The sequence below is a fragment of the Cottoperca gobio genome, chromosome 22 (assembly GCF_900634415.1).
Source record: "Cottoperca gobio chromosome 22, fCotGob3.1, whole genome shotgun sequence".
NCBI lineage: Eukaryota > Metazoa > Chordata > Actinopteri > Perciformes > Bovichtidae > Cottoperca > Cottoperca gobio.
In genome coordinates, this window is record NC_041376.1 from 12023157 (window position 1) to 12095245 (window position 72089).

Consider the following 72089-nt stretch of genomic DNA (forward strand, 5'->3'; position numbering starts at 1 on the left):
CCTTTCAAAGCCAAAACAAAGTCTGTGATAGATACCTTTTGGAATAACAGTGTATACTCTATTCAGTAGCAGAAGATGTGACCCTCACAGGACCAGACACTGCATTTTGATATTAATCATAGACTTCGAATTCGCCTACTTAAATAGGTTTTCCAGATTGTTAAAAAGCTGAAAAAGTCTTAGCAATAACTTGTATTCTACGAAAAACTAATGACATTCCCATCAGCTGTTGTTGTTTAGCGCTAATTAAGCTTAAGTTGGAATGTGAACACAATCCAAAAGGTGTGTAAATGTCTCCACTATATGTTGAAAAAAAGTTCATGGCATGGGCACTACTTCTTCCCACAACGCTGCATTTTATTGATGCCAAAATTATAGTGGTGCGACTTTACAGCAGCTTTACAGCTGTCAGTGAAGACGCAAAATGATGATGATAAATCTTCATTTACTGCTCAATATAAAGTAAACTATCAAGTGTCCATTGATTAGGGAGTAGTGAATGAGTGAACAAGGGAGTGATTTTGGGCTCAATTTAAATGATTACTCAATCAGTACTTCAGCTCCCTCACTTTTTCATTTTAAATTTAGAAAGGAATGTTTTGATATGTATAAATTGTGTCAAATAATTTGGAAATTAGTTTAATTTGTCCACAAATAGCATTTTGGCTCTCAGATAGCATATCCTCATGGACATTTATTAGCGAGCCACACACCAGGAATTAAAAAACGCACCAACTTTAAAGTCAATGCGTATCAAACCACCAAGATTTATTCTCCCCCAAATGCTCCTTTTATAGAGCTACGAATAATCATACAATTCTCATTTCCATGAATCCAACGTAAAAAAGAAGAAGCTCAATGTCCCTCACTGTGATGAATCAGTGCTGGAGTTATTACTAATAGTTAATCAGCTTCAGCGTTATTCATTGGGATGAAATATTGGACTTTCCTTTACTCAAATATAAGCAGTTTTCAACTTTGCAGCGTTTTTTGGGTGGTTGAATGGTATAGTCATCTAGACAAATGGAATAATTATTTGGGTGTCTGTCTGCTCCTGCGGTTTGTGCATAGAAGCAGGTATGACTACAATGTTATCTGTGGCAGGAATGCTGTGGCTAACCACAGCTATGAATGGAGAGAAGCTTCACATAAACACAGTTGCCTTGTTTTGATCCAGCTTAATATAATTTAAACAAGACAGCTGTAACATTGTATGTACCGTCATATGTCAGGTTTCTTACTCGGCTTCGAGACAACTGTCTGACTTTCCAAAGTTTACCGGCAGACCCTCAAATGATTCATAAACAGAAACCTCCGAGGGTTTTTTTCAGCCAGAAAAATAGATCACTGACGTTTCATTTCTTTGGATTTAATTTTCTAAAGGATTTTTCTACTCAATCATCCTTAGCTGAGCTGTGTGTAAGTACAGTCTGTGATACCATGCACATTGACTGAATGAAAATACTACCACCAGTATTTTAGGGCCCACCAGAGAGTAACAGTGAATTACAGTACTTCTTGCTAATTTATCACGGCCCGCCAGGGTTCAAACTTCAACTGGAGAGACTGTTCAGATCGCGGCCAGGATTCTTCTCAAGAAGCAACGCGCTGCCAGCAAGGACGGCCACAGCTGGAGAGGAAAATAAAGCCTCTTTCTTCAACATGAAATTTGCTGCCTTGACTTGGTGTAACATTTTGCTGTATTTATTTCTAAAAAACCTATTTCAGCAGTTCCCTCTTCATACTTAATGCATAATATCACTTCCCACACTGAAAGCATTACTTCAACAGTTTACACAAAATGTTATTCCAGTGTAAAACCCTGTATAATAAACTGTTTGTCAAATCAAAAAGTTAAAACATATATTTATAACAAGTGGATGTTACTTCTCTTCTAAGCAATAGAATAACAATAGAATATGTTATTATATAGCATATTCTATTAGCATCTATAGGACTTGTGTTTCCGGCCACCTTGCAAATATAAGTCCAATATTCACTCTGTTTTAGCTCCGTTTTTCAGCTCCACCAACTACTCTGATGAGAGCTGAGAGAGTCAACCAAAACAGTAAAGTTGCGTGTCATAAAACCAAAGCAATAAGCTAAAAGACACTAAAATCCTCCGTAGAACTGAGGGGAACTGCAAAGTCCTAATTCCCAGTTGATTCATCACTAAAAGCGACCCCTTTGACAAACAAGCAGTCATGTCATTTTTACATTTTGCGATATAAAAATATTGATAATAGCCTTTTTAAACGGAAAATCTGAGAAATTCTTTATTTCTCGCTAGCGTTTTGACTAGATAGTGGTTTACAATGAATAGTGTGAAATATAAATTGATGGAGGATCTTCTGTTGTACATTTTCCAAATCAAGCATGCAAATCCAATTTCTTCAAGCTTTTTTCACATCTCAATTCTTATTGTTACTTTTAATCTGAACAACCATGCAACGATAACAATCGTAACGCTCCTGCAGAGAAATACTGAACTTTCGATGAGCCCTTACGGGACAGAAGTGACTGGACTTGAAGAAAAGCACTTCCAGTAATCAATAAAAAAATTGATAACAGACCGCTCTCTGCCTTTCATCAATCATTGGCACTTCCTACATTTTGCAAATTCCAAAATAGTGACTTGTCCAATAAAAAGATTAAGCATGTTTTTACTGAAACACGCATCCTGAGTTTACTTTCCATATCTTCTTGGACCACTGGCTACATTGAATGCATTTCATATCGCATGCGCAGTCAGAGTTTAAAGTCCCCCAGACATATACATAATACAATACAAAATGATTGGATCACTAAAGGGTGTCTGATAACTGACTGTAGTGTTTTTTGTCATATACTGTCTTTACCTGATGTGGCCTTTATAAAACTGTGTTTCCTTTTATTTGTGTCACAAGAGACATGCACATTTCACTTTTAGTTGGTATTCAGATTCAGTGCAGTTCAGTGTTTGATGTAAACCCGCTGAATCTGATCTCTATAATTACAATTTACATACAGTATATTCTTCAATAGCTGAAACAGCTGCTGCCAATTTCTTCAGGGGTTTCTTCCGTTTCTCTCGCTGCATAGCAACCGTGTTTACTCATGCCTATCAACACAGATTCCCAAAGGCCACTCAGCGCTGCTACAAGGAATCTGTATTACTCTTTTTGGCTGTGTACTTATTTGGCTAACTTATTGCAGATGTGTGATAAGAAATTTAATTGTGTAGAGAAAATAATCAGATTCTTCTCTCGGGTATACCGAACAATAAAACCTGCAATAAACTACGGCGACACGTCTCTTTTGAATCACGTCAGTGTTGCTTTAGCGTCATTTATCATACATTTTTAAATCACACTATCACTCCGAACATGTTGTTCCAAAATGGTGTGTATCAATCAGGTGCAAAACACTGACGAGCACACAGAATAAAACACATAAACAAAACCGGCTGTTCATTTATGAAAAGCTCTGACTCATGGCGATTTCGGTAAACGCACCATCAGATAATCGAGATCCAAACGCTCCTCAGACGTTACAGGCAGAGTGGAAAAGCTTGTTTATTGAGGAGAATCCACTGATTGGGAGTGCAGACATCACGTCATCACTGAATGATTATTGGTGTCAGTGTCAGAACACAATCTAGCATGTTCATTTTGTCTTTTTTTGTTTGATTTGGTTAAACCATTATAACTCACTACGGACAACAATGAAAGCTTGTTTGTTCTTCTGCTGGATTAACAAACAGCAGATTGTTTTGTTTTGTATGCTGGTGGTACCACCAGCCATAACACACATTCCAGCCACCTCCAGTGACAAATCCTGCCTGGCTCAAAGTGTAAGCCTTTAGCATACACTCTTAGTCACTGCCAAGTCTGTTATGTAATTGAAGTCTGCTGTTTCTGAGACTTTTTCAGTGACTGTCCCTCTCACCAGGGACACAGTACGAGGACAACGGCTGCCATATAAGGCGAAGGCTACTGTGTCATCTATAAAAACATTCCCAGACAGAAATGGTATGTGCATTCTCCTACTTTTCAGCTGTCTTTTATCTGTGCTGGTATGTGTATGTGTTGGTTGTTTGTCTATTTTGCATTTGTTTCTGTATATGTGTGTTCAGTGGTTTTTGTCTGAGACTGTGGGAGCCTGCAATTTGTTTATCTTCAGAGGTTCTTTCCAATGCAGTCACGGCTGATGTCATGAGATTTTTGCTCACTGAATGCATTGATTGATTGTTGCTCAAGAAGAGTCATATTTACCGTGGAAGCCGAAGGTTTGCTACTGAGCCGCAGTGACATTTCAGCGTCTTGTCTAATGATGATTAAGGCAGTGTTTCAGAATGATCGCCGCGTAGTAGCGGGAAGAGTTCAATCAAAAACGGGCATGTCTGTAATCACAGCCTCATTGTTTATGAGGCAGCAAACAGTGCGGAGGGGCCATGAAGTCAAGACTGTTATCATTTGGATTCATCTTCAAAGACACACACACGCACACACGCATACACACGCACACGCACACGCACACGCACACGCACACACACACACTTTAGAGCAGTGAAATAAAACATCTGCGACAAACAGCATCAGAGTGGCGCGCACAATCACATCTTAAAGCTGCATGATACTTAATTATGTGAAACTTTACAGGAAAAGATGCTCTCTTTCCCGGATTTATAAGGGGGAGAGATCTGTGTCAAATTTGTGTTGTCAAACAGTGTGCGTGTGTGTCTGAGGTTTGCCAGAGTTCATCTATTAAATTGGGTTCAGCTGCTGTCAAAAATGTGGCCGTATCAGTGGAAGTCATTCAAATCTTAAAGGAATACTTCACCCACAAAATGATCATTTGTATATCAATTACTCCCCCCATGAAAACTAATTCTTTCTCGCATGCCTCGACAGAACGAAGAATCCAAAAACGTAGAAAATTCTTAAAGAATGGTAAATGGGGTTCACGTTTAACAACAGCAAAACTGTATCGAAACATCTGTTTATAAACTCTCACACAACTCGTGCATTATAATCTCATTAACGAGTCGTATGCTCACTAATTCCTAAACACATGCACTTTCGCTTAAACCTTTTAGCTACTATTTAATCTTTAATACACTTCAGGAAATAGTTTGCTGTTGTTAAACACGGCCCTCCATTTACTTCACTTCACCAAGACTTTTCTTCCTTCACCATGGAGGCATGCGAGAAAAACAAAGCTTTCTTCAAGAATTCAAGGTAACAGGGTGAATAATTTATATATAAATGGTCATTTTGGGGGTGAAGTATTTATTTAACTGGGAGCTAATAACCTCTTAGATGGGTACAATACCAGTTAATTAAACATACTTGTGTTGCTGTAATAGAGTAGCCTTTTAAGTACATGTAGTACTTGTGTAACTTAGCCTAGCCAGTATGTAACTTATGTTGTTATGGGTTATGCTGTTGTCACCCTGTCAGGATGATAGAGACCTTTGACATATTAAAGAAGGAACATGTAATAACTAATGTTATTAGCTACATCTGTGCTAGCCTATGACAAGTCATACTATCTGTCCTGTCTTTAAACAGTTTTCCTGCTTAAGAGATTCTGTAAGAAAACGTTTTTACACAGAATATATAACATTTAACATTTTCACTGAATCAAGTTTGTCAAACTTGCATTCATTTATATTTGGCCACTTGGGGGCAGCACAACAAGCTGTACACACAACTATTCTATCGCCTTATAAAGTTGATATAGCTACCCTGTTAGGAAAAAATAATATTGACACATTACGCAGACAGAGAGCAACATTAGCATTCATTCGGAGTCATGTTTCAGCCAACATGATTCAAATAAAATCAAAACTCCTGAAAATAAATATCTGGCTTTTTATCTGCAAAATGCTCCGCTGTGTTCACAAGCTAGTCGCAGGTACAGAAGCATACAGTGGGTTTAACGGGGTTTTTACTTAAACAGCTGCATCTAGAAACGAAGATGATGTGAGCCATGAGAGTGAACCAAAACAAAGTTGCAGGCCAGAAAATCATAATAATGATAATTATCTGTTTGATTTGATTTGTTAATACAAAAAATATTGATTAGCGCAGCTTTATGGCAATGTATTGTTGGACCAGTTATTACGCATCAGCTACAAGTAAACTTTTTTACTTATGCAGTTGTTTACATAATAATAGCTACTATGAACTTTGGTTTGGCTAATATTTTAATATATTTTGTTAATCCAAGTAATTTCACGTCTGCCTGAATATTCTGTATCACCTCTCTTTCCACACAGGAATATAAAGCCTGACTGAGAACCACTGATCCTTTTTTTTGCTAATGCAACGCAGGCTTGCACAGATCATTTGTAGAGCGAAACAGGGACAGAGAGGCAGCAAAGAGAAAAAAGATACTTGAGTCATTTAGTCATCAAGATAAAGGCTACACGCGAAACCCTTCCTTCCAACTTTTAGCGTCCAGTTTCCCACAGTCATTTCTGAGATAACCAATAGATGAATACTTCTACGATGACTTTTTCCATCATATCTTGTTCATAAACCAACTGTTTGCATTGCAACATGATCCGAGCACGGTGCAAAAGGAAAAGGACAGTACAAACTTTTTTAGCAGACTTTAAAATTGTTTAGTGAAGTGTTGCGTTGGCCACTGCTGGAGCTGCCTGTGTCTGTTCTTTGTCTGGGCGAGAGCTGCCGCTCTCCCATTTCCTTCTCTCCTTCTCCCTACTGAGGTAAAAATGAGTCACTGAGTCAGCAGCTGGTCTCCGTCATCCCCAATATCGCCCAGGATTCCACAGGAGACCAGCTGCCGAATCACTGCACTCTGACAACATCACTTCCCCTTTGCCCTTCTATGGACATGTTCACTGCGGACAAAAAGGCCTGCAATGATAAGATCTATGATGATTAGACAGATGATGATGTCCATCTGTGATTTACGTGTTTAGTTTTTTGGCTTTTTGTTCAAACAAATCCTGTGTGTTCGGACTCTAAAATTACAATGCTGCAAATTCATTTTACTACCACCTTTCAAGAGTTTGTTTTCCCTATAGAAGCCATTGAAGGTACATCATTGAGATCAGTGCTATTTTTCTGTCAGAGGCCACCTACATCAGCAGGAAACAGCCCTCAACAACAAGGCAGGGGTTTAAAATAAAACAAGCAAAAGCCTCAATGACCCTTTTAGGACCTCCATGCATTAAGGCATCTTTACAGTGACTTTAATTCTCAACAGCTCAACAGCTTACTACAACAGTGTTATAGTAAGCATCCCACTCATATTCCATAAATGATGTGTAAAGGCCAAACACATGGAAGCTTATGAAATAAGCACGACTTTCACCTGAGATTTTGGTTGTTTCAATCATGTAGATTGGGACAATTGGCAAATTGAAAAGAGTCGATAGCCATGCATGCTAGCTGAGGCTGTACTAAAGCACAGTGGGGCTTTGAGCTAAATGCTAATGCTAGCATGAAAATGTGGTCACATTGACAAAGATCGGTCAGCAGGAATAGTGTTTACTATGTTCACTTCCTTAGGTGTGAGTGTTAACAAGATTAATATTGGGCAGATCAGTGCTAGAGAAAAAAGGAAGGGATGATCAAAGTCACAATTCTTCCTGAGGGGAACATCCAAACTATCGAACAGTTGTCGAGACTAAAAATCAAAAAGGTCAAGCTGTTGGTGGTGCTGGATGAAAGTCAGGGGATGCCTAAAGTCAGTAGGATTCATCCTCTGGTTAGCATGAATGTCTGTAAAGAATGTCACGGCAATCTTACCAACAGTGGCTGAGATATTTCAGTGGTGGGCCGACATTGCCACCGCTAGAGCCTCACATTCACAATGCAGCTGTACTACGTCTTGGACTGGAGAATGTGGCCAGCCTGCGATCGGTCAAAAATAGTTTGCCGTTTTATCCTCAGAGTTTGAACTCAGAGTAAAACTTTTTTTAATTTTACTGCCTAGTGAATCATAAAAACAAAGGGGAGGTTTCCATTTTTGTCCAGGCTGTTGATTACGGATGAGTGGATTCCATTATTCAATGTTTAAACTCAAGTGTTTAGTTTTCCCATTCCGCTGGCTGAGAGGACAGGCAGGTCTCTGTCTGGCGCCATCTCATCTTCTTTCCTGTTTTCCTGTGAAGGGAGGTGTCGTGCCGTGTGCTGCTTATTTGAGAAGTCACTTTGGATGCATGGTGCTGGAGATGAGCGCTGGATCTGTCACTGCCTACTGACTCACTCACTCTCAGACAGCCCATTCTGCTTGATGTTTATCCACTAAGCTTTGTGGAAAATACCGCCTAGATTCTTGGAGACAGGCGGGTCTCTCTCCATCCTTTCACCTGTTTTGTTTTCCAGGTGGAGTACTGTTGGACCTACCCAAGGGCCTTTCTCCACTTATTCTTGGGCAGTTTATCGCTCCGCCTCATCTGTCCTCAAGTTTTTGAAGAACAAGCAAAAGCCAGTGGAAAGAACCACATGTTTTTTGCCTTCTCGAGAGAGGGAGATAACATCTCTACATTGCACATTAATTGTAGCTCGGAGCCTCTTTTCTAGCTTTAAAAAAAAAATCTAGCTTTGTTGACTTTGGCAAGCTGAAGATGTTTTAGCATCAGAGCACAGGGCACCATTGTTTTTCAACTCAATAGTGGGCCATGTTGCCTGAAGCAAAGACACTCATTGATCCAAAGCATTAACTTTGAGGATGACTGGGCACAGTTTACTTCAACAGATCGTTCCTTCTCATTGGAGGTAGTCTCTAATGACCGAAAGCTTTGCAGAATTAAAATAGCAAGTAAACATAGCCAGTAATTCAAGTGGAAGCAATTATCCTCCAAAGAGGTAGCATTGTTCTTCACAATGCAAATTAATGTGTGAATGTGTACGCCAGGGACTCTAAATCAAGTTAGAATTCTTCACTTTCATGAAATCACACCCGTGTTTTTATCAACTTGATGAACATTTTTTCAGAAAAAGCCATTGAATGTATTTCATTAACTCTCTATAAAGTAGTTAGTCATTATTAGTGGTGCAGTCCACCATCCCCACCCTGGATTCGTGCACAAATGATCCAGCCGTCCGTCCAATTTGCGCGACTTACGTAAGGGCGGAGATTGACTTTGCTCACCGTCTGAGCACACCGTTAGATACCAAATCTGTGTACTGCACCAGCCTTTGTGTGGACAACAGCAGCGTAAAGTCAGATTTCATGTTGCAATTATTTTTGGCGTTTTATTAAACCAAAATGAGTTTGTTTGGTTTCACTATAAACACATACACCAGTTGCTCTTCTGTTGTATTAAAAAACAAAGTAGCTGCGCAACAAATGTGCTGAAGTATTTTATCACACAAAAATGATTGGGGAATTGAATTCTATAAAACAGCTAGATCCTCCTCAGTGTTAGTTAACAAGCATTTGTCCCAAACTATTAATTTAATCAAATGCAGAAAGTGATGTTGATTAGTTCAGTATTCAGCCATCTTTCCTCGATTATAAAGTTTACATACTCGTGCCAGAAACTCTTTCATTTCTATACATTTTTATTTTTTTTGTCTTAGATCAGATACCAACCAAGCCCAGGAAGATCTGCGCTGGGAGTTCTTTATACATTACTTAATAAAACAGATGCTAAACAACTATTTGACTTCAGCATGTGTATAATAATGATGTCCGAGTCCTGCCATGCTCTGAGTGAACGCTGATTGTTCTCAAATGTAATTACTGATTCTTTAACACACTTAAGTGTAATTTTTTGACTCCGGATGGTTGATTGTGTTGAGCTCTCCATTAAGAACAGTTACTGATAATCAAGATATTATTGTTGGAAGTAGACTAGCGCTACACATTATATCCTGATGTGGGCTATTATAAATGTTTAAAAGGAACTTTTCTGGTTCTCGGGAGATATATACACAGACTGGGCGACCCCTCCCTGTGTGAGCTGTGGTGTTTGGCTTCCAGGCTACATGACACCATGCCTCTGCAACTGGCCAGACTCATTTTCCCTCTCATTTGACTTCAGTGACTGCTTTTATTATAGTCTTACATTCAATTTTGCACAGCTCTGGTAAGAAATGAACAGCTCACGAGGAGAGGAACAGGAAAACTTTTTTACAACGTCCTCAAGAAAGTGAGAAAAAGAGAAAGTGTCTCATTGGAAAGTCTCTTTCGTTTCGACCTCGTCTCACCCATGGGTCTGTTCTGACCAGGGGATCACTTCACACCCCATTTTAAATATACTGCAGTGGCAAGTCCACTGAGATCAGTAATGAAAGGAGTCGACAAACGCAGAGCTTTGGAGCCAACCTGGCATAATCACCTTCAGTTAGTGCTCAATCTGAATTGAGACGAATGCAAATAAGACCTCAGGGCAGCAGAACAAGCCTCAACGTCTGCAGCTCTGCTCCTTTCTTCCTATCTTCTCAGAAAATATCGGATACCCCATTACTGAAAACACCTTCGCCCAATCATCTGTTCCTCCTTAACACCTTGCAGTAGATCCGCTCGCTTGGGCTCAGTCTTCGTATGATACTTCAGCTGGATCTGACAACTTTTTTTCATTGTTGGACCAATCTGAAGGAATATTCTCGACTGCCACCTTATGAAAGAGTCAATTCTTCACTTTCCAAAAGCAACAACTTGCACGTGTTGATTCTCTAGAGCTGAGAGTGTTGTGCCTGTGTCAGACAGACTTCCTTCTTTCAATGTATTAATAATATGGAATCAATATTTAGAAAAGGACAACTGATCATTTTATTTGGAAAAATGTAAATCACTCCAGTTCCACTGACATCTGTTCGTAATCTTTGCATGTGTGTGCCTCAGAGTGTATGTACACAAGCTGTTGCTATGTAGAAATTATGTATACGAGCCCATAGCTGACCATTGGGGGGGTGGGGGGGGAGCATGTCCAAGTTGGCAGCAGTTCAAATGGCAAGCCTAAGTCCACGGAGGAATGAATGAGGAATGAGTGAAAGGAGGATGTGAGGAGGCAGGGAAGAAGACTTTGAGTCTCACAACATAAAGGAGTGAATCACGCCTCTCTGCAGGGCTGGAGGACTGACTGACTGACTGCTGTTTGGATCCCTCACAGCCGTGAAAATGGCTGGAATCTAAGCCTCTAATCTAAGACTGGAAAGACACTCCACATGTGTATACTTGAGAGTAGTGTGTGCTGATGAGCCCACACACCAGTGAAGTCAAAAGTCACATATGCACATGCAAATATGCAAGACACACGCACATCAAAAAGGTATTTTTTTATGTATTCTGCTCTATGAAAATGAAAGCTTTCCGATGCAGAAAATAATTATAGCATTTATTCTAAGTCAAAATAGATAATGTAAAAATGTGTGGCTACTTATATAATTTCATAGATTTTTGCGATCCACGTTTGGATCTAGAAAGCATATTTGTAGAAGGGAAAAGAGCAAGAACTGGCTCGGTCTATGATAGTTTACATACCACAGAGAAGACAAATTATATGGACACACAGAGCAAAGACAGGAAGTACTAAACCAAACACAAGAAGAATATATCACCTTAATGTTAACCCATAGCTGACCCTGTGCCAGTTTCAGGTTGGGACAGACAAAGCTAAAATTAGAAACTGAGGAGATGTGAGACGACTGTGTTAGATGAAAAAGATGAGCTGCAATGTCACTTCCTGTAGTCTGGGGAAAGTAAGCTCTTTCAGATATACTGTGGGTTTCAGGCTATCTGTATAATGCAGTCTAAAGCAGTTGCCTTCTGCTTACTGCTCTTCCTTATGTCTCATCCATCATGTGCATCCCACATGATATACTGTATTCTTGTTGCTTAAAGGCAGCAGAAGGATCAACTGTTTTTTTCTTTCCGCATCAAGCAGATGCCTAGAAGTGAAGATAGACATCATATTATTAAACTTTTCATATGAAGGCATTTTTACCAAAGCGGGGGTCGTACTGTTGCAGACTGCTGAGTCTGGGACAAAAGCTTGTTGACCTTTGAGATAAAACGCAACAGATTTCTACGAGCAAAGGGAACCAGTTTGATAACAATAACCTTTGTGACTTTCTTTTGAAGGTGATTGCACTAACCCAAGCAGGAAGGACAGCCAGCGTTCTTGTCCAAAAGTATTTAATCTTGTCCTCTGAAACGGTGGAATGTGGAGGATAGCCACGATTATGCAGACTGGGAAGTCTTAAATCACCAACAATAGCTAGCTTCTATTATGCAGACTCATGCTTTCTCCTCTGTCTCTCGTTTGTTTTAACACCTTTTCCCATCATGCCTTGGCCTTATATGCTTCTGTTATGCAGAAAGCAGCCAGGATTTCACGAGCCTTGAAGCTGCTCTAATGAATATTTTTATAATAACAATGGATCAAATTGCTATGTGTAATGTAAAAGGTGTTGCTTGTAATGATGATCCCACAGATAATTATCACCCTAATTAGAGGATACCTTCAGCTTTATGGAGCATTGTAGCGTCTTTCAGCTCAATGTTTTGATTTTACATGTCCGGTTACTCTTGCCATTTCTATCAGTGTTGTTTCCGAACACATCAGACAGCTGTTTATGGTGAAAAGCTCTGATGACCCAATGAACCTCCCTAACACAAAAATCAACTTAAAATGTATAAATATGTCACTGTGGAGTTTACGGCTTGTTGTGCTGCCCATAAGTGGCCAAATTTAAAAAAAATGTCCACAACCACATTTTATGATTTTGCACCACTTATTGTTTTCACAAATGTTATGAAACATCTTCATCTTGATTTTTATAATATTGGCACAAAGCATTTTTTCATTTATTTTGTTCATTTATCCGTGAAGTCTACTGGAATAAGTAAGTGTAATGTTACTTTAATACTGTTCAGAAAGAAGAAAACATCTTCAATAATGAAAGCCTTAGGTTTTGTTATACAGTGAGACTGTATATACAGAGTACAGAGTTCAGACGATGAGGATCTTCAGAGATTTTGATATCTGGATCCTCTTCTTTGCTTTGGCATGGTCCAAGCTAGAGGGATCAAAACGTAGAAGCAGACCAAGTCTTTATCAGATAACGAGGTATTAAGACCTAGGGACGTTTTATGCACATGTGGTCTAAAGCCTGGGGAATGGTGGGAGTTAAGATAACATCCGGAGGATCTTGGAGCAAAGCCTATGAAGAATTGTTTCTGAGATCATTAAGCTACTTAAAGATTTGTTGAGGGGAAATCAAGTTAAAATATCAACTCTTGATTGTAACAGTGTCATCTTTTAGTTTTACAAAATGGACAGCTCTTTTTAAGGCCCTGTCACACATATCCGTATGGCAGAAATGTATGCTGGCGTATATGAAAATTTGTCAGAGTCCAAATACGTCCAACTTTTCATTCTTGCCGTTCTCCAGCATCAGCATGACGTGAACAAAATGACACTTTTCTAGCTCCATTGGTCAGACACTCTGATACGTTTTGTATAATTAAGTGATACGCTATCAATGTTTGACATATGTGTAATAATTTGTTATGTATTCGTTATGTATACGTCAGCTACAACACCGCTGAGGAAAAGTTGGACGTATTTGGACTCTGACACATTTTTAGTTACTTTTCATATACGCCGGCATGTTTCTGTCATACGGAACTGTGTGACAGGGCCGTATGTCTGGCGTGTTCGGTGTATCTGCGTCCTTCAAACGATCACAACTTACCCTTAATTTATATCAACGTATTGCCGATATTACGTATACGCCACCATACGTTTCTGTCATACGGATATGTGTGACAGGGCCTTTAGTTCTTGAGATTACTTGAACAAATTGCCCAGAAGTTCTTCTTTGTAACTTTGTAACTGCACCACCTTTCCAGCTACTGTCTACATATGCACATCCACTGCTGGTCAACACGTATTAAGCATGTGTAAATAGCTCATGGGTTTTTGGGTCAATCAAACAATCAAATCAGCAAAAGTTACTCCAAAATATATGTGCAATTATATTTAGGATGCAATCCAACATCACCACTACCTTCCAAAAACACAAACCTACTTTTAATTCTGAGCTGTTCTCTGTCCACATGCCGATGTTTAATTGAGATGACATTGGAGCAAATGGCAGAGCACGTTTGAGGTGGCAGGAAAAACACAGCAGGCTGCCATGGGACTGTATATCGTATATTATGTTGGTTAAGGTTTGGGGGGGAGAACAAATATTGAAGTCAGATTTAAAAATGAATCTCGTGTGCCTCTTTTCTCTGGAGCTTACATAAAGAGACGGCGACCACAACATCCCTCCCTTTCTCTCTGCAGCTGTAGGACTCTCTCCCTCTCAGCCACAGCGCTCCAGCCTCACTAGACATCTCGAATGACTGCTGTCAGCATGGTCATTAAGTCTTTCAGTCTGGGTCTGTTTAAACAAGCTCCTCCGGCGGCCAGTGGCCACACAAAACCAATTCCCAGCCACGGGATGAATTGCTTCTCTCTGCCCAAATTCATGCCATGGTCCATTTAATGGGTGGTCAAACATACTTATTGTTAGGTAGAACAAACACACCAAGACATGTTTTTGTTAGCTTCCTTTGCCGCTTGTGATGAAAAAGGTACAAAACTGAAACCACCAGTTACTGTTATCACCTAAGGAGAATGTAATATGCTATCAATATGTGGCTTACATTAGTTTTGTGGATTCACTCAGAAATCTTAATCCTTATGTCATTTAAATCTGACATCAGATTCGAATCTGAGAGTCTTCAGCCTTGCTAGCAACTCTGTAGCTGTACTTAGGCATAGCAGTGCTTTGAGCAAAATGCATGCGTCATCATGCTGACAATGCTTACAGGTAGCAGGTCAAATGTTTGCCATGTTCAACATCTCAGTAGAGCATGTTAACATGCCAACATTTGCTAATTAGCACAAAACTAATTACAGCTGAGACTGATGGGAATATTAGTTTAGCAGGTTTTTGGTCATAAACCAAAGTAGTGGACAAATAGTCAAGTCAAGGGATCAACAAAGTCAGAAACCAAAGTGGTGGACTGACTGACATTGCCATCCCTAGTGTCATGCTGCTACCATGGTTAAAAACAGTTTTACAAATGATTGTATACTAGTGCAGTGCCCGGTCGGAATTGGCCGATTGCTTGTCATCAGGTATTGGTGCTTGCAACATTCTCAAAAACTGCTTATCAATGCTCAATGACTGCAAAAAAAAAGGCCCACAGCGAACAAAATGCTCGACTCACTCCGCAGAGCCCCGAAGCACCACTGCTGCTACTATTATTCAAAGTTTGTTAATGCTGAATGGCGTGTCCAAATTGCACCAAATCCAACACTGCTTGTCCTTAAGTCCCAAGCAATACAACCGCCAAGTGTGAAGTAGATCGAAAGAACGGTTCTTGAAATATGCCAAGGACACACAGATTCCTTGCTCTATTGTTAGATTTCTAAAATGAAAATGGAGGAGGCTATTTTTGCACTAAATAAAAATTGCAATGTCTTGTTCTTTAATTACATTATAACTCATCCATGTCGCCAAGTCTAGTCCCTGAATCCAAGCCAGATTAATCAAGATGATCTAGGTATAGAGTTGTGAGGTATCCTCACGGGTCTAGACAGGAGTACATACCTGTCTGTCTCAAACGTAGCCGGTCATTAGGCCAAGGACATCAATGTGCTCTAATGACAAAACCGGCTGCTATTACTGGACAGATTCTCTGAATACTTTCTATTCTGTGATTTGAGACATCTGTGTTTTTGTAGAGAGCCATCCACTCAGTTCCCAACCAACAGGCTGGTTAAGAGAGGAGGGTTTTTTTTTCAAGGTACACTGGAGATCTACATTGCCCATTCATTTCACTCTCCATAAACATTGAAAACCGCTTTACCATCAGTAAGACAGTCTAGTATGACTACATTCTTTCAAAAACAACACTGGATATCGTCTCCCCGGGATGATTACCTTTACAGCCTGAAATGTGGCTTTGAGGACAGAGACATCTTTCAATGCTGCCTGTCATCTCTTTCTATTTTATCCCATGCTCAGTTACAAGCCCCCCTCTTCCCAAACACACTTATGTTCTTGACCCCTTTTTTAGCTAATGTGACAGCCAAATCATGGGCCGCATAGTGCACCCCTGAATGTTTTTGTGTTCACTGTCGCCCTCCAAACCCACATGAACTTGAGGTAAAGGAGACCGTCTTCAATGCCAGACTTACCTCAGGTGGATAAGAAAAAAAGTAGCTTTGACATTGTGTAGTTTTGCTGAGTGCTGAAAGATCCATCAGCGCTCACCACCGCGCAAGTCACACTGTGGAAACCACTAGAGTTCCTAAAGTAAGATCCTGCATCAACTCCCCATGGGAAATAAGGTGTTGAAATATCGTCTTATGTGTATAGACAGGTTATGCTCTTGTCATAACACTCTTACAGAGCTAAACGATTTCCTTTGGGCAGTGCTGGGAATGCTACTGGGTGATTGTTGTGTCAAAACGTAGAAGCAGGCATGTGTTTAAAATGTTCTAAAGGGCTTGTGGTTTCCACCCCCCTATTTGTTTCCAAATGTGAGCAGTGTGAAGTATGGCCTCTACACGTGCCTGGAAGGTTGAGAACACTCAAAGAGTCCTCAGGCTGTCTTTGAGACATTTCTAGGGGGTAAGAGTTGAGAGTTTTGAGTGCAAAATCCAATATGACCGTTAATCACCTCATTCCTATCTAAATGGTTTTAAAACCAGAGCTTTAAAGGACTTCTTGTGTTACCATTCCTGTAAAACAATGGACATGTAAACCACCCGCTGACCTTTCCTTTGCTAGAGCTCAGATCTCAAGTGCTGACAGAGCGATGGCTTTATACTCGATATGACAAAGGTGGGATATTCACCTCTACACAGCCTACACAGGTCTGCAGTGATGCAGATTTTCCAGTGGACAAGGATCAGCAAGTACATTACATTGTGAACAAAAGTTCCAACAATGACAGGCCTCACTGATATTTGGAGCCAAGTGTGAGAACATGACAGTAACCAAAGTTAAAGCAGACAGACTGCCTGGCATGCGCAACATTGAGGACACAGGATATGCATAATGAGCCTGGCATTGTTCTCAACAGCATACTGTATTCTGGGAGAGCATTTGCTGAGCAGTGCCAGTCTGTGAGAGAAGACAACTCCGCTGTGCAATTTGTCTTAAACAACCAGGCGTGACGGCGCGCTTGAGAGCATGTGCAGTAGTTAAATGAGTCTGATCCTTGTGGCATAACCAAGAGGACAGGGGTGAATGTCTTTAGCTTCCACAATAGGCTAGGTGTGAGCACTGAACAGGTTGATGTTGTGACAGCTAGGTGCCCACAACAAGACATACTTTCCACAAGTCATAATCTTGCTCATTTCCGCATAGCCAGGCTTTCTTCACAGTCAGTCACTGGCAACAAGTCCCACGTCATCTTGTCGACAGATCAGGTTTAGCACATTTAGCCTCCCCACACTAAGCAGGCTGCTGAATGAGAATTGTTTTTGGACCAAACAAACCCAAAAAGGGACTTCTTGAACCGAGTGACATGACCCAGCTCTGCCTGCCAACAGCAGCCAATGTGGTAGCATACCCCTGTTGTCGCTCGGCTCTCAAGGCCCCTTAAGTGTTGAGGCTCAAAGTTAATGAGTTGAATCTCTGCCCCCTGGCACAAAGCTAGCACTTCCTGCAGACTGAGAGGAGTCTCAGATTGGCTTGCCATAGGTTTCAAGAACAACATTGTCTGTTAGCAGAACAACGCGACCTGTGTATCCTGACGTTTTTTCAGCTTTTTTGGGACGATTGATGACTTGAAAATGAGAAGATAGAAAGAAGGACACGAAAAAATTAGGGGCCAAACCCTTTCACTGTAAATTGCAGGATGATGCTATGCTGATGGTCATATGCTGAGTTCTTCTTGCTTGACTAAACAAGAGTAGTTAACATAATGTCTTCCTGATAAATTACAGCATTACTAATCAGGATGGATGTCTGCAGAAGCACTGCAACTGATGCTTGGAAGCTCCATTTTTGAGTTGCCTGTTTATGAAGAACTGCATGGAAACTTCTCCATCTGTATATAATCATACACTGTGCATTACAGTACATGTGTTGGGTGAAGGTTGAATCATACCACAACACAGACCTCTTTGTCTGATGTACAGCCCTGTCAAATGAGCTCAGGTAACCCTTCCTCCATATTTCCTGTTATGTCCCAAATGTGTTCTGTGGAATTGATTTTAAACTGGATGTTATTTAATTATTGATTAAATAATAATGGGTATTGTTTATCATTTTTTTTCATAGAATTAAACAGTCAATGTTTTGGTTGTTTTGGTCAAGTTTGCAATCTAGTGAGAATATTTCAACCTTTATTCATTAATTTTAGCGATCATATATTTTAGGCATTTATTCATCACGTTCACTATTTCAACCATTTTTACATTAATTTGAGCTGTTTTTAACCATTTATTCATTACTTTAGCTAACTTTCTTTACCATTCATCCACTTATTTTAGCCTTCTCCATTCCTCCACTTACATTAATTTGAGCTATTTCGACCATTTATCCATTACTTATAGCTAACTACTTCAACCATTTAGCCAATACTTTAAGCGGACTATTTTAACCATTATACAGTTCATCTATGCCTTAAAGCCATTTACACATAACTAAATTATTTTAACTGTTTATTCATGATTTCTCCATTTCCAACCATTGTTTAACACTTTCAGCTAACTTAGACATCTCACTTGTTGCTAACCATCTTTCCCGCACTCTCAGTCACAACATGGTGTTACAGCTTAATGAAATCAAAAGGATGCTGAAAAACTAATCCATGCTTTTATCTCAAGCCGACTCGATTACTGTAATGCACTCTTTACCGGCCTCCCAAAAAAAACAACGGAGAGACTTCAGCTCATCCAAAACACTGCAGCGAGGCTACTGACTAGAACCAAGAGGAGAGACCACATCAGTCCAGTGTTTAATACCTCTTAAGAGGCGGGCGAATTTACCCGAAAATACCTATAAACGACAAAGTAAATTGAAAGCTGCTCTTCAACCATTGTCAATAATTTTGGTCTCATTCAAAAGATAACTCTCTTATTGTTCTTGCAAAACAGTGAAGAATCACTCCAAGTGCTTCTGCCACTGAGTAATAGTGGTCTGAATATACTGAAGAAAATACACTCCACCAGAATTTCTTTGTTGAAAAAATGCCTGAAGATGGGTATAGCTGGTAGTCCCGAGCTGAAATACACAATAGAAACATAGAACCAAGTGTTATCAAGTTCACCACCAAATGTCAGATAAAAGGGATAAAAACTTAATTTATTAGACAGGTTTTTCTAAGAGTAACACCAGGCGTACACCAACTGTGCAATTTGTACATATTATAATATTTATTAATACATATTATTTTTATTTATTTATAAATAACTATTATATACCCATATTATATATTATATATTATAGTAAGTGAACAATACATTTTATTTAGTAAAAACAAACCATGGGAAGTGACGCATGTAACGAACGAGGCGTTCGTTGTCTATACGATTCGCGCGCCACCGGGAGTCTGAGCTGATCCTGGGTCAGTCTGTCAATGAAAGAAGAGGGCGGGCACTTCCTGATCAAGTTGACACTCATTGGCGCATGAAGTTTGTAGATAAGCCAAAGAAGCTCCGATTGGCTCAAATGAAGTGTCAATCTAACGCTAAGCTTCCACATAACATTCAGGAAGTAACTGGACAGCGCTGAAAGCACGAGCTATTACGTTATGACAGAATGACAAAATGTAAAAATCGATCAGCTGATTTCACAGATTGTTCATGGCTTTTATCGATGTGACGATGTTCACGTGTGGACATCTGGCAATGCCTTAGGAGCGTCTTTTTCAAAATATTGCTGAAAAGAGGATATTTATGAGGCCCAAAGTTATGATTTTGATTTTGAGTGTGCTTGCTAGTTTGAGGAGCTGATTGTACCGCTGTTGTGATTTTCATCTCAATATCTAAATAGACGAGATTCTAAGCTTTCCAAAAATATTTTTAAAAAGACATTTGAATTATGAAATGTACTTGTACATGGCGCAATAAAACACCTGCTGGGCCCGCCGGTGCTGCACGCTAAGGTCCTTCTTGTATACAAAGCCCTAAACGGAACCAGACCAAGTTACACTGCCAACTCTCTAGTCAACTATGTGCCCCCAAGAACATTACGATCATCCACTACTGGTTTATTAAATGTTCCTAGAAACATCCAAAAGAAAATTGGGATGCAGCCTTTTGCAATTATGCACCAAAGCTATGGAACACTATACCTGCAGACATTAGGGAGGCAAGCTCGCTCAATATCTTCAAAAGTAAGCTAAAAACATATCTCTTCACTTTAGCCTTTTAATGGTGATATTTTATACAATCTTTAATGCTTTATACCACTTTAAACTCATTTAAATGCTTTTATTAAAGCTGTTATCTTTTTACTATTAGCCTTTTAATATATATTAGACTAAATGCTTGTATTCTGTAAAGACTATTTTAATTCTAACCTCTTTACTTTAGCCTTTTAATGGTGATATTTTATTAAAACAAATAATGCTGCTACTCTATGCCACTTTAAACTAATTTAAATGATTTCATTCTGTACTGTTTGTTATTGCTATAACTGGTTTAACATTGAATGTGTAAAGGTAACGTCGATACATTTCAGAGTGTGTATTCTTGAAAAGCCTGAGATCAAATAGACCGTTACCACGGGAAAAAGTGGAAGTTTCTCTGATAAATGTGTAAGATTATTGGAGAAAAACTGGCTTTAACTGATAGATTGGGGTTGGTTTATGAAACGGGAAGACTTCCAAGAATGTGTAGCAAAGGGAGTAAACCAGTTGAAACAGGGGCCCATTGTTAATCTCCTACTTTCAAAATATGGCTCTGATAGTGTAAAACATTTTTTATACTATTTTTATACTATTTATAATGGTACTTCACACTCATTTACATCACGACTGTGATTATTGTACTGTAAATGCTCTTATTCTGTCCTTGTACTAATTGTTATGTTTTTGCTGTGAAGCACTTTGGGCTGCAATTCTTGTATGAAAGGTGCTATACAAATAAAACTTATTGTTGTTATTATTATTAATAATGAACGTGTCTAAATCTTTTTGAATCAAAACGAATCTCCAAGTTTTTCAAATCAGTTAAGCTACTCTATAAACTAATCTCAAACTATTTTCCAAATATAGTACACCCTTGGCTACTAGCTTTAATTATTTAAATCAAATCAAAACTGTGCACATTTTGTGAACATGCGTCTCCTCATTCTGTGTGGGGACAGGACACTTTGTTTTAGACCCAAGATGGCGATTTATCAGTGAAGATTCTCAGGCTTCACTTTCAATGTTATTTCGACCAACATGGCCTGCTTCACATATCCCCAGAAATTGCTTTCATCAAATGCCAAGTCTTATCTATTTTGTTTTTCTAATGGAGAAAAAGGGTTAAGTATAAAAACAAAACCCTGTTTCATTGTGGGCACTACCATGTTTACCCCAGATTTAGTGTGTTCACAGCGCACATGCTGAGCTCCTATTGATGCCATATTCTGAAGCCCTGTAAGTCATTGTGGTGTTGATGTTGAGTGGAATTATGGCACCAATGTGCAGAGATGTGCCTGAGCAGAGTGTACTTGGCCGTTTGTCTTGGTGGTGGTCTGAGGCTGCGTAATAGTGGCGCTTTGGTTCTGGAAGAACACTGAGCTCCTGGATTGATGACATATCCCCGAGATCAAGCATCTGGGGGCCTTGACTTCATTACACATGTCCCCAGTCTCCACAGTTTAACCCTGTGATCAAGTGCTGCCCCTTGATCACTCCTGGAGAGAAATACCACACAGAAGCCGTCTCCAGAGAGAGTTTGTTGTTGAGTATTTGAGCGACTAGAGCAGGGGTGGGCAATTCATTTTTACAAGGGGCCACATGAGAAACCCGAGCTGTGTTGGAGGGCCGAATCAACAATAAATTTAACTTAATTCTGCTCAATATTAATTTTCTCCCATTGTAAAAAGCAGTACATTATATATGTTGATTAGCTGCTACTGGTAATCAAAAGAATAAGATATTCTCTTCCAATAAATATATGAAATTGTGGAGTGGGTCAAATAGGAAAATACTCCTAGAGAAGTAATAAACAGTAAAAACAATCATTACATCAGTATTCTTCACAAACCAATACTGAAAAGGTGTTTTACATTATGTAAAGATAAGCAAGTAATCAACTTTATACAAAAAGCAATAAGTGCTTTTCATGTTTTTCAGTTCACTTCACTTGTTCAGTGAGAAACATCCAGTCCGTCTTGGGCTTGAACAAGTGCACTGACATCTGGTTGAATGTCTGAGGTGGATATGTGCAGGACAGGTGATCATCAGTGATGGAGGATCTGTATCTGGATTTGTTGAACTTCATCACTGAGAATGTCTGTTCACATATGTAGGTCGATCCAAAGAGGACCAGAATCTTCTGAGCATGTCTCCTCATGTGTGGAAAGTTCTCCTCTTTCAGGGAAGAGTAAAACTCAGGCAGTGAGACTGACCTAAAGTGCTCTGACAGAAGTGTGTCAGACTGCAGGTCAATGAGTTCAAGCTGAACATCACTGGGTGCATCATCCACATTGCATGTAAATGAACCATGTGCATTTCATTCTCAACTGTTTTAAAGTCTTGAAATCGCCTCCAACACTCACCATGCAGTGCTTCTAACATGGATGAGTACCTGTGGAGGTGATCAGCTGATGGTGTGGCTTCCTTCAGTGTTGCAAAGTGGGTGAGAATGTTGTCTAGAGACTCTTGAAAACAGATAAATAATGTTGGTAAACCACAGAGATTATCTGAAGTGAATCCGGAGAGTTCTTAAAGAGAGGCCTGACGGCTGTTCGGTGTAGAGGAAGAGACATCTGCTTCCCAATGTGGTTCATTACTTTTAGGGTTTACTGAGCCATTAGCTTGGGAAGAGATAAATAGACGTTGATGTTTTATTTTAGAACGAAGCCTGCTAGGATGAAGTTCACTTAAGTGGGAAGGTTATGTGGTCATGTCAAGGTCTCAGAAACTTTAGAATATAACCGGACGGCAAGACCTGATTTACAAGGCCATTAACTGGCAATGTTAAACTAACCTGATGAGGACTAACAAATTACAGTGAAATGTAGCACATTAAACTGCCAGGAGCACCAGTGCACAAGAATACACCAGAAGCAAGGTATTTCATTCAGTCTGCTTCATGTCTAAAGACAGAAAGAAAGAAGAACAAAATCTGACTTCGGACCGGCCAAAGTCCTTGGCTGAGAGAAATATATTAGCTAAAATGGAGCAGACGAGGAAGTGCTATAAATTCTGTTGCCCATTTAAGGCAATAATCACTTTTTGTCATCAAAAGCCCTCAACCGCCACAAACCTGCTGTTCCTCTATTATAGGCGGCAATAAGCACATCATATTTCAGGAACCGGCATGTGATCTGAAGTGTTATTTTCTCCTTGCTCTTTTTTTCCTGGATTGTGATCAATGTTTTTATTTCTGGATTCCAAGAAATCACATGAACTAAATGATGAGGAACGTGCACGCATCATGACATGCTCGTTATTTAAGGCAAGAACTTTCCATTCATCTAATTTCGCACCATACATTTTAGAATAATGACTAACTTGAAAACAACCAACATTTATTGCACTATAAATGTGGTTGCTAACAATTGTTAATAATTACAATGACTCAATGTAGGCTACAGTCTGGCAGCACTTGCTCTCCTCCCCAGCCCCCCCGCTGGTCTCTGCAGTCTGCACTTAGCGTCACTTCTTCCTTGTGTCACTCAATTAGTGGGAGACATCAACACACAGAGTATAGCATGAGCAGGTAAAAGGTGAGGACCTCAGTGGTGCGGGGCCTTCTCTACAAAGACACTTTTACAATCATAAGACTGTGTGTGAGTGGCAGCTAGCAGTGGGTAGGCACACAAAGAGCACGAGAGTGCGAGGTGTGATCACTGTACGCTTGCGTCTCCTTCGTCTGCCAGACACCACTGCGCAGCGGAGCATCGGCATCAGAGAGAAGCTCAACAAATCCTCGGTTAGGTTTACACACGTGCTACTGGCGCCTGACTACTTTTGTACTTTCAACAATAACTCTCGGTTAACTAACTTGTTGTGACACATTTTGACCAAGTGTAAACTGGTTATTGGTCTTGCATTCAGTCTTGCAGTTTCCAAGAGTGATTAACATATACCCTCTCATAATATTGCATGTGCTTTGGATAAAAAACGGCTGCCAAATAACGTGCTCTAAGTTAACTCATGTGCGTAGTGTTAACGAATCATTGATTTTGTATAATGTAAACTAAGTTGTGTCAACAGAATTATGCAGACATCATTAAACTCTGGCGCTAACAGACAGCTTGACAGCTCAAAACACAGAGACATGCAGAGACGCTGTGTAGTGAGCGCCAATATTCATCAGAGGCAGCATGCGGTTATAAGAAATGAATACCAACATAGTGGTGAGAGTCATGGCATGAGCAACAGTGCCCAAGAGTTGCATAACAGCCCTTTTGTGTAGGCGTAATAGACTTTTTCTTTTCGTCTCAGGTCCTGACGGCCACACAGATGGACAATGAAATGAGGTTCCAATTTCCTGATAGGATTAGCCAAGGGGGAATCTGTCATCTTCATAGCCTGATAGAGGGGGGACTTGATCTGTGAAAGTGCATTTCCAGGTTTTTTTAAATGAAAAATATGCTCTGAAGGGAATAGGGCCCGGTGTCTGCCAGACTCATGCTGTCTAGATTATTCAGGCAGCTACCTGTCGATGACAAGTTTTCTTTCTGCACGTCAATATATTTTTTTCAAACTTTTGTTTTTGTCATGAATACTTTCACACAGAACCCAAATATTACGTGCTGAAAAAGCAACATCCTTTTTTCCGGAACAAGGCAGATTTTTCTGGGGGCAGCGTAGACCAGATCCACTTCTTCCAATCTTACCTTTCACAACAAAAGCATATACATTGTGTAACTGTTTACTGGGTATGAATAGTTCTGATTTACATTTAAGTTTAGATTTGTGTGTCTTTTATTCATCAGGCCCCCGATGTGTAGGCCTTACTACAAAAAAAATGAAAAGTTAGACGACAGTGATGAATTAGATGGTTTTGGAGGAAGGACCGATCGAGAGATCCATTTTTTTTTTAAAGTAGAATTTATTCAAACGTATCTTAACATACATAGTATTAATTTCAAAAGCTAAATAACCAGGAACTTTCATCATCAGTGCATGATTGGTGTGAAAAAGAGCATTTCCTGATTAGTTCTTAAAGCATGGCAGTCTTCAGAACCAGGCAGAGAAGCCGTGCTTTTCCTTCACCACCCATATGCTGTCAATCACCTTCCCATACTAGAACACACAGAAAAGTATTTGTTATGACTTCAGGCAATACTCTTTGACCTTCATATGTATCCTTTCACTTTTCTGTGCTTGTGTGCATGTCTTTTCCATGTGTGCTCACCTGGTCATCGGAGACCTGCTCCAAGTAAACGTGGCTCGCGTTGACCACTTGCATGCGGGTGTAGCCGTAGTCTGTGCTGCGGAAAGCGCTCCACTCTTTGGGGTTTGGATTGAACCTGTCCGTCTTCTCTCTGCAGCCCTGCAGAGGAATCAACAGTGATTAAACTAAATATGTGATATGTGTTAGTGATGATCCACATGCCTCAATGAGCTCTGTCCACAAAGCCCTGACATTTACAACTGTGGCTGAGCCTCGGTGTGAGTCTGGCCACATTTTGATATGCCGATGACTAATCCCTCTGTGGTTGGATGACGAAGCATGCCCTGCACAGCTCTCTACCACATCAAAAAACACTTAACCAGAGGAGCAGCTGGTACTAAACTCGTGTGGCATACCAACTGCTGCTGCACAGAGAGGACTGTGAACAATACATAACATTGTTTTTGTTTATGCTGCTCAATTTATGAACTGATCTGTGTTGGGAAACATTAAGAGCTATGCAGTGATGTGGAAGTACTTACGGCTGAGCCTGTGATGATGTGTACAGGAGCTTTTGGGTTCACATAAGGCTGCGATCTGCTCCCGTTGTACACCTAAATAGAAAAACACATCAAGTTTCTTTCACTGATCCAAAACAAAGACTATAGATGTAAGAATGTGGTGAATTAAGAATACAGGAGCTGACCTTGTCACCGTAGACGGGCCAAAGCCTCTCATATGTGTGCTCGTGTGCCCACAACTCCACATCCACTCCTGTGAAAGGCATTTGATGATAATCAGCAACCTTCCAAAGAAAAACTAACTGTCCAAACAGCTCAGTTAAACACTTTCTTTGTTTAATCTAATGTTTCTCAGACCCTCTGCTCATTTAATCTTGAGATTTCTTAGCAATCAACAAAAGCCTGAAAACAGAGCAACCATAACGTTCATAGTTCCACCGTGACTTAAACAATTAAATGCAACAAACAAAAGGTCTGAGAAATGTAATACAGGAAACACATTTGCAAGTGGGCTGTTGGGATGCCAGCCAGACCAGAGGCCTGCTATTAAAACAGAAAAAGAATGTTTGGATCGCTTTGCTCTCTGCAACTGTTGGGACATTAGTCTGTCTGAGCGTGCAAATTTGTGATCTTAAACACCCATTAGCGGCACACAGCTGGTTGTCAAATAGAGACCATACCGTAGCGGTAAAACAGATCCTCTAGACCAGGAGCTGGCAGTTTGGTGTCATTGAGTCCCAGTCTGACCTGAGATGAAACAAGAGAGGAATAATGTCAGCGTGAACCGGCGTTAGTTTCCGAAACACTACCTGCCACCTGAAACACTACCTGCCACCTGAAACACTACCTGACAGCATGCATGTGTCAGTCTCACTCCAAACAGTGCCAAGTGCTGAGGGAAGTAAGTCTAAGTGGAAACTATTTGGTACAAAATACAGTGATTATGACAGCATAGCTGCTTATGGGCTGCGATGTGGACTGGCCGGCCTGCAACATGTGCGACACGTCTGCTACCAGGGGTAATTAAAGTGCCTGGCAACACAGCAGAAAACAAATCTTACAAATACTTTTTAGATGATAAAATAAAACCTTTAACAATACAGATGTGCTGCTCTCTACAGAGAACACTGTGAAATAAACTTTGAGAGCTTTGTAGGCAATTAACTAAATGTTTTAGGGCAATGATATACTTTCGGTTGCTTGGCCAAATTAAATGAAAGGTTAGGAACCAAGTCGTATTACCAAAACGTTTATAATTATACTTTGCTAATAAAATGTCTGCCATCAGGAATGCAGCAAAGTCATTGAATGTTCACACTTGAGACTTAGTAGTGGTGCGAGTGGCACGGTGTGTTTATTAAAACCACAACAACCTACTTCGAAGAATAAAGTGGCGCATTGTTTTCACATTCAAATTCCTCCCTTTACTGTTAAACGTATTATCACTGTGCTTTTATTTAAACAACAGGCTAATACTCCAAGTTTATGTGTGTTTGATTGTTAATATTTTGTTAACCACAGAAATACTTATTTTGTTAAAAGGTTTTAACCCAGGCTGTTTCCGCAGAGGGAATTCAGAAGAGTCCAACTGAATTGAAAAAGATGTTAAATGCAACATTGTGTTTATCAAAACGACAACCTGCTACTAACATTAAAACGTTCTTTTCACTTTTAAATTCCTAGCTTCACTGTTTGGACATAGGAAATGGAAATGTCCTTTGGCACTTCCCCTTTTCATAAATCAAGGCCATCTAAAAAGGTTGATTGATTGAATATGCCTGATGTTGATGCTTCTTATAAAACTGCATGTCAGTGTGATTTAACACCAATATTCAACATGGTAGTGTGAAGAAATCAGAAGTTTAGTTTTAGTTACTGTGTACATTAGAAAAAGAGTTTACTTACATGGCAGTCGAAGTTGGTACAGTCGTCCTGGTCGTCGTCGGAGCAGTACATGGGTCTGTGTCCCATGGTGATGATCCACGGACGCACTGCTCGGTTCTCTGGCTTGTTGGCCTCCTAGGTTGGGAGAAGTGATTGGTGAAGAGACGCACATGTGAGCGTGTGTCTGATAAAGACGTGGGGATAAGAAGACATTTCCGTTTCAGTAGATTTTTTATGAATAAAGAAAGAATAGAAATACTATTACACTAGATCGTGGAAGTGTGGGAATCAAAGGGAGCACATCATCTACATAACTGCTGCGGTTATTACCTCCAAGTCTTTCTTCAGCCACTCGTACTGTTTGAAGAGGAGCTCCAGGCCGTATTCGAGGTAGAAATAAACCTCTGTGGAGAAGGAGATGATGTGCGCTGACCCCAGGTTCCAGCTGCGGACATACATCGTTAAAATGATACACAGCCACGACCCAGCAGAGGAAGCATGCAGAAAGTCAGTGCATAAGCAAAAACAGGCCTCACTCTAAACGCCAGATATGTGTGAAAAATACTTCCAAATCCAGGCAACGTTCTCGACTGACATTTTGCTGCCGAGTGCAGTGCCAGATCCACTTTAGTGAATTAACTCCCTGCTGTAACATGAGTGCTTACGTGTTCATCCTGCAGGGTTCATGGAAAAGCGTGTGTTCTGTACATGTGCGCTGTGTGTTGTGAACCTAACAGTTTCCAGTAGCAGTCGTGGGACTTCAGATTGCCTCCCCTTGTTCCTAACCGGCTCTGCGTTTAGGCCCAGGGATTGATCAGCGGGCAGCTGGCCTGTGGTCGAGAAAGGTATTATCTTACTGTCTGAGGGAAGGAGGTCTGTAGTGGGCTATGAGTCACCTAGTTAGATGTATAGCTCCTTTGTGTAGCCCCCTCGTCCCTGAGATAGGAGAGCGCTCCTCTGCTGCCAAATCCTCCTGGGCTGCCTCTTACAGCTCATTAATGCTGACTGAAATACAGTAGGTTTAGTAAACCTTCACATGGGGCCCGTGTTGGAAAATAAATGATTTTTCTTTCCGAGCTCTGTTTGTGCAGCGAGCCACTACTACAGACCAAAACTGCTTGTGGTTAAGTACCTCAAAGGGCCGACATATTCTTTTGTCTCTTACCTGTACCACAGGCTCTCAGTCTGGCCTGGCATGCTGAAGCGATTCCTGTAGTTTGAGAAGTTACTGTGGGCAAAAAAGATAAAGAAAAAGTTGGTTAGACGGACTGATCATATAATCTACGTTCTTTGAATATCTAAGATACGGCAATTAACACCACAGACTCCTGCTCTCTCTTGCTTTGTGGTGCCTACACAATACACTGAAGATAACTCTCAGCTTTGCTATGAAATATAATGCCAGTCATTCTTGAACTGCCTCGTTTTGGTGCAATTCTTTTGTTTCATGTCACTTTTCTTCCTTCATTTCAACCTGGCAGAAAGCTTGGGGTGGTACATCATTGGATAAAGGTGACCATCAAGCTATGGTGGTGACATCTGCTTCAAACTTTAAAAAAAGAAATATGAAGCTAGTTTTAGATATTCTGAGAAACCGTACATATTGCTGTCGCCAGGATATCAGTGGCTGCCTCTCCAAATTAGAGGCTGTAGAAAAACATGGACGTAGCTTTTGTGACCTCACCCTATAGGTCTCTGAGGGGAGGTTTTGAAGCTTAGCATCATGGTCAGATAATCAAAATTTGGGCAACGTGGGGGAGCCTGGATGGAGCCGAGAAGGGACAAGAAAGTAGGAGCCACCATGGCTGATCAAACTACACCTGTCAATCAAGAAAATAGGCCGCTAAATATACCCCTCTTAAAACCATGACGTCTTCTTTAAAGAACAGTATAATTTTAGATCCGGAGGAATCACGTCTTAAGGCACTTCCAGTGGTTTCAGGGCTGAGATGTGGTGGTTCCTGCTTGATCCAGATATAGTAGGATGCTTGCAGTTATCAATCGCTGCTACCACAATCACCACTACTAAATTCTAGACTCTTTGCACTGCACACAATCGTACACAGACATGTCCTTTAAGACAAGAAATAATCAAAAACAACATCCAGCACATCAAACCAGCGCTAATATTACAAATATTACAATGGGTGCACCATCTAAAAAAAGAAAAAGCTCCTTCATGGAAAGCTCTCCTCGACGCCAACCCGCCAGTCTCTTTTCAGTTTTTAATTTCCGCATGAAAGCAGGAGCCAATCTTCTCAACGGGCCATTAACTAAGCGAGGTGATGGGAATGATTGTTTTCTTATCTTACATAAGGGAGACTATTCTGGACTGCGCAGGGTTAGGGTGGGACAGTTCAGATCCCTGCACTGACTGGGTTAATGTGGGGTTAGGGGGAACTAGAGCGCAGCTGGGTCAGAGGTCAAAGGCCAGGAACAGCGACAGCGACACAAAAGGAAGATCACAGAGACCTTTACTGATGCTGAATAAATCGGAAAACTAATGCGACAGCGAGGTCAGGATTAAATGACCAGGACCAGTGTGATAATCCAGCAGATGCCCGTTTGTAATCAGTGATCTTTTAGCACGAAGAAGAATAACTTGGTATCTCTTTATGTCCATCTTGAAAACTTTGTTTATGTGAACCATACTATGTTTACCACAAATCAAGCAGCTAAAGTTTCATATTCTAGTCCTGATTGTGCGGAAAATATTTAAGACAAGCATCATAGCATTGAAAACAATGCATCAACTGAAATGTACAGTATATTCTAATCTAACAAGACAAGTAATGCAAAATAAAATAGAGTTAAAGAGTGAGTTCTGTTGCTGTGAAAATCAATTATGATCTGAAGTTCTCAGTTATGGCATTGAACCAGGAACAGTCATACGATGGGTTCACACTCCCACCTTGTGGCTGGGAAGTGTACCAGCAATCATGTGGAGGGTCAATTTTGTATTCAGTAAAAGCAATACACATACTCTCTAGGAATCCAAACAGAGCGATACAACTAAACACGCCCTCCGGAAACGATTAGCCTGTATAAATAAATTCACCTGTAGGCTTTAAAGTCTGGTTCTGTGGCTCAGTGAGGGAAAATCTGATAGAAATCTAATAAAATGACATTTGTCTCATTAATCGTAACGTGCGAGTCATCCTCTGTGACCCAAAGCACGCTCGTTTCCATGTGCGTTTGCTTTTCCATTAAAACAAGATCAAGATAAAAATCCGGTGGCTGTCAAAGTCAATGTGAACATCCTGACTCTTAAACTGACCCAACAAGACTTTCCCCCTCTTCATCAACTTTTCCCTTTCATCATCTGATGAGCTTAATCCAGGCAGTTAGAGAAACTAAAGGAACCAGTTGTAGTCTTCAGGAAGCATGTCACTATCTTCCATCAGAGGGCAACGTTTCAAACTGAGATGGTCGTTTCCTGTCCCTCCGACGGCCTGATGAACCACAGTGTGCGTGGTGAACAAAGACAGTCTTGATTGGGGCCTTAGCATCTTCAGTGTGTCCACTGTTCTCATCCTGCTGGAATGCTGAGTGAAAACGTTTGTGGTCAGCCATGTTTCAATTGCCTTTTTACCCATTATGTTTTTGAGGTTGGAAAGAGAGATGAATAGAGAAGTATAGTGAGAGAGAGCACATCAGACAGTGAGGAAGGAAAAGCAGGGGCCAGCTGCTGGGAATATTTGGATTCTTAACAATACCACAGAACAAAACACACATTTAGGTATAGAAGGAGGGAGAGGGGTTGCATTTCGGGTTATGTAATATAACAGCGAGCTGTTTCTTGATATTAGGTTCTTATGTCAGCATGCAGCGCCAAGAAAAAGAGACTACTGTTCGCAGCTCCTTAATAAAGACCAGACAGTAGTCGCATTACACAGCGCAGGGCCAGGCGAGGACCGTCAGTATAGCAGCAAGTAAATATTATGGTGCAAGATCAGTCACCTCTAAACGTTTCAATATGGATAAACACACACAACTGACTCCAGCAGATGTGCTTGGAATTTATGAATACATTAGCTGCTTGAAATGATGCTGCTGGAAGGTATCGCTCTCTTTATTTTTTACACGTCTTCAACAAAACAACATTGAAGTGAACTCAATGTTGTTTTGTTTATGGCTGACAATTCCTCGACAGTGGTGCATTTTTGTTCCATATTATTCAAACCACCCTGATAGATTATTTGCATTGCGGGGAAATAATAACAAAGTTAAAAGGGACAAAGATGCAATATGAATGTCAGAATATCAATGTACAACAAGGCTGCTACAACTAGTTTGCACATTATTTTCTTACTTAAAGTGGCAATAGACAAGTTATTTTGCTTTACCTTATCATTATGAAGTAAATACTGATTGCATAAAGTAATGGCTATAGAATAGTGACACCATCAGCGTTCAGATTGGTTCTCCCGTTACCAAAGGGTGTATATGTAAGTTGTTTGCAGTTACTGTCCCCAGTAGAGGAAATAGCGGATGGTGGAACAACCAAGTGAACTCTGGGAATCAAAATGCGTCACTGAGTCCTGTGTTGTTGGTATTAGTCTTCTCTGAGGAAAACGGAAAGCGATCGGGTTGTCTTTGCGACGGCGGCGCCAAAAGTAATCCCACTTGGAAACGATGGGGGCGTTGAAAAGTTGTCTGTTTCCCCTTTAACCTAGGAAAGATTTTATTTATAAAATGTCATGAAATACTGAAAAATGTCAACCACAATTTACCAGATTCAAAACTCAAATTGCATTTTCTGTCTGGCTATCAGTCCAAAACTGAAAGATATTCATTTTACTATCATGTAACACAACAAAAAGCATCAAATCCTCACATTCCAGCAGCTGGAACTAACATATGTTTAGTATTCCTTCTTACAAAACGCAGATTATCAACAATTATTATTAAAAATAATTGTAGAATTTAAATTCTTACATTTTTCTGATCAATAAATAGACTACTGGTTTCAACTCTAAATTAGTTGGTTTTTTTCCACACTTGAGTTGCTGCGTTGTTCCTTTCTCAATGTCCCAGACAATGAATGTGAACACCGCGTTCAGTGAATATGAGTCGTCAATACGCACACAGAGTTCCCTCTGGGAACAGAAAAACATATAGTGAGCTGATGATTCCCAGTCAGATAAATGTTTGTTCTGGAGCGTGTTGCCTTGTTGATGTTGGTGGTTCCCGACGCGGCTCCAGCCTTTAGAGACCAAAATAGCTCCCATCTGTTCAGATGGTACAGTGACGAGGTTTCAGACCAAAGTGTGTTCTTTTTAGTGGAACACACACTGACACACACACACACTGACACACACACACACTGACACACACACACACACGTTCTGAATACAATTTGTCATGAGGTGTCTGGCAAGGCTCTCAACATTATGGATGTACTGCTATTTTTGCCCAAAACCCATTAATCATACTTTTGCCCCTAAGCAGAATGTGGCATAAAATGTCAACAAAAAGGAAAACATCAGCTAATCGAAAGCAGAAGACGGAGCGGAACGAGTCAGACAGCTTCCACATTGTATCACTGACTGAATTTCTCTTAAATGTGGTTATATGAGTCACTTCTCCTTAGGAAGCGTATAACCTGCAGTAGATGCTGATCGGCATGGCCCCAGTTAGGGGAACAGACAGTTTCCAGAGTGCAAGCACGGAAGCTAAGCAAGTTACTGCTGTGGACGGGAGGAAGCAAAATATATTTTAGCCTACTAAAAAATGTTTTATATGTTTAAATGTATGATGTATTAAGAATATTTTCCCCGCTTTACCTTGCCGTGAGACACAGCTCTCTGATGGGGAACCGAGGCTGAATCTAGGCTCTCTTAAAAGCCACAAGACTGCATCAACGAAAACAGTAATTTTACATTACCTGACGGCAAGGTAAAGCGTACATTTAAAACAGATATTGTTTTTAAGTGGCTAAAATGAGTTTTGCTGCTGCCCCCGTCCACAGCAGTACATAGTAACTTAGCTCCTGTGCAGTTACTACTGTCTGCTTCTCCAAACTGGGGGCGTGCCGACTGCCATTTACTGTAAATAATACACAGACTACTGATAGGTACCTCATACAACCCCACTTCAACAATCCAAACTATTCCTTTAAGAAACAATTATTCCATAAATGTCACTCAAAAATAAATTAACTTCCACCTACTATGTTGATTCGTGGTTGCCTGGACAGGTCATGTAGGGCACATAGGCTGCTATGGACTGGATCTGCCTCATGAACTCATCTCCGATCCTGGCATTGTCCTAGAACAGTGACGTTCAGCCATTAATATATTGCGGCAAACATTTTTGCCACGAGACAACAATGTTTCATTCTTCTTCAATCAGTGCTCATTCAAATTAGTGTGAACTACGTAAGTCCGATTTCCAGACAGCATCAGGAATGTATGGCCTACCAAACAAACCTCGCTTAGATATGCTAACGCAGCTTTTAAAAGCACACTGCGGTTCATGGCTATAATGATGGCTTTCACCTGCCACAATCATTAATGACTTTTCAGACTAAATTCACTTTCTGTGCTTTTCTATTTATAATATCAGGGAAGCCACAGAATGTACTTGCACATTCCAGATACAAAAACACAGCTTGGATGAATTATGAGTTCTTAATGTTTGCCGTAGTCTGCTGATTGCATTTAGCATTTCTCCATATTTGGAAGAAAAAGGGCAGGAATGATGCAGGAACTCATTTCAGGAAAAATAACATCAGCATCCAAGACAAGGTTATGCTAAATATTGGTTGGGAGGTTTTCAGATGAGCAAACATGTTATTGAGATTTAAGATTTGGGGTTTTGAATGGCCCTTATTTTATTCAAGAAATACTTGGGGCGACTTGACCCTGACTCTCGTCTTTCACCGCTGGCTTACGGCATTTCACAGTAATGCTAATCATAAGCTGTGTGTCTGAACCGCAGCTGAGAGCCGTAATATGCACTGATAATAAATAGTGGTGAGTCTTGGGACGGAGGCAGTGGAGAACGGTGAAGTGGCTTATCTCATCTGTCACTGAGGAATTAGTGGAATATCTGAGTGGCTTTAAGAATATACCCTATTGATGAAAGACATTCGCTGTCAGTGACCTTAACTGGGCACAAATGTGATAAGAGTTCATCATATTAAAAAGTTAAATACCTCATGCATATCGTAGGCAAAGTCCCCTGTAACACAAAACAAAACTCTACAGATGAGAAATAATCTTTAAGTGTTTTTAAGGTTGTTACTTTCCAAAAGTAAAAAGGTAACAGAAATATGTATATCTGTGGTGCACTGTGCCAAAATAGTGTTTCCCCAAAAATGGGTCTTTACTCCTTTGTTATAGGATAATGCACTTAAAGTAATAATTGGTTAATGCCCTTAATCGAGTTAGATGAGATTGATTCCAGTGTCATGTCTGTACACTAAATATTAAGCTAAAGCAGTTTGATTAGCTTAGCATAAAGACAGGAAACAGGTAGCCTGGCTCTGTATGAAGGTAATTAAATCTGCCTACCACTCACTATAAATGTGTTATATCTAGTTTGTTTAATCCATACAGAAAATGGGATATATAAATGACAACTTGTGATTTTACGGGGAGATATACGCTGGAACTTGTGAGCTTTAGAGATGGCAGCTTTTTGTTTTTATGCTAAATTAAGTTTATCGCATAAATCGAGACATGACACATTTTGGCACAACACAGACCACTTTTCTGTTTCTACTCACTATTCTATTCACATTTTCAACTGTGAAGTGATTAAGTAAGCAAGTGACCGGCATCCAACACAAATTGTGTTAAAACGTAGCATGCAAATGACAAATGGGTATTATTATAATGATTACGGTCATCATGATATATTACCTCTTCATGAGACATTTCTGTTGGAATGACTCAGCTAGCTTACTGGATTTGATTTATGTTAATACAATCTGTTGAAAGCTGTGTGAGGTATCTGTGGATGACTGAAGCCTCAGAGAACAGCTGATAAAACTTAATGTCTCTTTGCAGCTTTCACATTGCAAAAAGTTGTAATACTTTTAACAGTGTGGTGCTTACCGACGTGAAGGATGACATCGTACATGCCAAGCTGTGTCTCCTTTTGCAGTCGAGCCAGAGACTGAGGGTTCTCATTGCCCAGGTCACCATACACAGCAAACCTGGGACTGAAGCTAGTGCTGTCATTCAGAGCAGTGAAGGAGAACACGTCGCTCCAGCCCTCATCACTCCCACAGTGGTAGACTGAAAGTACACAAGAGGAGAAAAACTCTTATGTAAACTCTTACAAGTATGTTATTAGAAAAGGTCATTAATATTAAAGCTCCACTCACCATAAGTAGCAGCAGGTTTGAGGTCTTTGAGAGTGACTCTGTGGATATACATCTTCCTCTTCTCCTCTCCTGAGTCCACAAACAAAGTACTGTCACCTTTGGCGCATATGTCAAAGAGCCGACCTCCCAGAAGTCCGTACTCCACCTTGCTCTCCGTCTCATTGAAGGTGGTCCAGGTCATTACCATAGAACCTGGCATTCCTGGAATGAAAAGCCCAATCATTGGAATCGTGATGTAGATTGATCCGACATAACAACTGAATTCCCTTACTGATGCATCTATAAAAGCCAAGAGATGCTTATGAAAAGGCTGACTTTGCACAAGAGTGGCGCTTTTGATCTTCCCGCTGGCGAGATATTACCATCAGAAAGCTGAGATAAGCGGATGACTGGCCAGGTACTCATTTCATCAAGACATCGACGCATTTAATGACTACCACGTTTCACCTTCATGGGGAATGATCGAAAGAGCATTTATGCTGCACAGACTGTGTACACCAAGGGTAACATCAGCTATATGTATGGAAGTTGAGGCAATCATTTGGTGGCTTTAACCTAAATGACTTACAGAGAGTACACAGGTAATAAATATTAAAGTTTCAAAAAGGCCTTCAGCCATTAAAGGAATACTTCACCGCCAAAATGATCATTTGTATATGAATTACTGACCCTGTGTTACCTTGAATGTGTGAAGAAAACTTAGATTTTCTGCGTGTAACAAAAGCAAAACTATATCCAAACATCGGTTTACAAAATGTCGCACACTCCTGCAGTATAATCCAAGTCTCAGTTGTGTGCTCACTACTTCCCAAAAACAGGCTTTTGCTAAAACCTTACGATTTACAACACTTCTGCAAAAACAGTGCTCGTAAGGACAATTACTAGTCAAATGTACCAGTGCTTTCAGTTGTTATATTATTGAATGATTTGTACAAAACATCTGTAAATCTGCAATCCATTTGACCTTGATACTGGTTTGTATTACTAAGCAGAAAATGGTATCCCTAAATGAAAACACATGATGAGGCAGATGGAAATAGTTCAAACACTAACCTGGATAGGAGAGGTGCACCTGCTCTGGCTCGGTCCAAATGGGAGGAACACCAAACACCAACAGGGGTGCGAGGCTCAACCAGGCACAAGCAACATGAACAGACTCCATTTTAACACTGGACAGCAGGAGCAACAGTCTGGTTAAAGAAGCAACACACACCCAGAAAATAAAATAATCTTATCACTGCAATCACATGATGTTAAAAGCTTTCATGTCATCACGTGACAGTGAGCCTACTGATGTAAAACCAAGTGGATCAATGTGTCTGTGTCTGTTTTGAAATGATGCTGAATCCCAATGTTGAAACTGCAGAACCAAAACCACATAGTCAGCCGAACAGCACGGAAATAGATGATGTGACAATTAAAGCAGCTGATGTTGTTTTTCATTGTGCATTCAGGGAAGTCAAAGTTAGCTCAAGTACAGAAGAGATTAGCTCACACAAGCCACAACTTGCCCCAGATCAATAAAGTGCTACGGCAAACAGCTGATATGCTTCACTGATCTGAGTAAAGGCACCGTCAGGGTCAAAAGGGAAGTTTGATTTGAGACAAAGCACCACACCAGTTGATCTTATACATCAGTTATGTTAACTGGCTCTTCAGTTTAATGTGTCTTTCAGTGCGATTCGCTGCTTTAACGAAATGTTTTGCTTGTTTGCACCATTGATATCTCAATAGTCGCTAGAGGGTGCACACTGCACAACCTGCATTATGAATAGGACGCTTTATTCTCTGGTGCTGGGCGGCATTAGCAGTTGAATTTGGATGTCAGTTAACAGTTAGTTGGCAGTCGCCTGAAAGAATCAAAGGAAAGGTTTAATTATATTGTCTCTGCTGAGGAATGGAAAACAAGGTGAGTACAGCATTTAGGATAAGTTGTTTGTTTCACGTTAACGCAGTTATGGGTTGCTTTGAAGGTTATGAAATGTTTCATAGCCCACTGGTTGTAACGGTAAACCGTGCTAAGCTGTCTATTTAGCTAATTAAGCAGTTAGCTGGCAAATTATTACCAGTTACTAACTAGCGTTACGTTAAGTTAACGCTACGTCTGTTTCGTACCAAAAAAAAGCTTTTTATTTTGTATATGAACAACACGTACAGTTTAAAGATACTGAATAAGCCTCCCCACAATCTCAAACACTGTCTGACCCAAAAACGTTATCTAAATATTAAATAAAGTAACTAAAAACACTCACCTCACAACGAGCTGTTTGGCCCGGGAGCATTTCCGGTCTACGTCACTGCAAATAATTACAACAATGCCCACTTGGATTGTGGGAAATAGTGTTTAGATATGTTTAGCCTGGAAAACTGGAGAATGAAAACTTTTTCATTTTTTTAACAACTAAAGACGTAAAAAATGTTTAATATGTATGCTGTGAATAAGAGATTTAGATACATAAACCATACTGTGATTATCTTATTTAAGATTTGGAAGGATGAAACCCTCTTTGTAATGGTCACACATGCAGAGCACACAGCACACACAGTGAAATTTGTTCTCTGCTTTTAACCCATCCTAGTACCAGGAGTCTAGTACTAGGAGCAGTGGGTAGCTCATAGGACAGCGCCCGGGGTGCAATGGGAGTGAGGATGTCCAGTGCCTTGCTCAAGGGCACCACGGCAGGGCAGGAGGTGAACTGGGACCTCTCCAAGTAGCAGTCACACTCCATTTTTTAGGTCTGGTCGGTGACTTGTACCAGCAACCCTACGGCTCACAGTCCAAGCCCCTACTGACTGAGCCACTGCCGGACATTGTGTTGACCTGACCACAGTGATAATCTGACTGTGTGAGCTTGTATTTATTTAATTAGTCATAACAATTTATTGTAACAGCTTAAAAGGGGCTTGTCTTTCTTTAGATCTAATGGACTCCAACAGTGAAGACGGAGAGTACCCAAATCTTGAACATGCTGTACAACAGGATGCATCCCAATACAGAGTGACCTATCCTCATGGGAGAAACACAACCGATGTGAGCTGGGTGACACATTATAATACACAAATGTATCTCTGTATGCTTGTCCTCTTGTGCTTTTTATAAATGTGTTATTCAGCAGCATGCAAAATGTATTTTTACATGCAGGTGGATTACGATAAAAATGAAGAGTTCAACAAAAAGAGGTAGGTCTTTGCATGTGTTTTGGTTACATTACAGCAAATGCATGATGTGATTTGGTTTTCAACAGAATTAACATTTCACCATACCCAGGTTTCCAGTAAGTCGCTCTGGCAACAACCCGGGCAGAGTGAAGCGGGTAGTGTCATGTAAGAGGAAGACCCATCATCTGACGGTGACTCGGAGGAAGCAGCTCGGGACTGGGAAGAGTTATGATGCTGCAAACAAGGAGAATGAGATAGACTGCATGCAGGACGAACAACAGGAGATATTTGACATGGACCCTTGGGAGTTCCCACTAAATGTCAAAAACAACCACAAGACTGGTACAACTGGGTCTGAACAAGCCGACTACAGTCCACTCACTGAGGTTCAGAAATACTATCGTAGCACAGACTATATTTCTGTCTCTTGTGTTGTGTTTTCTTTTTTTTTTTACTAATATGCAGATAAAACCATCTGAAGCTAACAATGTTTTTCAGCTCACAAGGGATCATAGCACAATGACTGACGTGCTCTTTGGAAGAAATCTGAGACTGAAAGTATCTTTAACATTGTGGCAGAGAAATGTTGGAGAGCTGTTGACATATTTCCTGAGGTACGTAGTGTAAAGTCTGTTTCATAAATGTACCACACAGTATTTCTCTTAGAATTTCAAAAGAGTTTTTTACATCACTGTTTTTGTACAGAATACAAGACATTGGTGTGTTCGTTGACTTTCTTCCACTGATAAGCAAAAGGTGAGTGACTTGAAATTTGCAACATTCTGAGCATCTCTGCCTAGAAGTTGAGTTAATATTTAATTTTCTCTGCAGCATTGAGGAGGATTCCCAGAGGGTCACCATTGGCTGTTGTGTTGACCTCTTTCCTTTGGTTAAGAAAGTCCTCAAACGTCCATATGAAGAGTGAGTATTCCTGCTGCAATGAAGTGTATTGTTTTTGCACTGCAATTGAATTATGACAGAATGAAATGCATTATGCACATAGAGGAACAGGACAGTATGTGGAAGAATAATAAATACTAATACATTAAGATTGTCTTTTATTCTCACAGGTATCTTATAGTTGGTTTAAAGTGGATAAATTCAGTTTTGAAAAACTGGTGGGAAGAGCTAAGAACAAGTGGCTATAGTGGATCAACAAAACTTCTGTTTGATAAGTAAGTGTTGTTCTATGAGCTGTATGATACTTCAGATGGATAAATACTGTATATATTCAATTAAAGTTTTGTCAAAGCAGATAAAAAAACATTAGAACACAGTACACCAAATAACATATATAAATTCATACAGCATCACTTAATACAAGCAAGAATGTGCCACTATTACTGAATACACAGCCATTGTAGTAAAGTATTTATTAAAACTTTGTTACAGAAATTTCCAGGCCTTTAACCAGCAGTTGTTGGAGTTATGGTTTCAGGAACCTTTACTGAAATCTGTTCCAGGAACAGCTGGAGACATGGCAAAGGTCAGTGCTGCATGTATGAATAAATCATTACCACTTTGAATGTTCTGATTCAAAACAAGTCTTAGACTTACATCTTTATCTTTCTCCCTTAGGTCATTGACTCCTTCCTGTCTCAACTTACCTGACGGCAACAAAGAAACAGATAACGGATCTTCCTCTGGTGGTAGCCTCCCAAAGAAAACAAAGAATCCTTTGTAGAATCATTAGATTGGAGCAGCTGTTGTTTCCACAGAAAAAGTACCTTCTAGCTTGTACTGTACCTGTCCTGAGGGGATATCTGTAGAGTTTGATGTATTTATTGGCTACCAGATGAACTTGCACACTTCAAACACTGAGACTGTGCAATAGAAATTGTAGCAAATTTGACTTGATTGTCTTTTCATTGACCAAGTGGGATGCTGTAATTATGAGCAACGAGAGGATCATTGTGCAGGTTCAGTTATATCACAGAACTTTGGATTCTTTCATGAATGTAAAAATGTTTCATTGATATGTTGTTTGTGTCTATTATCTTTGACTGTACCTTTTTGATAATGAATAAAAAGTGTATTTTCAATTTAAAGGTTGGTATTGAAATTAATATTTATTATGAGTGACACAAAGTCTGTAATCGCCTTCTTCTGTGGGAGAAGACGGCACCGACATGTTTCCACTTTATTAAGGCAAAGACAAAGCACACTTCTGCAGAACTGTACGTGCTGCCCTTTAACAACACTGTTCTTTTACGTCACGTTAAAGCACAGTTGGAAAAATAAACTCCCAGATCACCAGCAACACATTTCAGTCTCATCTGGACTTCAGCCTCATTCCCTCTTGAAGTGATTTAAGTAAGGCTGAGTTATGAGTTTACATAACTCATATCTCTCCATGTACATGTGGGTTTATCTCACTTGACACAGATAAGTGGAGGGTTGGTGTCTGTCATTGTGATGTGAACATGAGACTGAAGTCCAGCTGTGACTGGGCAGAAGAAGGCTGTGTGAAAGGACCTGCAATCACTGAACTCTCAGCAGCCGACAGCCCTGTTTGTATTCTGGTGCTTGTGGAGATAAATGCAGTACGAGCGTGGGGGAAGATTTGGTTAGAGAGAACTACATATCTCACACAGGGTTTCTTCACTGAAGGTAAGACTTTTTTCAGTACATTTTTGTTGTGTGTTTGTCAATAAGTTCATTGAATTCAATAAGAAGCTTACAGTGCTTTATCATTAACTAAACTGTTGGTTTGAAGGCAAAGGAAAGTGGAGGATGAAGTGTGTGAGATGTTGGCTGCCAGGAGCTGCCCTGCTGCTGCTCAGTGTGGCTGGAGTGGACATGGAGCATCTCCAAGCTGAGAACCTGAATCTCCTTCCCCCCGATGAGCACAACTTGGTCCTGAACAGTGGAATGAGAGGTATTTATTTGTGTAGACTTTCACTAACAGTTGTTTTTTTGTTGCTTTTTGATGTCAATAATGCACTTTGCTTGCAGTTGTTTGGGATTTGAAATTCCCATAACTGCAGACTAATTCTTGCAGAATCTTCAAAACTCAAGCTGATGATAATGGTACAGTGTGCACTTTGTTTGTCCTGTGATTGCCTTTAAATTTTGAATGGCTTTTTATCTTAGATTATCCGTGTGGATTATCCAGAGGGTGAAGGTCAAATTCCAACCTGTAGACCCAAATTGCTTAGTGACTCATTCATGATAAGTGTCATGTCCCGTGAGGTGTATCTTAGCCAGATAGTTTGTCAGACAAACAGTTGTGATTGTTTCACAATTGATCAAGGTTTAACCTGGGAGACATTGAGAAACAGCGGTGTGCTGTTGTCATCAATGTAATGACTAATCACTGGCATCGCTGTTTACAACAGTGTCAAGATTCAACGATACCACTGGGAGCGCTAAATTTAGATATTTACACATTGTACACAGAGTGGTTGCAAACATGAATAGTTAGACTTAGACATTTTAAGAAAATATGTTTTTTTTTTCGGTTTCTTGCCAAGAGTTTGAGGTTTGTCATGCTTGTATGTTATAATGAAGCTAAATCTAGCAGCCTGTTAGCTCAGTTTAGCACAAAGAGTGGTAACAGGGGAAAAAGCTATCCTGACTCTGTACAAAGCAAATAAAATCCTAAATCAGCGTTCCAGCAACCGTAAAGCTCGCCAATTAAAACGTTATATCACTGTGCAAATACCAAAGTTTTTTCATCATGGACCAAGGATTCCAGTAAGTTAAACAAACAAAATATTGTGTGTTTTATTAGAGAACTTTAGAGACGATGTCCTGGCTGTTCATATGTTATGGACATTAGAGTCGTATCAATGTTTATTTAACCCATAGCAAGATACGCATATTTACAAAATGTCAAAATGTTCTTTAAATAAGAAAAAATGCAGTTACTTTAAGATTATTTTAATTTCAATGGAAATATTATTTTATTATGTTTTTATGTCTACATAATGAAACAAAACAAAAAGCCCTCATTATGTTGTGGTTGTGTTTGAAGTTTTCACTGTACCCATGGATGACTAAGTGTCAGGGCCCCCCTGGCCTTCACCTACAAAATGTCAATCAAAGAGACAAGCACCAACCAGTTGTTAATTTACCCAACAGTGCTGCCCAGAGACTGCCATGAGATGCTGATGACCTCTTCAGGCCAAGCCAGAGACGGGGTGTACCTGATCCAACCAGGTGATTCCCCCATTCGTGGCCTACTGTGCAATGCAGGAGGGAGGCTGGACTGTGGTGCAGCATATCACCGTCAATAGCAGCGTGAATTTCGATCGTACCTGGGCTGAGTACAAGCACGGCTTTGGGGCTGTAACGGGTGATCACTGGCTCGGGAACGAATACCTTCATCAGCTCAGCCGTGGCCCTGGGCGCTATACACTGGGAGTAAAACTAGTGGACAGAGATGCTATCACCAAGACGGGGGAGTATGATCCATTCCTGGTGGAGGATGAATCCTCAGCATACAGGCTGAGGCTGGGGTTGTTTCAGGGCTCAGCTATAGACGCTCTGACCCTGGACACAGAGAACTACCTGCATGACAACCAGAGATTCACCACTAACGACAGAGACAATGACAATTACTTCCAAAATTGTGCTAAACTGGAGTTTCAGGGGGTGCCGGGAGGAGGTTGGTGGTATGACGCCTGTGCTGGTGCCAACCTCAATCGCAGGAATGTTATTTACTGGCAGAAGGACTGCAACAAGGAGCGACTGTGCAAGTATGCATGGATGATGGTGAGACCTTCAGACACAGTTAAATGGATTCAAAGTGCAGACTGCAGGAAGGATGAGCTATAGGGACACAGGATGTGTGTTACTGTATGACACTGGGTTTGGCAACTATTGAGAGACAAGAGTTTTGTTTTTTATAGGTCATGTTTATCCTAATAGCCATTAAGCTGGACATTCAATTCATCACATTTTTATTTAGAAATGCATGGACATGATCACAAAATACTGAAAAGAACAAACAAATGAATCACAAACTTGGAACACGGTATAAAAATGCAGTACGGTTTTAGCTCTAGCTTTGTTTCCATCGATCACCATGTCAATACATGAAGCAAAGCGTCTCATAATTCCTCAAATAGCAAGTGCAGATTTATCACAGTTACAAAAAAGGTTTTTCATGACATTATAGCTTATGACCTATCCAATGCTTACACGAAGGAACATTTCACAAACAGCATTTTATTTGCCACAGTACATTACAAGTTTGCCAGAAACACAATGAAGATATGATGACAGAGAAAACAAATACTGTATTTCAATACTCAAAGAAAAAATATCCTGAGGATGAAGACTAATAAACAGTTTATAATAAACAATGTGTACCTTTAAATCCTCCACAAACAATCCCATTGTAAACACTGACATTGTTGAGCAAGTTTGCCATGTAGTTGTAGGGTTGTAGGGTCGAACAGACGGATTCAGTTTGGAGTTATTTTTAGTTTTTTGTCATTTAATTTATGGAATGATTACTCTTTATTCTCCACTGAGATTTTGCCAGACAGGAAATGCATAACATATAATGTGAAAACAACAAAGCTGAATCTATATTCGCTTATCTGACAAATTACAATGGCACGTGTGAAAAGGCTTTGATTTATCATTATCATCAAGTAACAATCTTGACTTAGCAAGCAGGTTCAGACATAAGGACGACACGTAATAGCCCTTCAAATAAAAATTGCAATTCCAAAATATGCATCCTCATTACAAACACAATACCTAGAGAATTGAACGTACATTTTGGGTGTAGGTACAAGAATTTGGGGGAAGGATTCTGGCTTTTTTTTAAAAATACTTTTAAACCAATATGCAGTTTAATAATTAGATTGGAGCAATTTGATCATGATCCAGATATCAAACTGTGCATGTTAAATACAAACGCAGTACAATGTGAAATAATTTGAGTATTGGCGGCATATCCTTTGTAAGAGCCTCAATTTTGGAAGGAAATACTGGTATTTTGAAAACTATTTTAGAATATATTTACAGTGTCACTTATCAAGTTGGGAAAATGTTATATTGTTCTGTCATTTCAAAACTTTGAGCAGTTATTAACATACACTATAGCAGAACTACTGATTAATGATCAACATTATAAATTGTACCAGCTCCTTGATATAATGTTTATACTTTTGATACTCTTTGGAATTCAAGTTCATGAAGCAAATATTATCAATACAAACATATTTTACAGCCATAATTTTCAAATAAAAAAATAGTTCATGTCAGTTTGGAGCTGACCACAGGGTTTTGTCCATACCAGTATAGTTTCTCCTCAATCCTTTTCTTCTTCCACTGGCAAAGTAGGAGCATACGGAAGGTCTTTTGGAAAGTCTTGTTACAAAGGGCGTAGCACATGGGATTGACGGTGCTGTTGACGTAGCACAGCCAGTAGCCCAGATGCCAGAGTGAGAGGGGAATGCAGTCTGAGCAGAACGTTGAAATAAGCACCATGATGTTATACGGCGTCCATGTTAAGATGAAGGCCAGCAAGATGGCGCTGAGAGTCTGCGCTGCCTTCCTCTCCTTGATCAGAACCATCCTCTTCCTCTTGGTGATCTGGTTCTTCAACGTGGCGTCTATGGGCTTCACCGTCGAGGAGGTGGACGGGACGCTCATGGACTCAGCCGAGGAGAACGTAGACGACGCCATTTTGGTGTCTCCGTTTTTGCTGTGGTTCTCCACGTGAGTGTCTTTGGCCACGGGCTTGAACTTGTAGGACACGCACTTGCTGCTCTTCTGAGAGTTGCTTTTGGGCGGCGTCTGGAAGAAGCTATCCTCTTCATAGCTGCTCAGCTGCTCGCTCTCGCTGCGCACTCCACTCTTGATGGTCTCACAAGCTTGATTCCTAAAAGAGGGCTGGAAGGCCCCTGGAGACACGGGCCTGTCCTCGTCCTCTGACGAGGCGTAACTGTTGAAAGTGGTCAGCTGACCAGCTTTGGACCACTCGTCATTGGTGGTGGCCGCAGATTTGGCCGCTTGGCTTCTGCTGGAGGAGGACCAAGAGGCTTGATTCCGGTCATGTGAAGTCGATCTTAATTTACAGCTAAAACAGGATCTGATAATGGTCTTCTGAGGTTGGGGGACCCCAGGCTCAGTGGGATAGTTAATCCCCTGCAGCTCCGCCAGATCTTTGGTCCTCTTCTCAGTCTCCTTGTAGATTCGACAGTATAGGATTGTCATGACTGATACGGGGATATAAAAGGCAGCGATCGCTGTCCCAAAGGTTATCACAGGCTCGGAGAAAAACTGAATCTGGCATTGCCTCTCAGGGACAGTCCTTTTTCCTACAAAGTATTGCCAGCAGAGAATAGGTGGGGCCCACAAAACAAGTGACACCAGCCACGCCAAGCCTATCATGATCCCAGCTCGTTTTGGAGTCCGCTTGGCCCTGTAGGTCAGAGGTCTGGTGATGGAGAAATATCTGTCGAAACTGATCACCAACAGGTTCATGACTGAGGCATTACTGGCTACATAGTCCAACGCCAACCACAGGTCACATGCAAGGTTCCCTAAGGCCCAGTAGCCCATCAGTATATACGAGGTATACAGATTCATGGAGAAAACACCTATGATGAGGTCAGCAGCGGCCAGACTCAACAGGTAGTAATTATTCACCGTCTTCAGCTGGCTGTTGACCTTAAAGGAGAGCATCACCAGGACATTCCCCACAATGGTGATGAGGCTAACTATAGCCGACACAGTTGCAATGGTGATCACCTCCCAGAGACTGTGAGTGACCAGGTGGTCATCCATTGTACTGGTATTTACAGTGGAGTTCAGTACGCTCTCTCCCTCCATGGTCTTCTTGTGTTTATTTGCATCCAACCATGACAAGCGTGTTTTGATTTGCCATTTTTTGGAAGATCTCCTGGTAAAAAAAAGAAAGAAAATGTTATTCTATAATCCTTCAAAAAAATAAAAGCTCCCTTCATAGCCACTAGATGGCCTCGATTTAGCATGTTGAGCATCACACAGTCACACTTGGCTTGACACTAAAGAGAATATTTTACTATTTTTATTTATTTATTTTTTTTAACTAAAAGTCAAACCTGTTTTTGTCATACAAACTTAGATGATAGCATTGGTTTTGGTGAATTATATGCATTTGGTATTGAAGGCATTGTTTTCTCTAATATTCTTTAGTTGCATCATTAAAGAATGTCATGAAGCTATTGTACTTCACGCAGCTCACACAATTATATCAAGCTCATGTGAGTTTACCCATATGGAGTGTTTTAGACAAACATCTGTGGCACATTACAAAAGAAAAATCCAGGTCATTGCATAATTGTTTTCCTTGCTCTAAATATTTGCTGCTAGTGCATAAACTCAATTTGAGGGCCATTACTTGATGAAAATGTAGCGATATTGATTGTGGTTATTTTGTTATTCATTGTTCTTAGTGCTTTATAGCTTTAGAGCTTTTGGGGTTCTTGACTAGAAATGTAGAATCTAGCACATTGTGATTATTTCTTTGTTATAACATTACTGCAGAATAAATGCATCAGATAGTAATAAATAATCAATTCATCAACTACAAATGTGTGTAAATGTAGCAATATTTTTTAAATGTATATGCTTTAAATTGTTCATCTGTTTATAGGTGGTTTAACTTTTAGTTTTTTGTCCGTCCATTCTCTATACAAACATCACTGCACAGAATCATAAGGAGGTAGAGCCTGCAAGCACCAGACAAAATACTTGGGTTCATCAGAGAATGAGATTGTTGTCACATCTACAGCTACGGGATTATCCACTTAATGTGACCTGCATGTGTTTAGAAAGTGGGACCAGTAAATCAAAGTGAGTATCCATCACCACTATGGTCACTATATCATTATGAACAGTTGCACCCAAACAGTTATTGAAATCTCCATTGCCAACCATACAAGTCAACCTATGTAAACATTTGCATCTTCACAAAGGCTAAGAAAAGGAAATAAGGATGAGAATTGTATTTTACATCATTATTACATCAAATGTGACTTGATTTTTCCCTGACATCCTGTAAAAAATAAAATAAGACATGAAATAACACTTGGATAAAAGTGTGCACTTTGGTGCATTCTATGGGAGCAAATACTGTGTATTCAGCTATGACATTTGTTTGTGTATAAAATGACAAATGCAGTCGGAGGCCAACTTTGAGATTGGTGAAACATACAAATCTGCCTACGTTTCAAACTCACTGCCAGCTATTTCATTAGCCATCAAATTCCTATTTTTGCAGTGTACTCTTTATTTTTAAAATAAGCAAATAAGCAAACATTTCTTGTGTGGAGAGCCTGCGCAATTCCCTAGTCATGCAATATGTTTCCCTTTGCTGCAGCACTTTAGTCCTTAGCTAAAGAGGCTTTTTCAGTTCGCAACTGTGCCTGGGTGATCGTTTGCCTCTTTAAAACATCGCTTCAACTCCTAACTTTCAGGTTCCTCAAGGTCTCTAAAGCCAACCACAACAAAACTTGGTACATCAAATCCTATTTACTGGCCTTTTCTTCATAAGATTTGGACTCACTAGTCACCAAATTGTCAACTCGCAATGTTTAAGCATTTGTCATGAATAATTAAGTCATATCCGTACTCAAATGCAATTGTACAGTTTCTTAAAAGTCTCATACTATTAAAGGAGGTACAGCACACACTCTACACCAGCAGAGGGCAGCAAACATCCTCTTACAGCACACATGGCTCCCTCACTCTCAGGTTAAAGCGTTGATGTGCATGCACATTTCATCTCAGGGTGCTGGACACTCCAATCAATAGTGGCTGAGGGGTTATTCATGCCAACCACAAACAGTGTCTTTGAAACAAGCCCAAGGGACATATTTCTATGGCTTGACAGCTTGCCTTTCATGACCTACAAATGTGTGACGGTGCCATGTGGTCTTGCTATTGCTCTTGCCTTGAGGGTTTTTCTCAAATTTGTTAAAGCAGCATTAAATCCTCTGGGTTTGAGTACATTTCTACCATTTGTATATACAAATGATTATATTTTGTGGGGAAAAAACTGATTTGTGGCCATTCAGACTATACAGTGTTTGAGCGTGAGACTGACTGTTCTACACCGTCAGTTGAAATAATAAGTTTGCCCTTCCTCACTCCTCTCCCAGGAAATACCTCAGCCAACAGGCATTACGCTGTTGGCATATTCAGCCGTGCCACTTGCTCTGCTTAAAGTCAGGGAATTTCAGTGCCATGTTACAAGTCCAGCATCTGCGCCCTGTGCATGACCTTCCAAGACCATCTCAGCAGTGCAACAGTAGTAGCATACACCACCACCAGGGAGGCAGAGATTGTTTAAAATTTCAGTGTGGAGCAACAGTTAAATTTGGGGAAGATCACTTCCACAGAGAGAATCCACCATGGCATTTTTGTGTATGTGGGCAGAGAAACAGCTCTGTTATATGGTGATTTTGTATTTCTTCCTGCAGTTTACTCGTTGCATTGGGCATGAAGCAAAGTTGGCTGAAAAGCTGGATGAACGTTTTTATGTTCTCCAAGCCCACATAGCCCACATTCATCCAAAACAGACCAACCTATGAGTATTCTGCTCCTTTCTTTCACATAATCTTTCTCATGTACCCAGAAGAACTCTCCTAACTGCGCTCTCTCGAGCACCTCCCTAAAAATGTATCACAATTTCAAACCACAATGCAATTGCTATCCAGTGAGAAATAACTTCCTCACTCATTGGCATTCGTTTGACAGTGCCAGGGTAGTAGGAGTGCCAGCGGCAGCCTGAGGCCCACACAAATAACATTCCAGTCATCGAGGGGGTCCTCCTGCAGGACTTGTATCGTCTCTCATCTTGTTGTAGAATGGCATTTCATATCACATCACTCAAATCTCCACATCATTACACTGTTTAGGGTAGAGAATTCGCTGCTTTGTCCTGGTATGCACCAACCGTTGTTTTGTTCTTGTTGTTTGCCTCAGCAGACACCCTAATAATTAAATAAAATGGCTTTTAAAGTGTTAACTTCTGGATAGATTGCCATACAATTTGGTACAGATATTCATGTACCCTCAGAATTAATGGTAATAACTTTGGTCATCCCCACTTGTCATCCAGCGCCATTATCTGGTCAAAGTTTTAATTTGTAAATATGCAAACATTCCCATGAGCCTTAGATATACCGTTTTAAATGCTAATTAGCAAATGTTAGCATGCTAACGCGCTAATCTAAGAGAGTTAAAAGGCAAAATGAGTAGGATCTTTCTTGGTTCAGTCAAAAGAATGGAGAAGGGAAAATATCTCTGGATTCGGCTATTAGCGAATTTAACAACTTTTAGGATTTACTGATTTGAATAAGTGCCATTCAAGTGTTCGTTCTGGGAAGTTGACTAACCTCAAAAAAATATATACGCTGAATTATAGATGTCTCTTTCCCAATGTAAGTCAATGGGAAAAGGTATTTTTAGGCCTAATGGCATAACGTGACTGACGGAAGTTGTAATTCCACAGTTCGACTACTACAAAAATGCTTTAGCTTTAAAGCCTGCCGCACTTCCTGGGGTTTTTATTTCAAACAGAAAGAATCTAGGGTTGGCTTTCACCGTTACCCTCATTGAGCTGGGAGGAGGAGCCAACTTTGAATGTTTACGAACCGCAACTGACAAATAGGCATCAGCATGTTGGCATTTTCCTTGTGAGCATGTTAGCATGTTGACATTAGCATGGTGATTTTAGCATGTAGCTTGAACATCGAATAGCTTCACAGAGCCGCTAGTCTAGTTTTATTTACAGTGTAATCCCTATTTTGTAGTGTTTAATGATGTAGGTACACAAGCCAGTGTCGTAGGAAAATAACCAAAATACACCAGCTGGTATAAAAAGAGTGTATATTGTGTGTATATATATATATATATATATATATATATATTATTCTCCTTTTTTAGAACAAAAAAAAGGCTGAACAATCATAGATTATATTCTATGTTATTAATTAAGCAGAATTTCAAAAAAGGATATTCCTGAATCACTGATGACTGTTGTGTTGCTCAGCCTTCACACATAGAAAAGACCTCTACCTCATGATCTCAACAGGTAGAGCAAGTCAAGCTTGCTAATAGCTTCTAAATCGAGACAGGAAGCGTCTTAATGGTACACTCAGTGTGTGGGGTAAATATGGACTCTGCATCCCTATAAATAGTGAATATGGTCCGTTGTGGCCTCTTTCTGGACTTTTCATGGATTCAGTTCAGTATCTAACGGTGGTGAAGAGCTTTGTGATGCCGTCTGGGCAAACAAAAAGGTTGATTTGGAAAAACAAAGACAATCCTGCAGTATTTAGTAGTATACCGCCGGTATTGTGACTTGGTTGTATGCAGTGTATAAGAATAAAATACCAAGGGTCATTAGTGCCAAATAGTGATGCAAAGTCGTCTTGTTTTCAATGAAAACGTCCTCATTACATATACATCCTAAGAGTATTAGACGGCCTCCTGAAATATCGTGTTAGCTCGGTATGCATAAGTGATGGCCATTGATCCAGTGATTAACAGTGACCAGTCTATGAGTGAGGCAGGTAGCACAATTCTGTCCAGAGCATCCGCACTGAGTGCAGAGGTGGACAAGTTGAAGGGTGGCTTCCTGCAGGTCCTCTGGCATCCTGGCCATCAGTGCTCCTGTGCAGTGGCTCCATGCACTGGGCCTCCCAGTCATACATAACCTTTTGTGTGTGTGTGTGTGTGTGTGTGTGTGTGTGTGTGTGTGTGTGTGTGTGTGTGTGTGTGTGTGTGTGTGTGTGTGTGTGTGTGTGTGTGTGTACGAAAGGGAAAGAAGATAAGAGAGACCAGAAGAAGAAGGAGAGAGCCAAAGAGAGGGAAGTCAAAGCTAAGGAGGCAAAGGACACCATGTGTGTCTGCATGGTGAGTATGATGTGCAAATCAGCCCAGAGCTTTTTGGCACAATAGTTTGTGCGTCCAGTAGTCAGCAGCCCACTGACCCATGGTTAAGATTCCTGCATATGTGCCGTTCTAGATGAGGACATAATAAATGCTTGAATCATTCTGGATATCAGGCATTGGAGGAGAAAGAAAGAGGATTATACAAGTAAGATCTGGCTTCTAAACATGCAACCTAAAATATTTATCAGTGCGTCCGTGTTGGTGGCAAACCAAACTATGTATACTCAATAATGCAGAGTGTACTTTTCTGTTTTCCGTTTATTCAATGCATAAATTTCCCTCTATTTTGATTTTAAAACAAGTACAAACTTGAATTACATCTCTTCTCCGATGGGAAATGATGATAATTAGATGAATATTATTATCCGCTTATGGACACCCTGCAGTGGTTATGGCAGCTGCTGAAGGGCATGAAACAATTTTGCGTAATGCCTCGAGGAGTTCATTTTTATGAGCGACAACAACATTTCATTAATGAGCCATCATTTGGATAATGATCTGGCTATAAACTCATTTGTGTTCTTGTATGAAGAGTTTTCTAAATATGGGTGTCTGTCTCTATTTGAGCCTTTGGGTTGTCTGATGTTACCAACTCGTAGCACGCCCAATTTTCTCTATGCTGATGTTACATTCTTCTGCAAAAACAAAAATAATGGTTTGAATGACCTCCATGCTGTTCAAATATTTATTTTCAGTTAATGGTGGAAGTTAGGCTCTTGTGCTCAAAAACACTCATAAACACATTAAGCTACTCTCAGGTTGTTAATATAATTCAAATATAGCTCACTGGCATATTATATGTGAAATTCAGGAAAACAATCTGATGCTGTAGTATATCCTTGCTGGACAACTCCAAAACCGCCATTGTCAATTTCACAAAAAAAAAAGCAATTTTCTGCACTAAAACAGTCAAGTTAAGTGGTCTACAATCTAGTCATGATTTTCCCTAACCCATCTAAACATTATGGTTTTATGGTGACTATTTCCAGGGTCTTTTTCCAAGATCACCAGCACCTTTGTACATTTGTTGCAACGCGTCACAAGATCTGTTGGGACTGGATGGACTCGTTAAAATCACGCTTCACTGCTTAATCCTTCCGTGTTTTGTCATTTCCACTTAATCAAAGAGAGAAGGGGAAAGGATGTGAGAGCCCTGTGCTTTATCTTTTGAAAAAGAATACTGACATACTGATATGAATATTACAGTCTGTGAAAAACACATTTTCTTAATGTATTCAGAGAAAAACTATAGGCTTTTAAATGTATCCCATGTGTCATACTTTTCTATAGCAAGTCTTCCAGAAGAACAGATGCACACACATCTTTCCGGCAGCACATCCTCTGTTGCCTTCATTAAAGTAAAAGGATACATTAAAAATACATGCTGAGACCTCTCAGACATGCACTTGTGCACACATGACGCTGTTTCCCCTTAAATCCAGGTCATGCCTTTGTGCATTAATCAAAAAGTGCACACTCAATCACTCACGATTCTCCGAAGACTGCAAAACAAGTCACTTATGTAAAAGGTGAAGGGAGAAAAAAAAAAGATCAACATACTCACAGTTGACTTTCATCAGATCTCACAATCTTCAGTTTAAGGGCAGGCTGCGTATCCTGGTGAGAGCAAAGTTCATGGTTAATCCCTTTGTTTTGCCTGGGAAGCCTTCAGGTCAAGTGCGGCGCTGAGGAACAGGATCACAACACAGTTGGAGAGAGGATTGAGGTGGATGGGAAAATCCTGCTGACTTAACCCTCGCATGCCAGAGGAGCCCGGGGTGAAAAGAGTGAGAGGAGAAAGAAAGACGAAGAGTAGGAGGAGGGTGGAAGCCAGGACGCTTCGGTCATCCCTGCTCAGGAGGCGCAGAGTACAGCATCACGTTCCCCTCGGCCATCCAACGCAGCCACCAGGCGTTCAGATGAGTAAAGTATCCTCAAGTTGCAGAGCATCCTTTCTCGTACATTTGTAAATTAGTAGAATCTGGAGCCAAAGAAAGAGGATGGGAGTTAACTTTTTCCTCCGAGTCTGTGCTGAGCTGGATGAACTGCCTCTCAGCCAAGTTAAAGCAGAATGTCACTGAGAAGCTGCCTGACGCCTGAGTCAAGCCACTGCTACTGCCACACTGCTGCTGCTGCTGCTGCTGCTGCTGCTGCTGCTACTGCTGATGCATCTACTCTGGCTGACACACACAGATGTAGCTGACGTTAGCTTGCTGTGAGGAGAAATTCCCATAGGGCTGAATGGTTCATCGTGTTTCGGGACAGTGAGCATGCTGCTCAGACCACAGAGTGTGAGAGGAAGGAAGGAGAGGGAGGGAGGGGGGGGGGGGGGGGGGAGGAGGTGGCTGGGTGACTTCTAGGGGTTCGTTTTAGAAAGGTGTGGTGGTGGAAGTGAGGGTGGTGTTCAGTCAGAGCAGTCAAGCCAAATCCTGCTTTTGTGTGGTTGTAACAAACCATTAATTACCTCCAATGGCATGTCTTTTGTGAGTGTTTTAAAGAAAAGCAAGAAGAGACAGTGTTTGAACAGCCTATCAGCAAACTCATCTGCAGAGCATAAAACGCCACTGCTGCCTTTGTGCTCACATGGGAGAGCGCTGCCATGGCTGGGCCAGATAAGCAGACTACTGAAGTGACAGATGTTTTTTATTGGGACATTTGAATGCGCGTTTGTGCGTGCGTGCACGTGTGTATACAGCATGTTTGTTATTTGCTTGGCATTTGGCGATTGTCCTGGATTGATGTTAAATCCTTATAGGTTTTAATCCAGATGATGGTTGCTGATCTGTCCCATGAGCTCCCATCAAATCACCAGAGATATATGCTAATAAATCCAGATGCTGCCAATATATTATTTTGAAATGTAGAATATAGTGAAGGTATTGTCCATAATTATATTTATGGCACTGGTTTATATTCACAGGACAGAATTGGCTGTTGATCCGGTACTCACTCAGAATGATCAAATTTCTCACTCAATTTCTAAGGTCTGGATTTACAGTTAGGCTATTATATTGTATAGTCTAACAAAAGGAATCTGAGGGGTTGTGGGAGGATTAACAAACAAACAAATATATATATTTCTCTTACAGAATAGTTTTTGTTTTTTTCAGACTTTTCCCAGGTTTTTTGCTTTTTCTTTCGAAACACTGGATCTTTTCAAATCTAAATTTCTTATACTTTAAAGGGCCAAAAGCCAAAAAAGGTTGGGAACCTTATGTATTTGCTTGCAACAATTTGGAATGCAATAAGTAAGTAAAAAAGTCAACATATTCTTACAGCACTTTTCTGGATCAAACATCACAAAGTGCTTCACAATCAAAGACAAAAGTAAAACATAAACATAAAATACAGAAAAATAAAGAAGTAATAAATAAAATAGAGAAAGGTTGGTAGCCATGCAATGATAATAGCATAGCCCAATGTGTTGAAAAGACCTCTGAAGAGCAGCACTTTGCCCTTTCAGGAAGCTGGTTAGTGGACTGTAGATAGATGACACTCCCTCCTATCCTTCATATTGACATTTGTCATAATGCAGCTCTCACACTGAAATGATTTTGCCACTAGGTCAGTGCTATATGCCTATGACATGATTGATGAGTTTCATGAAAATCCTGCCATGTCTGTCCACCCTCCACCCTGACTGACTAATCTAATGCCATCTCTAGGCAGCCGGCCAAAGGACAGACACCTGGCTCATCATTACCGTTAAATCGCTGACCGATACAAAGTAGAGCATAGTCATGTTTTTTATGCAATACATCCACATATTAGCACTCACACAAAAGAGCAGGCACACATATCATAAATGTATTGCCTTACAAGCCCATTCATATTGATTATATAGGATTTAATCTTATTGATTAAATCCCAAAAGTCGATTAGAAATGATGTCAAGATTATGCATTATTAACTTTCTCATTAAAGTCTGATTAGTACCTGAAATTAAGCATACAGGACTGTCTCAGAAAATTAGAATATTGTGATAAAGTTCTTTATTTTCTGTAATGCAATTAAAAAAACAAAAATGTCATGCATTCTGGATTCATTACAAATCAACTGAAATATTGCAAGCCTTTTATTATTTTAATATTGCTGATTATGGCTTACAGCTTAAGAAAACTCAAAAATCCTATCTCAAAAAATTAGAATAGTTCCTCAGACCAAGTAAAAAAAAAGATTTATAACAGCAAAACAAAATCAAACATTTGAAAATGTCCATTAATGCACTCAGTACTTGGTTGGGAATCCTTTTGCATGGATTACTGCATCAATGCGGCGTGGCATGGAGGCAATCAGCCTGTGGCATTGCTGAGGTGTTATGGATGCCCAGGATGCTTCAATAGCGGCCTTTAGCTCATTAGCATTGTTGGGTCTGGTGTCTTTCAGCTTCTTCTTCACAATACCCCACATATTCTCTATGGGGTTCAGGTCAGGGGAATTGGCAGGCCAATCGAGGACAGTAATGCCATGGTCAGTACACCAGTTACTGGTGGTTTTGGCACTGTGGGCAGGTGCCAGATCATGCTGGAAAATGAATTCCTCATCTCCATAGAGCTTTTCAACAGACGGAAACATGTAGTGCTCTAAAATCTCTTGGTACACAGCTGCATTTACTCTGGGCTTGATGAAACACAGTGGACCAACACCAGCAGCTGACATGGCTCCCCAAACCATCGCTGACTGTGGGAACTTCACACTGGATTTCAAGCAACTTGGATTTTGCTCCTCTCCAGCCTTTCTCCAGACTCTGGCACCTTGACTTCCAAATGAAATACAAAACTTGCTTTCGTCTGAAAAGAGGACTTTGGACCACTCTGCAACTGTCCAGTGCTTCTTTTCCATAGCCCAAGTCAGACGCTTCTTCCGTTGTCTTGAGTTCAGAAGTGGCTTGACCATGGGAATACGGCTATTGTAGCCCATTTCCCGGACACGTCTGTGAACAGTGGCTTTTGATACCTGGACTCCAGCTTCAGTCCACTGTCTTTGAAGCTCCCCCAAATTCTGGAAGCGACTCTTCTTCACAATGCTGTTATGCGGTCATCTCTCTTGGTTGTGCAGCGTTTCCTGCCACATTTCCCCCTTCCAACAGACTTTTTGTGGATGTGCTTTGAAACTGCACTCTGTGAACAGCTTGCTCTTTGAGACATTTCTTTTTGTGTCTTACCCTCCTGATGGAGGGTGTCAATGATGGTCCTCTGGACAGCAGTCAGATCAGCAGTCTTCCCCATACTTGTGATTTAGTTTACTGAACCAAGCTGAGTGTTTTTCAAGGCTCAGGAAACCCTTGCAGGTGTTTCGAGTTAATTAGACGATTCAAGTGATTCGTTGAACACCCTACTAGTATACTTTTTCATGATATTCTAATATTTAGAGATAGGATATTTGAGTTTTCTTAAGCTGTATGCCATAATCAGCAATATTAAAATAATAAAAGGCTTGCAATATTTCAGTTGATTTGTAATGAATCCAGAATGTATGACATTTTTGTTTTTTTAATTGCATTACAGAAAATAAAGAACTTTATCACAATATTCTAATTTTCTGAGACAGTCCTGTATGACCTTTAACACTAAAGCCCCCCCCCCCCCCCAAAAAAAACAATGATGGATTTCCAATACACTGAACCTAAAAGTGCTTTTCCTTCCAGATAGCTTTTTGGTTTTGATCATCCTCACCCCTTCCTCTCTGGAAAACAATACTCACAAGGCATCTAATGATAGCAGATGTCATGGAAACATATCATTCAAGCATCCCCCTCCCTGCTCATCTGAAGGCATGGCTGCTTTTGCTCAGGTCACTGTCTGAACACCGCATACCTGTGAGAGACAAGATGGGATAGGAAATCAACAAAGCCATGGATGGATTGCATCTGTCCACAGTCCACAGGGGCATGCTTATCTCCTGACCCAATTGTGCACCCATATGGTGGGGAGAAAAAAAAAGATCAGCCTCTACATGATGAAATTCTCTCTTTTTGCCGTGTTTGTGCTTGGAGTGAAAGGACAGATCCAGAACTGAAACTTGGTAAATGAACTTTATTTAGTTGAATACTGCCCTTGGACTTTTTTCTTGATTTGTTATTTGCCAAATTAGAGATTAGCTTCCATCACTATAAACGATAAATGTCCAGCAGAAAAACCTGAAACAATCAATAGCTCACTCTGGAGCCCCCTTTAATTTTGTTGATCCCCGGCAGCGTGCGCTCTCTCCACACTGGCTGAAAGAATCGACTCTGATGTCCTTCTCTCATCAAGGCTTTGATGTGCAACAAATGTTTATCTGCCGTCGTCCCTGCCGATCCTTTTTTCTTTCTGTCTCCCTGCGGCCCTAAGCAACAACTCCTTTTTGACATAATGATTTGCCAATACCTTGTAGCCTACTGTTTCATTGAATTTACAAGTCCCCCTACTGTGGAGCTCGCCGAGTATAAAAGACTGCTTTCTTAGATGATAAGATACACAGCCATTTGCTGCACAAACACCTTGTTAAATATGATGATTGTAGGATTTTCTAAGAAAGTTATCCAACATTTGATCAAAGCATTCTTTTAGGGTCATGAACGCATACTGAAAATAGAATCAAGAAGCAGCATCTATGACACTGACAAACAGTAAATGAGCAGCTTTCTATGTACCAATCAGCCAGGGCTGGGTGGCACATGAGCTCTCCCTCTCAACAATGCAACTTTAATGTCGCCTTGACAGAGGAGATTAGGAGGTAGGCTGCTTTGAGTGAGCTGTTATTGTGGACCTGTGGTTTGCACTCCTTTGAGGACATCCAACACCGACTCCTCCGACGCTCATGCGTCAACAACAATGACCTTGTCTGAACGAGACCTGGGCTAACCTTTGCACATGTGAGCGTTCATGTATCTGTGAGTCACATTGGTAATAACCCATAACAGAGTAAATAATAAGTCCCGTCAGATCATCAGGTTAAGCACATACATGCACTTTCACCCTGAAACAAACGTTATTAAGGTTTATTGGACAACATACATTATATATTTAATACTTTGGTGAAATACGCTTATTTGCTTTCTTGCCGTGAATTAGACGAGAAGATACCTTTGATGTCTGTCTGTTCAATATGAAGCTAATGCAAGAAGCTAGTTAGCTTAGCATAAAGAGTGGAAACAGGGGGAACCAGCTAACCTGCTCAGTTTTGCCTCTTTCATTTATGCACTGCAACCCTGACCTTGCGTGTAATACATGTCACGTCCTGCCTCCTGCACGCCCTACTCAAGCATCACCCCTTGCCTAAACCAAACATATTTCCAATAACTGAGAAAGCTTCTGACACGGACAATCTCCTGTTGTGTGCAACATGTGTGAAAGGGAAACTCCAGAATTTGATTAGAGTTTATCTCTCATGTTGCGCTAATGACGTCACTTAGTCCTTGTGTATGCAGGTGTGCGATACGTGTACGCGCTCATGTGCATACTGACGCAAATCCTGTTGAGGACACTGTGTACAGCAAGTCCAGACTCCCTCCCTATCAGGTCGTCCAGTCACCATCTGTCTGAATTATTGGTCACCAAAAAGGGTGTCAAGGCTTCAAATGAACTTGGCCAATGCCGTGGAGAATCTTATCAGCAGCAGCCAAATTTCCACTGTGCGGAGAGAGAGAAAAATTGAACACCTTTTCAACAAAGCTTGCCTCTAGAGAGACAGCGTAGAAGAGAAAAGAGACTGAAAATAATTGGTAAAGGGTTCTCTCTCTCTCTCTCTCTCTCTCTCTCTCTCTCTCTCTCTCTCTCTCTCTCTCTCTCTCTCTCTCTCTCTCTCTCTCTCTCTCTCTCTCTCTCCCTCTCCCTATCCCTCTCTCTCTCCCTCTGCTTGACTGTCTGGGCTGACTTTGCAGTGCTGTCTGTGTCTTTTTAATTACTGCAATTCAGGACCACATGCCGAATGCCTCCATCTGTCCCTCTCTGAGGTGAGAGAATGGAAATATCCTTAAAAAGACAGAAGATTTGACATCCACCCTTCAGTGAAACATATCCATCATGTTCATGATCATACTCCGTGGACGAGTCTAGAACTATTAAATCTGAATCTGAAAAACAGGAGTCTGTTAATACTTTAGACAACATTTATACCCACAGTTCATCTGAGATTGCGAAGCTTTGTATTTCACTCCTGGTGAGATGAGTTCTTGTGTCCATCCCCCAGGACATTGTTCTAATCTGCTTTATGCATGCTATGCTCTTATACAAGGGGCCCATCTCTCATGCAATATCCTGAGGTATTATAGTATGTTTCAGTGATTTCACTATTTCTCACTGTGGAAAATCTATAAGCCACTAGCTACAGTTTGTGCTCATGCTGCATATTAGAGATGACGGTTTTCTCCATGAGGGGAAGTTTTCCAATCATGTCTTCGTCTCAGTCAGTGGTGGATAAAAAGATGTATCCTTTACACCATTTAGACTGTACAGAATATAGATAATCATAACAATTTCGTGAACATTTATTGATCCATTTATTCAATAATGTTTACTGTCAGCTTGTATTTTCAAAACCACAACTGTGAATGTTTGTCTGTCAGTATAATCACAATATCTTTGATACCACACATACCTGTATATTACATACTGTATGTAGAGTATGTGAACCTTATCATACCAAAACAAAATACAACACTAACTTTGTTTTTTTGTTCTTATGCTGTTCGTATCTTTCCTGTTATTATTATCTATTTTAATATCTACTTCTTTGGGTATTCTTATGTTGTCTGTTTTGTGATTTATTAGACTTGGCTGCAGCAACGCTACAATGTATCTTTATTAATAAAGTACTCTATCTCCATCTATTAAAGATAAAAAGGTTATTTGTTCATTATATTACCTTATTTGTTTTTTGTTTTGTTTTATGAGAGTGAGATGAGAAGATTGATACCACTCTTAATTTTGTCCATTTAATATGAACCTACAGTCCCCCCAGCAGCCTGTTAGCTTAGCATAAAGAATGGAAGCAGAGGAAACAACTAGCATGGCTCTAAATACTAGCCCACTATGTATTTAATTGCCTGGTAATGAATTAATGTGATGCTATCTCAATTTGTTTCAGATCTGTCAGGACCTGAAATGCTATTTCTAAATTCAACTCCATCTCTGCTTACAATTGCATCAGCATTATATATCTCTTCCAACCCAGTTGCACAATTTTGCCTATGTTTTGGAGATTGAAGCTTGTTTAAGTCAATTTCATCCTACTGAACATTGCATGTCATAAAAGAAGATGCACTCAAAACAAACACAAATGGTCCATCAATGTTTTTGGTTGAAATTATATAAATTATTGCTTCAAAGACGGAACACATCCGAGCTCTGAAGTAAGATGACAGACATCACATCAAAGCACATCTACATTTGCAACTTGTTACTAAATCAAAGTCTTCTGTTCAACTGATGTTGAACAGAGTGAACTTTTCATAGAATAGTCTCTGCTTCCTTGCAGATAAAACTTTTAGAATTTCAACATTCACCCTCAAAATTGTGTATGTGGCCCGAATTACACTATTACTGTAGATCCTGCTACCAAAAACAGCATGACCCAGTTTAGAACATGGGACAACTGAGACAGAGCTTACTGCCTGCAACAATGAGAACGCATGCTGACCCACAGCACATTATGAAGAGACTTAAAACCGCATTCGCAAGAAAAATATTCCTGTAAAACCAACTGGGAAATGAGCTGAGGTAGACCTGTGATGGTCTTGTGTGTTTGTGTGAGAGTCAAAGAGAAGGAGGGATAATTTGGCTTCTAAGAAGGTGAGTGGTGTCGCTCCATTGACCTGTGATTAATCTTGTCTCGACACCACATATCTGACATAAAAGAGCAATACTCAAAGGGCCACCTCTTACCTGTCCGCTGGCGAATTGCTGCGTCTATTGCATTCACAATGATGAGTCATATGAAGGGCAGACAGGAAGAGCATGACAAACAGTCTCACTGACACCTGAAGGAAAAGTTTAAAAGTCAAAAGATAAACAGGCAGGATGTGCCATAAGTAGGGATGCAGTGGAGGCTAGATTCACTTAGGTGCCGTCTTCCCACATTTAATCTTTTTTTCTCTTTATCAGAGAATCTACCCACATTTGCTCAGAGTTTTGAATGTTCCTAAACGCCTCACACTGTTCTCTAATTTGAATGAGTGATTGTTCTCATTCTATTTAGTTATCACGATTTAAAAGACTTCATCACTGTCCCCCTCATTTGAGTCCACCCACCGCCTACAGGCATTAGCATTGGGCCTGTCCTCTTTAAATAGCCCACTGACACGGTGCTGCACACTGTCACACAGGTTAGAAAAAAATAATGCAACTAAAGAGTCCAATAAGTGAACGACCAGGCAATTAGTTTATTCCGATAAAGTAACCATATGGATTTAACCATGGTGCAATGTTGAATTTACCGAGTTTTGTATGATTGATGCTGACCTCTTTAACTCTGCCTTTAGTCCACTGAATTTGAGTATTTATTCAAATCTGGTTAGAAGTGCTAAACAAGGAAAATTACATTTTGGGAATACACTAATCTGCTTTCTTGCCAAGAGTTAACTGGGAAGATTGACACCACTCTCTTGTCTGTATGCTAAATATGAAGCCAGCATTTTCAGCCTGTTAGCTTAGTTTAGCATAGAGACAGGAAATGGGGAAATAGCTAGCCTGACTCTGTCCAAAGGTAACTATATCCATCTTCCAGCACCCCTTAAACTAGCTAATTAACGCACATTGTCTTTATTTAATCTGCATAAAAACTCATATTTAGAAACAACAAGTTGTGGGGTCGCTTCCAGTCCGAGTGCTAAACTAAGCTAAGCGGCTGCTCGTGGTAGCTTCATAATTAGCTTAGCCGACAGAGTGGTATCAATTTTGTCATATAATTTGACGTAAAAAAAGCAAATTCCTTTAAAAAGGACTTGATCTGTTAACCAACAAGGGTCAAATGTTTATTGTGTTATATTTTCATTTAGGCTACAATATATCACTACAAAACGGCAGTTGATAAAGAAAACATTATAAAAAGAATTCTTAATGTACAATAATATACAGAACAGAACCCAACTGACACATATGAGCTGTAGCATCCACATCAAGCATAAAACAAGAAATGGCCTCACCAGGTATGGTGATAAGATGGAGGCCGGGGAGGTAGAGGGAGGAATAAATGACACAGCCAGTAACAGTGTTGCGAGTGAAGCAACAAGCAGCAGGAAAATAATGACAAAGCGAAGTGTCTCATTAACTTGATTTAATGTGATTGGGAAGTGTTTAGATGTGATTGGTAATCATAGTCAGCTGATTCTGAAGTGCTATGCAAGCGCTAATGTGAATCTTCATTCATTATTTGTCATTTTAATCAGTAACAATGAATAGTTTCTCTATGCAGCCCTGTGGTGGCAAGAGATCAACAATTTTTCGGAGACAAGATACTCCTCTCATCTTTCTCACAGGTCATAACACTTGCATAGATCTTTTGCAGTTGCTTCAGAGTTTGCTCCCATTTGTATCCCATCCATTAGTGTTGTAGCTCACACCAAACATCCCACAACAACAAGACAGTACAGCCAAGTGCATCAGATGTTTGAAGCCATTTAAAATGGAATATCTTTCTCAGAAAATGCATCATTGTAAAGAGCCAGGATTGCATTTTGCTGAGAGTACAGCATTCAGGAAGTTCCAATTGTTTCAAATGGACTGCCAGAGAGTTTTGATAAGAGGCCGTTTCGCAGTAAAACTTTTTTCACTGTAAGCAAATGCAGATCGATCATTTCAAAAGTGTTTCTATTTCCTTAGATCACAGTGTTGTTGTCATACTTGTCAGTCAGTGTAGCAACTTAAAACATTGTTTAAATTGATACTTTGTGCTAGATCCAGAGACTTAACTCCGATATTCTTCTTCTATCCGTCTTCTTGTAATTCTTCTTATTTGTTTCAAGAAATCTTGAAAAATCTTGGATCTTTGAAGCTTTAAACCCTTGTTTTTCAACCATATTTAACATTTCTGTATTTCAGCTGAGGCTCCATGTTTGTGCTTCAACTACAGGCAACAATGCTCAAACTTGGACTTAGTCAACTACATGCCGAATTAGGCTGCTCAATAAGAAAAAAGAACACTGAAGAACAGCCACTCCACTCAGCAGAAAGCAGCTGAGGCAAATGCCATGGACAACTAACTACTTAGGCTTCAGGCAATGCCTTTTCTCCCACAGCTGAAAATCATTATTCATCAGCAAACCTGTGGAGACAACACAAGAATAAGGGGACGAAGAAAGAAGAAAAAGTACAATGTAAAAAAATACAAGGCCCACAGGCATTGTAACATGGATTTCTGAATCACATACTTTGGAGGTTTGTTAACCTCCACATAAGAGGATTATGTGTTTGGTTGGGTTTGTTTGCTTTCATGAAACTTGGAGGAAGGGTGTAGCATGGGGCAATAAAGAACCCATTGAAGTTTGGAGAGGGCAGATTTGCAAACATTTTTTAACTTTCGTTAATATTGCGGTTGAATATTTTATGTGCATTGAGAGGGCATGGCCTTGGTGGAGGTATGTGCTCTTCGAGTGCCCTTCTAGTCCTTATTGTTTAAACTAATATAGTAGTATACCTAGTTATGAAATGTTAATTGTGTTTTTATACCCGGATTAAAAACCTAAAGAGAAACAATCCCACTGTACCACTGCAGTGTAGAGCTAGACTGGCTTGCTGCTTGTAATATTTTATCGTTTATGTTTAAAATGTAAACATTTGTATGAAATTCTGGACATGATGCACTGTAGATGATTTCCTTCATTTACCATTATGAACCGGTGTAGTGTTGTTGGTAAGCCAGAAATGGCCTGGGATCACAAGACTGATGCCAAACCCTGTTATGGAGACGGATATTGAGCTGCAGCAGCAGTTAGAGGGAAAACTCTGCCAGTACCCAAATCACAAGCCATCAGGAGGCTTTTCACTATACTGCTGCACAGAGGGCTCTGGTCACGCTTGCTACTCTCAGCCTCTTGGGCACAGACATTTTGCAGAAAAGTAGAGCTATAGTTAAGGTCTAAAATTAATCGTGGCAAATTAAGTGACATCTTTTCAAAAGTGTCTTTTAAAGGACAAGATTTGACCCATTTTAGGGGCAAAAAAGCCATACATCATAACATACCATAATGTGACAAAAGGGTAAAACTTCAAAAACTACTTTAATCCACTGTGACTCATCTCCACGAGAACAAAAAGAATGTGTTTTGTGTTCTACATGGTGACTCATTCACTTTTTCCGCCTCCTCTTCTTCGTTCTGTCACTTTCAATCTCTATCTTTCTTCCTCTCTCCGTATATCTGTCCACATTCCTTGGAAAGCATTTCATGCCTGAGCAAAGTGTATCTGCTTATCTTCATCCATACCCCATTGCCCTCCGTATGGCCTGAGGTCCACAAGCTTTGAATGTTTCCGGTGACAGACACACTCATGCTTACCTCGGTTCACGAGGACGTACCTGGGGACCCATGTGTCGACAGTTACACACTTAAAGTACCCACAGTGTACAGTACAGTTCAGAAGTGAATCTACCCTGAAGCCCTGATAGTCCAACCTGCTATTTATATAGTTAAACAGGTACACCTCTGTCAAAACCTCAGACGGAAATACACTCTCAAACCCATAAAACACAGGCCTGACTCCTCTCTCCCACTCTTGTCTGTACATATGCTGTCTGGCTCCTGACATTTGCCGTCCAGCAGTGGTGGAGCGGAGCTGTCAGAGTGCATCTCATCTGCTTCCTGTCGCACTCACGCAACATCAATCCCCCCGACTCCATGCAGCTCAATAGCAAAATGCCTGTGAAGGAAGGACAAAAGAGTAATTCTTTAATCACTCAGTCGATGGGAGAAAGAATTCAGAGCAGAATTCATGCAATGTAGCGTACAGTATGATTGATTGAAAGAAGAACATTGCAGCGTCCCTGACTCCCAAACCACAGCATGTATTTTATGCTTTCAAATGTCTGGTGGTGATCTATCATTCATGGCAACCCAAACTCTTAAAGGATTCTGTAATGCCATGTCACACACTGATGGTGGTGCCTCAAGGCTAAATGCTAATTGTAGCACGCTCTAGTAGCCAGGTTTCCATCCAAATGTAGCACACATTTTTTACTGAATTTCCAGAACATCTGCAAAATTAATGTTGGTTTCCACCCACTACCATTATGCAAATATTATGAGATGGTTCCTGGAGACAAACGAGCTAATTTATCGAGGAGATTTTCCAGTCGGGCACCATTAAACCGTTGCAGAAGAAGAGGGTGCAACAAGGTGAGCTAATTAAAAGAGCATCAGTCATGTAGAAATATAAGGCATTTATGTGCGTCTCATGTATTTATTTCCTCATCGCTCCTTTTTTGGCATTTGCAAATGAATATAAAAACAGGTCAATGGAAACGTGCTTAATAACAACGATAACATGCTGATGTTTAACGGGTATACTGTTCACCATGTTCCCTGTTTGATAGCATGCTAACATTTGCTAATTAGCACCAAACGCTAAGAAGGCTACAGCTCCGACAAAATGGGAATGTCATTAGTTTAAAAAACACTTTATTTTAAGGGTCTGTAACTTCCTAATAAGTTCTTAGGAAGTCTCCTGAAATTAACTATGTAGCAGTAATTATAACACAAATATGAATTTCATTGAAAAGTCTGATGCATGTAATCCCAACCAAATATTAATTCATTTTTCATTTATAATTGGAAACTTTATTTCCATATTTGTTTTAATTGTGTGCTTGTCTGAAGGCACATTTCACATTTTTGCATATTCAATCCAGCTAGCATTTCATTGAAATGAATACAAGTGTAAAAATTGAACAACCCTTTTAGGAGCCTGTGTCAAGTTAAACCCAGTATCCTTGACATCAATGGCCGACTGTACGCATAGGTCCCCCACCAGGAGTTTCTGAAGGAATCTTTGTTCTGCCACTTCTGCCACACAGACATAAAGTCCCATTTCTGTTCTTTCATTTTCTTCTTTAAAAAAAAAAAGATTAATTATTTTCAAATGGAAACACACAGGTGCCAGACAACAGCAAAGGAGAGTGGGTGCAGTAGCAGAGAGGTCTTTTGTGTGACTTTAATATTGTGACATTAGTACCGTGGTCAGAAGCATGTGTGCAGGGGCAAACTAAAGGCAGCGTGGAGGCTTTTGATGTCAGGTTCTTTTGTGCTCAAGCCTTATGGCTTTTAATGAGGCAACTTGCCTCATTATCAGAGCTCTCGAAGGCCCCGACACAGCTACATGGTGGGACCGCCTCTACTCACTGTTCTGAAACCACAAATTACAGCAGCTTAGCCCCTCACTGGGACTAGAGGCCAACCTAGTCCCCTTTAATGGCACCTGAGGGACACAGGAGTTGTGCATACACATACAGTATGTTTGGCCAAAACTGGCTTCATAGGCGATTCAGTCCCATTAGAGTTAAAGTTTGACATGTGAGGCTTAAATATGGGTTGTTGTCCCTATCGCTTGAGTGGAAAAATTGAGTAACACAAAAGGCAGCAGTCTGTACTTTCAGCACAGCCTCTGTTGTGACTTTTCTCTCATTTTGTTTGGCAGTTATTTGCTGGCACAGTTAGCTGGAAACCAAGGTGTTCCCAGTCATGAGAAGACTGTGGCCGAACTTTAGTTTCAGCTGGGGACAGTTTAAAAACATCACCGCCCAGCAGGGATGGAAATTTTTCAGAATTAAATGAATATGCTTCACAGTCTGTTAAATTGAGATTAACAATATTTCATTACCTGTTCTGCAGCTTTCCTTGAGCTGCTTTCAATCACCCTTATTAAATGAGGATGCAATTTTATATGTAAATAATATGTTTGTTGTTTAAACCAGATATTTCCCCCAAGACACTGACACCTTTACAAACTGTTTCATTATTTTGAAGAATGAATTCAGTTCAATAGCTTCTAGTTTTCTTGTTTAATTTCCTCTCTTCCTATTTGAACTCAAATCTTTACTTTAACAGAATAAGAAAGCTTAACCTAATGAGGGGGGAAAGGGATGACATCTTTTGGGGATGGCAAGTCAGGAAAAATGTGGAGGATATTTTATAACAATATAAACAGGGCTGTGGTGTTTGTGTTAGAGCAGTACAGGAGACACTACTGACACCCCTCATCACAGTACAGACATCTGAAGAACGCCCATGTGACCATTAAAAACATACAGTAGCTGGAGTTACCTTGGGTTCTGTCCCTCGGGCTGTACCAGTGGTGTTGCATGTTTTATTCATTTATCAATAAACTGCGTACCAAAAAAGAAATGATATTGGCTTGAGACTTAAAGCAATTAGACGGGTATTTCAGATCCATAAGTGTGTTTTATTTTAGTGATCTGTTATCTGGTGCGTTTCCAGACACACTATCATCATGTGGAAACATTATTTGAGTGTAAACTGCAGAACAGCATAAGTTTTACCAAATTATTTTAATTTTCAAAATTCCCAGTTAGTCTTCTGTCAGTGGGTTTATCAGAGCTGTTTTTCTTAAACAAAACAATAATAATAACAATGTTAATGAGAGCCGTGAGAGTGAATAAAAACAATAAAGTTGCAGTTGGCCTAAAGACAAAACCATTAGCTGAACGCTTAAACACTTTAAAGCTCCGAAGAACTGAGGGGAACTGCTGAGTCGGGTGTACTGCATTATCATGCAATCACACTTTGTCAAACAATAAAGTCCACTGTAGTACGAGCATGTTTCTGGTCTCTGTCCATTGATTCTGCATTAATTAAAACCAGTGGCTGGCAAGAAGTTCGTTAATCAAACTAATAAGTCATAATGCTTTGGAAGACAGCAGGCAGTCAATAGTCAATAGTACGCACAACATGCAAGAACAGCAGTAGCAATAATATCAGAATATCAGCTAATACACCCATTACGATCACTGTCAAAATGTATTTGCATTTGTATTTGTGTGTGTGTGTGTGTGTGTGTGTGTGTGTGTGTGTGTGTGTGTGTGTGTGTGTGTGTGTGTGTGTGTGTGTGTGTGTGTGTGTGTGTGTGTGTGTGTGTGTGTATGTGTGTGTGTGTATATAGTCGTGAGCTAACTTTTCGTGACTCTAACGCCTCAATACAGGGAATTAATCCGGGCGATGTCCTGTAAATGGTAGAAGCTTTTCACAGTTTTCAGGAGATGGGAAGCTGCAAGGACGTGGACATGTGCCAGGCACACCTGATGACACCTGTCCTTGACACTGTGGCCTCGTAAAAGCTCCTTTAACCTTCCAAAAACACTTTCAGACTGTCCTGGAAGGGAATATTTGCAACTTTTGATTGAATTCATCCTGATTATTGTCATTGTTATTCTAATTGATTGCACCACAGAAGAAAACCTTTTGTGTGGTTGTGTGTGTGTGTGTTTGTGTGTGTGTGTGTGTGTGTGTGTGTGTGTGTGTGTGTGTGTGTGTGTGTGTGTGTGTGTGTGTGGATATGATGTCATGCCTTGACAAACTTCATTCTATACTCAGCACATAGTCACCCTGCATGTTCTTGATGAAAATTGTGCTACATTAAAATAGTGTTTGTTGCCCAAAGCTGAATGCAAGGTGCCGAATGCTAATTGGGTGAGATGTCTGTCAAGAGTCCTCAGCAGGCTGAGGCCTGCGAGCCGTTTACCCAGCATCACCCCAACTCTCCGGTAAGGTGTTTATTTTGGGCGTATAACCAGTGCCCATCATGTGGTCCCTCATCCTACGCTGAGACAATTTAGCATCCCAGCATACAGCAGCAGATGACTTGCTCTCACATACACACCCTATTCAAATCACACAAGACCTGCTGAAGTCATTTGGGTGAACCATGCTGTGTTTTGCCTGATGCACATATTTCCATATAGTTTCAGCTTTACCAGTTTGTGTCATATGTAGATGTTGTTTGAGTCAGAGGCCCTCTTGCGTGACTTTGTTGTGAATATTGCTTGCAAATATCAATCAGTAAGTATATGAGGTTCCTTGTTGTTCATCGGTGAGATCAGTCCATTTCAATATCCTTAAATAATTAATAGATACATATAACGTGGAGTGTGTCCTCTGTGAAGAGAGAGATGAGAGAGACGCTCTTAATGGAAAATAAACACAGATGGCTTCCCCCAACTGCTGAGGACTCCTGATGCATCGGCTGTCAGAAGTGTGACCGCATACAGCCGGGCCATTGGGTAAATATTAAAAGTGGCATCTCTTCAAAAGTTTGAGGATGAACCAAAGCTAATTCATAAAGTGCTCTTTGATGGTTTGAAGTGCCATGCTTGTCTTTTTAGGAGTCTCACTCAAGCATGAATCTTTAATTTCCATCCTAAATAATGTGCCATGGGTTATTGATGAGATTCACTTTCCTGTGGTGCTGTGTGCTAATTGGTCGAAGTTGCGCTAAGCTCTAAGGTTGAGTGGATAAAGCAAAGGTAGCTACTTTGGATAACTTACACAGGTTGTGCATCTTCGATGGTCTTGCATGGTGTAAGTGTAGAGAGCTTTGTCAGACTTCTTCTCTAACACATTGTGGATACAGTATATCAGTGGCAGTGGCACATGCTACATGTAAATGACCTCAAGTGTGGTCCAGCATACTTAAAACATGTGGTTTTTCTGGAAGGTGTGTTATGTGTCCTGTCCTTTACACGATTAAAGCTTGAGCTCTTATTTTGAAGGTGAAATGCTGTTAAAAGCATACGTTCACAGTAAAACATCAGTGTTTTCCAAACGAAGGAAAATTACATATTTTGTGTCAGTATTTTGTTTCACATTGTGTTTAATACAGATGTTATAAATCCTTTTTTTAGGCAGTGTCATTTATATCCTTAGAGTGAGTGGTTGCAGCTGTATTAGCACAGGAGGCATAGGCTGTGTATTAAGTGACTTCTCCTTGTTTTGTATGCATGAACCCTGTGTGCCCTTGTGCTTACTCCATCTGTTTTATTTATTCCCTCACAATTAACCCCCTCTTTTGCATTCAACTGCAGTCCCCCTGAAGTCTATTAGTAGTCCATTCATTTAAATATTGTTTCTATTCTGTTGTGGTTATTTTGTAGAAAGTGCATTGCAGTGTAAACATTTGGTGTTTTTAATATTTGTAAACAGAGTTTGTGATTTTTCATTTTAAAATGTTTTACTGACTCCAAATAAATTGTCTTCCTTCTTGCTAATGTAACGGACTAGAGTAGAGGATCAGTGCACGGCGAGGGAAACATCCTGTAAGGGCTGGTTCACCAGACGAGGAGGAGCTGAGGAGGATCAGTGCGCGGCGAGGAGCAAAAGGGATTCGATCCTGGTCCGATCTGCGGGGAGGCAAGGCAGCAACTGTCCTGGGAAACATCCTCCAAGGTCTGGTTCACCAGACGAAGAGGAGCTGAGGAGGATCAGTGCGCGGCGAGGGAAACATCCTGTAAGGGTCTACATCCTTCCAGGTCTGGTTCAGCTGGTAATCTGACGTATTTATAGGGGAGTGGAGTCAGGCAATTGGCGAATGAGATCGCTGATTTTAGCTGGGTTCAGGTGTGTCAATTAGCAATGTGTCTGTGTCTTTGCTATGACAGTTCGTGTGCAAATATTTATACACGTATTATACATGCCATTCATCGCCATGATAGCGCACAACAACATTAAAATCACAACAATATATATAACATGCAACAGTCATAAAAAGGGTTAACCATACATCATACTGTCTTAAAAGATGGATTTATGACATTAACACACGTAACAGGTTTTGTTACAGAGAAATGAAGTGTGAAATTGTGTCTGAATTCACTT

At 40.4% G+C, this 72089-nt stretch overlaps 4 protein-coding genes across 6 annotated transcripts; 2 read left to right on the forward strand and 2 right to left on the reverse strand.

Moving 5' to 3' along the window:
- Window positions 1-25181: 25181 nt before the first annotated feature.
- On the reverse strand, window positions 25182-38599 carry acp7 (acid phosphatase 7, tartrate resistant (putative)). 2 transcript variants are annotated; one of them, XM_029461135.1, is made up of 14 exons: window positions 38479-38599; window positions 37280-37416; window positions 36227-36427; window positions 35955-36137; window positions 35051-35076; window positions 34064-34161; window positions 29057-29119; window positions 28222-28336; window positions 27913-28026; window positions 26688-26754; window positions 26193-26260; window positions 26029-26100; window positions 25508-25645; window positions 25182-25395 (listed from the first exon to the last, which is right to left on the reverse strand). In XM_029461135.1, exons 2-14 carry the CDS (start codon window positions 37386-37388, stop codon window positions 25330-25332), a joined length of 1320 nt encoding a protein of 439 aa, XP_029316995.1. In that variant the 5' UTR covers window positions 37389-37416; window positions 38479-38599; the 3' UTR covers window positions 25182-25329. The 2 variants fall into 2 exon arrangements, with proteins under 2 accessions (XP_029316995.1, XP_029316996.1); XM_029461136.1 differs by having other exon boundaries at window positions 37280-37395; window positions 38479-38528.
- LOC115027662 (KATNB1-like protein 1) lies at window positions 37743-41433 on the forward strand. 2 transcript variants are annotated; one of them, XM_029461138.1, is made up of 10 exons: window positions 37743-38135; window positions 39145-39257; window positions 39369-39406; window positions 39495-39771; window positions 39884-39999; window positions 40091-40141; window positions 40217-40306; window positions 40456-40560; window positions 40778-40871; window positions 40964-41433. In XM_029461138.1, exons 2-10 carry the CDS (start codon window positions 39150-39152, stop codon window positions 40994-40996), a joined length of 912 nt encoding a protein of 303 aa, XP_029316998.1. In that variant the 5' UTR covers window positions 37743-38135; window positions 39145-39149; the 3' UTR covers window positions 40997-41433. The 2 variants fall into 2 exon arrangements, with proteins under 2 accessions (XP_029316998.1, XP_029316999.1); XM_029461139.1 differs by lacking the exon at window positions 37743-38135 and having other exon boundaries at window positions 38934-39257.
- Window positions 41434-42118: 685 nt separating this feature from the next.
- LOC115027695 (fibrinogen-like protein 1-like protein) lies at window positions 42119-44164 on the forward strand. Its single transcript, XM_029461171.1, is given in 3 exon segments — window positions 42119-42263; window positions 43469-43560; window positions 43562-44164. Coding segments are annotated over 3 exon segments (840 nt in total).
- A 122-nt stretch (window positions 44165-44286) lies between these two features.
- On the reverse strand, window positions 44287-47179 carry chrm5a (cholinergic receptor, muscarinic 5a). Its single transcript, XM_029460774.1, has one exon. It carries the CDS (start codon window positions 47177-47179, stop codon window positions 45599-45601), a length of 1581 nt encoding a protein of 526 aa, XP_029316634.1. The 3' UTR covers window positions 44287-45598.
- Window positions 47180-72089: the final 24910 nt, after the last annotated feature.

Excerpts from the sequence above, each read along its gene's own strand:
- acp7 (XM_029461135.1), bottom strand. The coding sequence starts at position 37,388 with ATGGAGTCTGTTCATGTTGCTTGTGCCTGGTTGAGCCTCGCACCCCTG. Across the intron at positions 35,077-35,954 it reads CGATGTCATCCTTCACGTCG|GGGACTTTGCCTACGATATG; the intron begins GTAAGCACCACA and ends TTTGTGTTACAG. Across the intron at positions 26,755-27,912 it reads GTACCAACTTCGACTGCCAT|GTCAGACTGGGACTCAATGA; the intron begins GTAAGTAAACTC and ends GTTTCATCTCAG.
- LOC115027662 (XM_029461138.1), top strand. The coding sequence starts at position 39,150 with ATGGACTCCAACAGTGAAGACGGAGAGTACCCAAATCTTGAACATGCT. Across the intron at positions 40,307-40,455 it reads CTCAAACGTCCATATGAAGA|GTATCTTATAGTTGGTTTAA; the intron begins GTGAGTATTCCT and ends TTATTCTCACAG. Across the intron at positions 40,561-40,777 it reads ACAAAACTTCTGTTTGATAA|AAATTTCCAGGCCTTTAACC; the intron begins GTAAGTGTTGTT and ends ACTTTGTTACAG.
- chrm5a (XM_029460774.1), bottom strand. The coding sequence starts at position 47,179 with ATGGAGGGAGAGAGCGTACTGAACTCCACTGTAAATACCAGTACAATG.